Genomic DNA, 72,089 nt, shown 5'->3' with positions numbered 1-72,089 from the left:
TTTTCCTTTTTTTACAAAAGCAGGTATTATTTTTGTAATCAGGAAAAAATTAACTTACCGAGTTTTAAAGTTTTATGAGTGATTCCAATGTTCAAAGGTTTTTTAAAATGTGGTGATGGCTATGAATATGTAGCAGACTATCTCAAGAAGCCCACAAGCTAGATTTAAGGATAAAACTAGTTGAGAACATTCACAGTTTCAGGATAAACATACCACATGCCACAAGAGAGGCACATGTGGAAATCTTGGGAAAAGAGAAAACTCTCATCTGGTTGAGGAGGCTGAAGATGGGGTGGGAAGACTGCGTTGTAGACATTTAAGCATATAGCATATATCGTTGGAAAAACATGCTTTAACACAGTCTGTGCTGTGTATGTGCACGTCTGTGTTTGTGCATGAGTGTGTCTTTTTACTCAAATAGGGAATGAGGTTTCTTGGAAAAACTAAATAATGATACCAAAGAGTGTCCTTTCCATTATTTGTGGGCCTCATTCCATACATCTAGATTACTTCATTTTAAATGAATCCTTCCATCAGAACGCTGCATTTTTAAAAACTTATAGCCAAAACAAAACTTTTTACCTTGAAAAAAACTGCCTTCTACTTCGACAGCAATAGAGATTGCTAAATTTAAAAATATAATATGCAATATTTTTGCACGTTAACTATAAAAATCATATAATAATTAAATGTCCTAATCAGTCTTGGTGGCTCTGAGAAATCTAACATATTTTTACTATTTATACTATAAGGGGAAAAAAACCAACACTGAGGTAACAAATACTGTTAGGTTAAGAGTAGACTCACCCTCTTGTAACTGATAAAAGAGGAGTCATGCTTATTTTTATGAATGTGATAGAATGACAGATAAATGGAAGGCAGCCCCATAGTAATGTTTGTTACACAAACGGTAATGTACATCAGTATATTGCTTATCCTCTGTAAGACTGGTCCATGGCCAACAAGGTCTACTGTGTTGAGCACGTTATGCTAGACCCTGAGGGTGGGGAAGGAGTTTGGGTCAGATGTTTCAGGTCTGGGGGTGGGGAAGATCAGTTTCTCAGAAGAGGATTCATGTGCAAATGATTTATTAATAAAATACTCCCAGAAAAATAAAACTACAATAGTGAGAGGCTGGGGGAACATGGATCTGAAGGCGCAAGCACACGCACATCTCCAGCAGTCTCAGAGCAGTGGGTGCAGCCTGACTCTTCAAAAGACTCTGGAAGGTAAAAAATCCTTCCAATCTGAGGCAAGAGTGTTGGCAAGTACCCCCAGGAAACTTAAACTCCCCAGCACCTCTTCTCACCTTCTCTCTTTGGAGCAAAGCTGCTGCAGTAGCTTATGGCTATTGGAAAGAAGAAAGATGAGCATTCATAGGGGGTTGTTAGAGGCAAACAGGAACTAGTCCAGGGATCTGGGTGGAGGTCCAGGAGGGTCCGGTCCAGGACGGTCCGGTCCAGAAGGCTCAGAGGAGAGGGTGGAGACAGAGATTCAGACACACCTTCATCCTCAGATTAATTATAGTCAGAGATGGCAGTGAGCGCAAGAAGGCAGCAGCTTAGACTGGAGATGATCCCAACTTGGGCAGAAGACCAAGGTGCTGCTTCTGGGGCCTCAGTTCCAATTGTGAGCCTCCCTGAAATGTTTTTCCTCTTCTGCCCAACAAGGATCACAAGGATATCTCCCTTACTGGTTAGTTTTGACCATCAATGAAGATAATGTACCTGTAAGTACTTTATAAGCTGTAAAATTCTATAGAAACAAGTAATTTTAATTATGATACAAGATGGAATAGGAGAATTCCCTGGTGGTCCAGTGTTAGGACTCAGCACTTTCACTGCCAGGGACCCTGGGTTCGATCCTTGGTCTGGGAATTAGGATCCCGCAGAAAAAAAAAGAAAAAAAAAAGATGGAATAGGAATGTCGCACAATATATGTCACGAAATCCCAGAGGAGGGACAGTGAAGGCAGAATTTGAATTGATTCTTAAAGGATGAATAAAGTTTTGAGAACAAATTCAGGGCAGAAGAGAGAATTCCAGAAAGACCTGGGATACAGAAGCCCATTGCTCTGACTTTCCTTCAGATGTCCTCATCTGCTTCATCAGCCCTCTGTCTGTGATGTGACTATTTCTCTGGTCCAACAATTTGTGGTTTTGATGGATACAGTAACGACATCTTCCGTTATGTTCCACCCACATTTCCCTTCTGGCTAAAAGCTGAGAATAGAGACCAGTTTCCAGGTCAATTAAGAGATTACATCTATCATGCTAACTTTTCTTTGTCCCTTTGTTTACAGTGAACTCTTATTCCTTGTGATTTTGTATCTAATATCATCTAAACACATTAAATGCAAAACTGTGAAACTTGTGTAAAAATATTTGTACCTTTAAATATGAAATGTGATGATGCCTTTCAAATTAAGGTAACTTGCATTTAGTGTAACCAGGTATATTTTAAAATCACTTTTTAAAATATATTGTATATATAACACATATATTATTCAGGCTCAACAGGAATTTATGATCCCAAATGACAGGTATTACAGAAATGTAACAAATATGGTACATAAAAATTTTCAATTACAAAGTTATTTAATTATGGTAATAACTGATACTTGAACATCTGAATGATGAACATTTGAATAGCATCTTACAAAAGGCCTTTCTTATTACTTCTCAATACAGCCCTAAAGGGAGTTATTAACATGAAGAAATTGAACTTTAGGGCATTCAAGTAAGTACATTAAGTACTTGCCTAAATCAGAACGTAAACCAAATCATCAGACCCCCAACCTGGGCTTCTTAGATCATGTCATATTGTGCCATTTATAGAAATTACTTTAAAATATATATTCATCTTCCAGCAACTTTATTAATAGTTCATAAACTAAAATGTGGAAGGCAAAGATCAGAGAAAAGTATGGGAAGCAGTAATTCTCCTTGTCCCCTACTAAGTTAGAAGAGCGAATACTTTATGACATCCTTCATCTTCGACCATCTGCTTCAACATCCTTCACTGGATCAGTCATCTATTTTAGACCTAGGCCTGCTCAGCTTTTATCATCAACTGCTCAGATATACCTTATCTCAGAGTATGACTTGAGATTGTCATTTATTTGTTCATAGCCTATTTGTCTAGAACTTACAAGAACTGAGGGGGAGGTCTCATAAGTCTTCTTATCAAGCACGATGGCTCCAGCACTGCCAAATATTAGGAACCTGACTCTAGATAAAAGATAAATATCTCCCCTCATTCTGCACCTGCAAATATGTACAAATTCCAGGGCAGGGAAGGGGATAAATGTGCAAATTCAGACAATTTCTGACAATTATTCGTTATTAATCACCTCCTCTATGCCAGTAAGTATTTGTTGTTTTACCTACATTATCTCATTTTAATCTTCAAAATAATTCCATGAAGTTTATTACTTTCATTTTACAGAGGAGGGCACTTGTAACAGGGTTCTGAGACAAGACCTGTCCAACACCCATGTTAATTATCTACCTTCTAGATTCTAGACTTGACTTTAAGTTTAGAGTTGAAATGTTGTTCATCTATCCCTTCCTCTATTCTTTGGTAAATATTAATTATCATTGGTAAATGATGCCAGCACTGAAATCATAAGAGAGAACAATATTCACTCCTGAAGATTAAAAAATATATCAGAAAAAAATAGGTAGAGTCATCTTAAAGAAATAGAATGAATACCAGACCTGTAAAACTTAACATGATTGAATATATTAACATAGATAAAGAAGGTGTCAATCAAAAAAGGAGGTATCTGTAACGTAAGTCTAGAAAAGTGCTCTCAGCATATCTGAGTCCCATCCAAGAAAGGGAGTGCTTGGCCAATATATGCATAATTCCAACCTCTCGGGTGATAATATTCCTATTGTGCAGATAAATATGTCAACCTGTCCTAACCTTGTGCTATTAAACATTCGAATTGTCTAATTCTTTGTCCTGATTCCTTGTTCACTAAGCTAACTTTTGATTACAATTTGGCCTCTTAAGTATATGTGCCTACACAAAGGGAATGTGCTGGTCATTCCAATGCAAGTATTCAATTCCCATGACAGGTGTACGTCAAGTTCACAACTGGCTTTCCCATTTAACTATCAGTCTTATGAGCTTTTTTACTATGGGTCTTATCTTGAAAGGCAGATACCTCTCAAGGTGTTGACAAAATCAGTTTTCTAAGTCTCCTATGTTGAAGATGAGACCATAGCCTGGAGTTGAATTCACCAAGATTGTCTATTGTCTACTGAAATAGTCTTCTGGCAAAACTCTAGAAGCCTACTATGATGGCTAATTTTATCTGTCAATATAGCTAAGCTGTGGTGCCCAGATATTCGGTCAAACTAGTCTAGATGTTGCTAAGAAGGTAATTTTTTTTTAGATGTGATTAACATTTAAAGCAGTAGACTGAGTAAAGCAGATTACCCTTGATAATGTGAGTGGGCCTCATCCAATCAGCTGAAGGCCTTAAGAGCGAAGATCAGAGTTTTCTGAAGAAGGAGGAATTTGGCTTCTAGACTGCAACATCAATTCTTACCTGAATTTCCAGTCTGCCAGCTGCCCTACATATTTCAGACTTGTCAGCCCTCATAACCACGTGAGCCAATTCCTTAAAATCTCTCTTTCTCCTATTGATCAATTGATATAAAGATATAGATGTAGATATAAAAATTGATTTTGTTTCTCTGGGGAACCCTGACTAATATACTACCACTCTCAGTCTCCCAAGGTGGCCATCTACCTTTGCCATTGAAGATGTCTAAACAAGCTTATTTTTGTTAGCCACTTCATTGAATCATAGAATTTAGGGCAAGAGCACACTTTCCACCCAAGCAGAGTGGCGTTCTTTCAGTCAAACATGAATATAATTCATGTTTCTGGATTCTCAGTCTGGTGCTCTTGTGTTGATTTTCTTATTAATCAGTTATCTTCAGCCATATAATTTTTGTTGTTCTTCAAACTGCTAATTCTTAGCCCTACATTTACAGTGGTTTTAATGTTAACTTGCAGCTTGGGGTCTTGCTGTTGGTGGTCTTTGACTTTTGGTTTGAACATGAAATCTTCTAATCTCAGCCTTAGGCAGAAATGTCCTGCTGGGGTATTTTTATTGAATAGTGCATCTTACCTTTAAAAGAAGTGAAGGTGGCATTTCAAATTTTTTCTTAGATGCCTTCAGGGATGCTTCAGGAACAAAGGTACTGCTAAGCCACTCTAATGTTCTTCAATAATTCTACATTACATGTGGAATCTATATAAAAGTCCATTAATTTTTGCATTTTCAGGCAGTGGAGATTGTAGCTAATCTGCTAATTGGATTGAATGAAAAAAAGAAAAATGTTTGAAAGCCTTCTTTGAGTATTAAAGTAGTATTCTGTTAGCTTTTCTTTCTACATTAAACCAAATCAAATAGCTTCATCTTCCTGCACATTTACTGTCTTGGTTATGAAGTTGCCACATCCATGTGGAGTCCAGACTTATAGACCTTTGATTGTAGCTCATGAGTCAAAACTGGACTTTGAAAAATTTAATTGATCAGTGACACCTTTCTTTGAAAAGGAATAGAAAAGAGAAATAATGACTCTTACCTGGAACCATGATCTCACACTTATTTGCCAAGTCCATATCTGAATCTCAAATGTTCATTTCAGAAACTAAAGCATCCTGCAAGACAAATAAGCCCACTGTGTCCTGAGAAGCACACCGTTTATTTTCAATGGCATTTTGGGGAACTTTTTGGCCTTTCCTTCAACTATCATCAAATGTTCATCTACCAGCAAAAGTAGATTTAGTCTGAAACCTGATAATATTTATAAGAAATTTGAGCATTGGTAATTTATTCATTCATTTACTCATCAGGCCTTTGGCAGTCTATATGCTTCAGATAAAACTAACTTCATGGAGCTAACAATCTATCTGATGATGTTGCTGACATCCTGTCTGAGAGACATAAAGGATGTCTTGTCAGTCACTAATAGACATTTTCATGTGAATGAAGATAAAATTTCTAAAGCAGCAGAGGAAATTCAGAATAAGTTTGTTGTCAAACATTCATTAATAGTTCGAGATTATAGTCTCCTGGCTATGTTCAGTGATGTCTGGCCTAAACTCAATTCTTAATGAATAGACACTCTCTTGAAAACTACCACTCTGTGCTCAGTGGATTTTTATGAGCTATTAATCATGTATTTGATTATTTTGGTATAAAACTTAAGCATGTATTGATGCATACAAAGTATAACATGACTGTATTGTCCCCTCAAGAAAGCTAGCCACCAGAATCTTAGCATAGAACGCATTCATATAAGAAAGGACACAAGATTGATTAAATGCATTCTCAGAAGCTATCTCTGAGTTATCATCTGATACAAGACAGTACAACCACAGAATTACCTAGTCACGTTCCCAGATTTAGCAGCTGGGGCTGCTCTTATAGTTTACAGGAATATTAACCTGAATTCACAATTTCCTGTATGTCTCCTCCACCATGGCAAACTTGAGAGTTTTAGAGCTCAAGGCTTACCAATACAATCGGGGCTCATTAGAGCTGTATGAAAAATGTTGACTTGCACAAGAATCTTCACTCAGGTCTAATTCTAATCTATATGTTTAACAGCTGGTGAATCCAGACCGCTTGAGCCTCTTTTTCCCAATACAGGGAAAATCATCTTCTTGCCATGCAAATATAAGTTGTTGGTAGTGTTACAAGGAAGGCATAGACAGGGGCCTTCACCAGGAAGATTGGCAGTTTCACTCAAAAAAAGAAAAAGAAAAAGAAAAAATCTTCCTGGAGATGTTGCCGTAAGTGAATCTTCTTATCCCTGTAAGGTGTAGAGATCTGGAAGACAGACCTCATCCCCTTAGGTGATCCCAGCTGAATTTTAAGACATGGTAGCCAGCACGGAAGGGTAGGAAATCCCATTCTATATACTAATAAGCCAAATTAAAACGTTATTTGGAAAATAAAAATAATGCATCTCTTCAAAAAATGTCTAGGGAGCACTTACTAGAATACTACTACATCTCAATGTCAAATAGCAATGCTGTTGAAATTATTTAATATGTATTGACCCAGCCAGAGTGTTTTCAGTACTACACGGGTAAAAGAGCAGCATCTTACCAAACTTCTGGTAAAAAGTCAATTGCTGCATTAATTGTTATAAGAAGTTCCACTCACACTCCACTTTATTGTGTCTTGGTGTTAGAAGGGGATGAAATACTAATATATATACCCTTTCAAGTCATGTAAAGTTCTCATTTTATCTGGAAAAGAGTGGATAAGTACCAATGAGGCATCTTTCGTTTTCATTTGTACCTGATACAGTGTGTAAGAGCCTTATTCTGAGTATAAATGGACAGAATTTTCCCCTATACCTTGCAAAGTCTTTTAATTCTATTTCTAGGAAGATCATATTCTCCTGGATGAAAAGGGAGTTTGTCAATCTTTTATATTATTTATCTGGAAATAATTTAACTGTGGAATTTCTGATGAGACCATCACAATATTTTTGCTTATGACTGTGCAGTGTTATATAAAAAGATAATGACACGATGCAAGTTTTCAATCCAGTATCATTGCAAAAACCCTCTCCAAAGGTTCTTGGAAATAACCCTTTTCCAGGATATTCTTTCGTGATATGAGAGTTAATCAAAAAGATAGAGAATTTTAACTCACTAATATTTATCTCAGTGGTACAAATCTTTGTGACAAGTTGAAAACAATGATTCCAACGAAGCAGGGTGCAGAGTTTCTGCACTGCAGGCATATAAATTGCTGTCACTGGGACAATAGGAGAGGTCTCTGGGGCAGGACAATCTTACTATGCCCTTGGAGATCACTAGAATGTTAACAAGATCACTATTGTCCTCTTTTCAATGAATGTTCTGGTCTTTTGTGTGTAAGGGCCAGAAAATCCCATGACATTCTGTGAAGGTTGCAGGGTGTGTGCGTGTGTTTGTGTTCATTCACTGCTGATTTTATTTAGACAGGTGACTAGAGTGATCTGTAGATGCTATTGACATATATTGAAATTGAGCAGAGTCATACTACAAAGAATGAATTTTACTGTATGTAAATTTAAAAATAAATTAAATTTTAAAATCGGGAGAACCAGTTTGACATTTGAATAACATTTGTCATTCCCTTTCAAAGCATTTTCTGAATCTGATTGCCGTTGCTTGTATACACCCAGCTTCTCTCCATTAGTGTCTGTTTATTGAGTTTTTATTAGGTGATAACACTTTTCCCTCCATTCTTTCTTTGGTTCCTTGCTCTCCATAACTGCTTATGCATTTTTTTCTTTTTTTTTTTTTTTTTTGCTTAAAATATCTTCTTCATTCCATTGCCTGCTCTAGACTTTGATGTCACCTTCTGACTCATTGGGTCTTACTTGCATTATAGAGTTTCCCAGACACTTCTTTGGAGGAAAAAAAAATCTATATCACAAACATGACAGTGACATTTGTTAAAGGTACGGAAATTAAAATTATGTAAACATTTCAATGATGGAGGAAACTGCAGTTCTTTGGAATTTTGCTTTTGATTTAACATCTGTGTTTGAATTTTCACAAGCTCAGCAATGAGTTCATTCCAATCCTGTATTTCAGTCTGTCTGTTGCCTAATGCAGAATTAGTAGGAGGCAAGAATGCAATATAAAACTATTGCTATGGGAAGCTTTTATAAAGAGTAGAATTTTTCTACTGATTATGGACTTTGAGCAGCAAGTGGCATTAAGAATCTATTTCATACATTACACTACATTAGGTATGATGTGGATTTCCATACCATAGGAAAGGTAGATTTTTGGCCCTCTGGGAATTGGTAATCTAAAGAAAATACTAGATAAACTGGAAAATATTCCCCATATATATTCATAAAAATGGCTCTCTAAAGGACTCTGTAATGGAATATTAAAATTTCTATATGAGTATTTTTAAAAAAGAAAGACTGATATGAATGGTTTGGGAGGAGGGGTGTGAGTGTGTGTGTGTGTGTATGTGTGTGTGTGTGTGTGTGTTTGAGTTTGTGTGTGTGTGAATGAGCTTGGATTATTCGGTATCAGAATTTCCTTCATTTCATAGTAATTGTGCTGCAGTTACTTGAACACACTTTTAGTTTTCTAATTTTGTAGGTATGCTACAGTGGAATAATGTTGCGTCAAGAAAAACATTAATAAAGCCTGAGTCAACAGTGTAAACTATAGGGATTTTACTTTAAATTGGAAGAAAGGAGTGTGAAAGCAAATTTGTGAAACTCCTTTGAACTACAGAAGTTCAGGTACTTCCTATGCATCTGAGAAGCAATGAAATATGTAATATCAAGACTGTCAAAATTCTGTCTCCTCTTCCCCAAATCTTCCCACTAAGCCTCCTTACTTTCTGTAGGAGCTTAGTACTTTAGTATGGAGATTGGCTTTGAGATTTGATGCCCAAGGCCATATGTATGGTCCACACAAAAGTCAATCTCTAGCCATCTTAGAAAATGAGAGCCATTGCTACTGTATTATACGTGTCAGTGTTACTCCCCTGTCATAGGTTGGCCACTGTATTCCTCATTTTAGTTATTGCTATTGCTCTAAACACTCAGGCCAGCAAGATTCAGATGAGATGACAAATACTGACTGCTCTTCTGGATACTTGCAAGGCATTCCACCTCTCTAATTAGGTACTGGTTGTCTGGAGTCAAATATATGCTGGCAAGTATGTCTCGCCATCCCTCCCCTGATTTAGACACAGCAATAGCTCTGTAGTCATCTTACTTGAAAAGGTTTCATCTCGTTTCACTCTGCATTTCCTCCTGTACTGGCTTGCTTTGCTCTCCTCTTTCCCACAGTGGATAGTTAAACCCTGTAATTTTCTAACAGATAACATATACAGCAACAATAACATATTTAGGGATAAATGTAACAAAAGACAAACAAGACCTTCATGGTGAAAGTTATGAAACTTTCTAGAAAGTCACAGTAGAAAATATAAATAAAAAGAAAAATGTGGGAAGCATCAAGATTGTAAAATTCTCCCAAGATTAACCTATAAATTAAATTAATTCCAATCAAACCACTAATATTTGTCATAAAAATTGATAAACTGATCTTAAAATTTGTATGAAAAAATAAAAGATGAAGAATATCCAGGACAATTTTCAAGAACAAAAATGGAGGATTTTCTATACTATATGTCAAGACCTACTATAAAGCTACAGTAATTAAAACTGGGAGAAGTTAGTACAAAGATAAACAAATATTCCATTGGTTAAAAAAAAACACAGCATAGAAACCAATCTACATATAACTGATATTTTTTATATGTGGCAGAGATGGCATTATAAATCAGTGGAGAAAGCCACATTCAATAAATGTCAATGAGGTAATTAATTGTTCATACAGAAAAGGACAAAATTTGATCTCTACCTCATACCATATACTGAATTCTATCTCAGAAGGATTAAGACCGAAGGATGCATTGTGGTTTTAATAAGTACACACTTTAATAATAAATACTTTTATTAAAAAGTAAAACTATGAACCATTCATCATAGTTTGATGGCATTACAATAGGAAATGATTTCTTAAGAAAGACACAAAGGCATATCCAATGAAGAAAAAATCATTAAATAGGACTTCATTGAAATTAAAACCTTGATTTTGGTAAAAGACACCAGTGGAAGGGAAAGTCATTTATGAGAAAAGATATTTGTAACCAATATAACTAGTAAAGCATTTGAATATAGAGGATAAAAGAATACCTACAAATCAATAAGAAAAATGCAAAGAACCTACAGGAAAATTAACAAAGGATATTAACAAGCAACCCCCAGAGCTAAAAACCTGGATGGAAATTAAAAATACATTAGCAAAGTTTAAAGTGACAACACTAAATGCTGGTGAGAGTATAAGACAGTGGGAGTTGCTGGTGGAAGTGTAAACGGATAAAACTTTTTCAAAGAAAATTTAGCAATATTGAGTATAGCTTAATTTAGAACTATCCTATTATCAAGCAATTCTATTTCTAAATAACTATCTTAGAGAATGTTTATCTGCAAAAGAAAACATACAAAAGGATGGTTATTGTCACACTATTTGTAAAAACAAATTTAGAAACAAATTGTCTTGTAGTAAAACATTCAATGGTTTACTCATACAATTAGGTACCATTTGGAAGTTTAAATGAAAAAACTAGATACATGAATATCAACACATATAATAAACCTAAAATAGTAATATTAGGTGAAAAAACTATGCATAATAAGGTTCACTATATGAGAAAATTTTGGAAATTTAAGACACAAAACAACAGTGCATATTGATTTTTGATACAAAAAATTATTAAAAATACATAGAATGATGCACATCTATCCTATTGGCAAGAGAAAGGTGAGAATAACTGGTAAGCTTTGGCTTTACCTACTGTTTCACTTCTTTAAAAAATTAAAAATGAAATAAAAATATGACAGAATTCTGAGCTCTACTAGTACTTAATCTTTATTGTGAGCATCAGATAATAATACCATTTTCACTATTTTTCCATACACGTAAACATTTCAAAACTTTAAAAATTTACATTATAAAGAGAAGAAAACAAGATTTTTTTATTTAGAAATAAATGACAATGAAAGTTTTACCTATCAGAATCCGTGGGATATGAACTAAGCACTATTCAGAGAAAACTGAAGTCTTAATGCATACTAAATTGACAAAATTAAATTTATTGATAATAAATGAAATAAACATTCAACTCAAGATGATAGAAAATGAACAATACTTTAAATTCAAAGGAATTAAATAACCATAAAAGCAGAAAATTACGTGGAAAGGCAAGAATAAACAGCAGACTTACTAACAAAATGAATTATTTTTAAACTTCAAGATAACAATACAAAAGCCAAACTGTGGCAAATTTAATCAGGAAAAAAAGAATAAATATCCAAACTTAAAAAAAAGAAAAAGAAACAATGGAAGTGAGAAAGGAGATATAACGAAGGATTTGGGGGAGGTTTTTTTTAATTTAAGTTTCATTAAACAACTTTATACAAATCAGTTATAAAATAATAAAATTGCATCAAGAGAAAGTTAATTCCCATATTTCCAGAGCGTAAAAATGTACAATATCATCTTATGTTCTATAAGGCCTATAGATCATAGATTATAACCCTATTATCACAACTCACACATACACACACAAGCATAAAGCCAATCTCATTTGGCTTTATAAAATACAGAAATCAAAATCCTAAGTAAAACGTACACAAAATATATTCAGCAATGTATTAAAAGCAGGACAGTTTATCTCCAGATATGAAGGTACAGATCATCTGCCATTTTACTCTCAGATACATTCCTACCCTTTCCTGTTCTGCTGTTTGAAACGGTTCTAAACCATGCAAACTCCATTTCCTTGATTTCATGTTGTACTGGTTTCTGATTAGGTTTGGCCCATGGAAGTTATTGGAAGAAAATTAGGGGGGCAGAAGTTGCAGAAAACCTATGGTTAGTTCTCCAAACCCACCACTTCTGATGGCATCTCGAGCAGTTGCTGTCCTTCTTCTGAGGTCCCAGCTCCTGCTGGCCTGAGCTCCTGAGGCCTTGGAACAGGACCCCCTCTGCTTGGCTCTCCAGTCCCAGGGATGGGATGGTAGTGCAGCCTCTGAACACTTTACCAGCCCTAGTTATCCCTTTCAGCTCTCCCAATACCTCTGTAAATAACTAGTTCCCCAAGTTCAATTTGTACTTTTGAACTACCCAGAGTAATATCCATTTTCCTGACTCTATCCTGACTGATAGAAAAAAGAATGGTTTTATCAGGTCATCTCTATTAATTTATTTGCTAACTGAGTATAGAAGTAAATCATCATGATCTTAACAGAGGCTGAAGAAGGATTTGACAAAATTTAATATTTGATAGTGATGAAATAAGAATAAAACCCATACTCAGAAATAAAGTCTAAAGAAGAAAAAAGGATAAAATTGTAAATATTTTAAGGTGGTATGAATGCCCTCTGCAGTATTATGAATCAGTACTTTCATCAGCAATGAATGTCAGATTCCTTAGTCTCAGTAGTAGGTTATCAAACTTAGATATTTTTTCCAATAGGGGAAAAAAAGAACATTTTAATGTAGTTTGATTTGCATTTCCTTACTAGGGTTGAGACTGACTTTTTGTCATATGTTGATAAGGTTTTTTTGTAAACTGTCTTCTATATATTTTCCTTTTCTCTGTTGACTAATGAGACGTTTTTATATATGCTCTTTGTCTATTATATAAGTTGAAAAAATATTTTTCCTGTTGGTCATTGGTCTTTTGGCTCTCTTTATATTCCTTTTTAACCATGCACAACATCTTTTATTTTTATGCAACTTTATCAATCTTTTCTGTTATAGCTTCTGAATTATGAGTTATGGTTAGAAAGACTTCTTCACTTGATTTTCAAGGACTTATTCCATGTTTTCTTCTATAACTTTTATGGTTTTATTTCTCACATTTTTTAGTTTATTTAAAATTTATCCTAGTGAAAAATATAAAGTATAGATTCAATTTTATTTTTTTCAGGTGACCACTCAGAGGTCACAACACCTTATGTTGAAGAAACTATTTGTGCCCATTGGTTTGTGATGCCATTTTGTCTTATTTCCTACATTCACTATGTATTTGGTGTCATTTCTAGACATTCTATTTTATTCCTCTTTTTACTTTCTACTAATTACTGAGACAATATATTTTTATGATTTTGTACTTTTTCTCATGTCTAGCACCAAATGTTACTGTAGACAAATTTGAAACCAGGGTAATACCTTCCCCTATAATCTGGTTGTACAGAGGTTTCTTTCCTCTCTTTTAAAGATCGAAACTTTGTTAGGCTACAACTCAGTATTGATTAGTCTGGTGTTCTTTCCTTTGGCATGCAGTGTGTCTTTAAATATCTATAGAGGGAGACTTGTATTTTTTTAAATCTGTTTTAATTATATCTTTAAATATTTGTTCCACTCCATTGTTCTTGTTTTTCTTTTTCAGACTCCAGTTGTGTATATGTTGCACCTCCTTTGACTTAAACTACATTTTGAGTATTATCTCTAATCTTTTTTCATAATTTTCCATTTTATTTTGACCACTATTCTTGGGCGAGCCTTTAGGTCTCTGTCTGTACCTACTACCCTGTATGTGCTCTTTTGGGTTTCTCACTATTTCTTGTCTGTATTTCTACCAGTAATTTTTATTCTATTGCATTTTTTCCTAAGTTCTGCCAGGTCATGTTTCAACTCTCCCTATTTTCTCACCATCTTTTCTTTGAGTTATTGTGTTTCTGCTTTACAGTGTTTCTTCATTTTTTAGCCCCCTTTTAAAGGTTTTTTGTTAAATGGCAAAATCTTAGTCCTTTAATCTGACCACAGCAACCTTTTGTAGTGGGTGTGCCTTAGAGGAAAGTTGTGCTGTCCTTTCCCACCTACTTCCCTCAGGTATCTGTGAATCAATGCTATGACATCTTTTTATAAATCTAGACCCAGTTTAATGCTAATTTTCTTAGACCTGCCACCTCATTATTCTCTGAGCTTTCTCCCCCATGTACCTTCTGCTCCATTTCCTTGTGATTCTCTGCAGGTTGTGCAGATTTTGTTGTATGCAAGTGATATTGGCTTATCACTTGAGAGTGATGCTTCCTCTCACTTATAGGAAATATATTTTTCCTGATTTTTCTTGAAGTCTGCCATCATTGGATCATCTCAATTTTACTTCTTCCAACATGATTTCAAAAGCACTTCACTCCTGTAATTTCTGTACTAATTTTGATTACTTTTGGTAAACTTGTGCATTTTAATATTGTCTATTACAGCATAATATAGTAAAATATAACATAATATGATATTCCGTCTCCTAGTTATGGTGAAGATGGAGAAGTTTTATTATCTTTATTACTATCTTTTGTTTTTGTGTAATACTCATGACAGAAACTGTTGCGTCAAGGTGCCATATCCATGCAGGAGGTTATTCAGGACTCTGTATCCGGACTACACGGTGTGAATTCTAGCTCTGCCATTTATTAGCCATGTGACCTTAGGCGAGTTACTGATTCTCTCTCTACCACAGCATATTCCTGTATAAAATAATGGTAATAATACTGTGTACCTCACTGAGGTTGCGATATTACTACTTGTAGATAACAAAATCCACTATAGCTGGTTTAAGCAGAAATAGATCAAGTGCCCACAACTGTCACTCCCTTGTACTAGTATGATATATCCACACATTTGCAATGTTCTCATGAAAGGCAGTATATACTTTTCTACCCCATGACTTTGGGCTTAGCCATTTGACTTGTTTTGGTAAATGAAAAGTTAATGACATGACAGAAACAGAGGCCTGGAATGCGATTATACATATGGGTTTCTCTACTGGGCTTCTGCCATTTCTGTGAGAACATACATCAGGTAGCCAACATTCTTTCTGCCTGAGCTTCAAGGTAAAGAATATCCAGATCAGACTTATAGCATGACACTTCCCTAGCCAACTTGTAGACTTGCAAGCCTAAAGCAGAGTCCCCCAGCCAACTGAGGGAAAAAGATAAAATGTGAATTTCTACTATTTTAGATCCTCACCCACAAAAGTCCATACTTGAGATATAGAATATAGCATACCTTCCCCATCGCTAAAATTTATGTATTTTATGATAAAATTTTAAGATCCATAATCCATGAAAAGAACGTTCATGTTTCAAGAGTCAGGTTCATGATGGATTTGGAGTAATTTAGAAACTATTGTCAATTAGTTCTCATTTATATTTAGAGATAAAATTCATCCACTTTCACTAAAGGCTAAAAAATGAATTATAATGATAAATCAAAGGAAACCCTATAAGATAAATTATGACAGTTGATAAATTCACCCCAAAAGTATCTGATTTTTTCATTCACCTATCAGAAAGGGGTGGGGGGAGTAATATTTGTGAAGGAATTGATAATATGAAGCAATGAAAACTTACTTAAACTGCTTGCTGATCCCTGCTTGATTTGCCAACTATTTCCTCATCTCATCCTTTGGGAGATTAGAAAAGTACAGACAGAAAATATTTATATCCTACAGTGACTTAGTAGAACCAGTCAGCTGAATAAAAATGTGATATAAAACTATAGATTAAAAAAAAAACTATAGATTTTATTTAATAAATTTTGTGGGCTGCATTGTTTAGAAAATGGCAGCTTTTTCCTAAAGAAACCATAAAGTAGGTTATGTATCTGAAATTTTAGAATGTAACTACACTGATCTTCAATGTACTGTACTATTGTGTCTAAAAAAGGCAAATTTTTATACATATACAGTACAGGAAAGCTCCTTGACACCCACATGGGCATTGTTAATTATTAGTATCATTCGCTTGGAATAAAAAAGCGCAACAATTTGTTTGACAAAGAATCAAAATAGAAATGCATGCTTAAGTATTAGAAAGATTGCTATAGTATGAATGTAAAATACCTATACTGTATCTTGTTTTAAAAGAACAGTGAGTGACCAGCCATAATTCTTAGTCCCTAAAAAGTAGACCTGTCTTACAGTACTTTTATTTTATGTAGCCAAATGCTTGCAAGTTCGGAGTTAGGATCACATCCCGCCATCACACAGCAGCACAAAACTCATTGGCATCTGATGGAAGTTTCACATGTGGAACAATGGTGGGTTTAAGACAATGCAGAGAGTGTAATGCGCTTCCTATAAAAAGAACACAACCTCTTCCTCCCTGTCAGCATTTAGGGCTACACTAAAGGTTATGTTTGCTGCTGCTCTCTGTTGTCCTTAACCACTGACATTTTAAAAAGTCTAAATGCACTGTGTCTTGGGACTCCTTTGTAAAGGGGGCTTTATAAGTGTAAATGGTTGTTGGTACAACCTCTATTTGACTTTTGACTATCACCTCCAGTTCCAAGTAGAACAAGTTTTGCTGCCTTTGCAGAGTCCTCAGCAGTCCTCACATTTCCTTGGGGAGTCCATATTCCATCTGGCAAAACCATCATTGTAATTTATCAAAGTAAGAATTGTGCCCACAAAAGCACGTGTTCTAAAGAAATAGAGAGTATTGTCTGCCTGCCTTCTCTTGCATAAGCACATTCAAAAGGCTTCAGTAAATGAATGATCAGCTGGACACAGACAATGGCTTGGGGTAAATATGAGCTTATGCTGTTATATTGTAGGAGGATCCATTAGAATGGAAAATGGATGGGGCTTTTGCTATGCAAGAGGCATGTTCCACGAATTAACATTAGTGCAGGTGCTAGAGGATTGTCTTAACTCGGGATGGAAATCTATGCTGATAAAGAAAGGGTCAAGGAACATGATCTGCATCATTAATTTGAACCTTTTCTTTGTAATAATAACTTAAAAGGAACAGCCAAATAACTGTAACTCAGTGTGTGGGAGTAAAACACTGCTCTGCGCATTTCCATGCAGCTGATAGAATCCAGCAAGTTGACCTCTTTCCAAAGAGATAGGTTGTTTATCTCTTTTTGAAGTTGAGTATTTTCAATGGATACTTCAGGAGATAATATCTGAGGAAGTTCCAGGTAGCAATCCTCTGCCACTAACAGCACTGCCAACTTCGGTGACAGATGAACCCGGATGTTAGTCCTGGCTCAGCCACTTACAGAAATTCTGACCCTTGGGCAAGCCATGTATCCATTCTAAGTCTACATCCCCCCAACTGTGAACTGTTATCTTCCTCATAGAACTGTAACACACGTCAACATTTAACACGTAAACACTTAGTATAATTTTAATAAATGTTAGTGAGTGTTAGATTTATTGACACCCCTTGAAAGAATTGGAGATCATTGGTAATGAAAAACAAATATATAATAAAAGCAAAAGAATACAAGAAAAAACTTATAAGACAGAAGAGGAAATAATTATACTAGAAATGTAGTAAAAAGATAGTTCCTGACAGCCAAGGGCAAAGCCAAGTGGGATAAATAATTTGGGACTCCTTACCTTATGACAGGACAGGAGTGTTGTTCAGCCACAGGGCTGCCCAGACATCCCCACCACTCCTCCGTTTTTAGCTGTTGCCCATCCCATTCCAGCAGTATTGCAGCTTCACAGTGTTTTGCCATTAATATTTCTCTAGACATCAAAGATAAATGAGTCAGCAAGACCAAGAAGTTAGCACCAAAATATCATTTTGTTTTTCTTAGAAAGTTTGCAATAAAAACAATTCACCTTGTGTAAATAAAAAGATGTCAATGGTTTCCCTTGTACATACAGCCTTAAAAAAAAAGGAAATCAGGAATTCTACCAGGAAAATTTCAATATAATCTTTATAGTTGGGCTGACATTCTGACTATAGAGAATTCTCAGTCTTTTTTTAATATGACTTCTCGAAACTCAAGCTTTAGAGTCTACAGCCTTCATGTAATAATAGCTGATTCTGGCTTGTTCTTGCCTTTTAGCCATTGAATGAAGACCTACAACTCCTGAGCTTAAGATTATGTAACTCTCTACCAGATGACAAATAAGCCTATTATATCTGTGTGGAAAAGTCTTCCCTCCGTATGTGCTGAATAGGTGGGAGGGTTTATAGATATCTGATAGATTCTAGAAGTAATCTTACTGCCAAAATTCTACTCAATGATTACTTTTATATTGCACATACCTCTACCCACAGTGAACAGACTTTTCTGTCATTGAATATTCATTTATATAATTTCATACAAAGATGATAGATTAATTAAATTGTCACAGAAGATAATACATCGAAAGTTTATTTCATAAGATCAGTCATGTTAGACCATGCTCAGGAAGCATAAGATAAATCACAACAAATGATTAAGTTCCAAGTCTAGAAATAATATATTTCTTATCTCTTCTCCCTGTACTGTTAGTCTGCTTTTATAACAAAATGTCATAGACTGAATGGCTTAAACAACAGATACTTATTTTCTTACAGTTCTGGAGGCTGGGAAGTCTAAGATCAAGGTACCAGCTGATTTGCTTCCTAGTGAGAGCCCTCTTCCTGGCTTGCAGACAGCCACCTTCTGGCTATGCCCTCATTTGGTGGGGTTGGGGAAGAAGGAGGTGGGGTGGGGGGGAGGAAGAGGGAGGGGGAGGGAGGGAAAGACAGAGAAAGAAAGGAAAGAGAACTAAGAGTGCAAGTGCTCTGGTGTCTCTTCTTGTAAGTATACTAATCCTTTTGGACCAGGGCCCCATCCTTATGACCTCATTTAAACTTAATTACCTCCTTATAGGCCCTATCTCCAAATATACTCACATAGAAGCTTAAAGGTTCAACATAGGAATTTGGGGGGGACACAATTCCATCCATAGCACTCCCTAACTCAAAACAGACAATGACCACATTGGGTTTGATCCCCTTTCATGGTAGGTAAGTAGGCCAGCTAAACTATGAGTTGACCCAGCTAGTCAATCAGTTATAGCAAGCAAAGTCTGGAGAATCCAGAGCTAGGAGTCTCTCACTTGATGTTAAAGTGCTAGCCAGTCAATATTAGATGGTACCCAAAATGAAATGCCTGGCTTAGGTGTCCATTATGCTTGGAGAAATCCAGGGACACTGGATTTCTGAAAATACACATTTTCAGTCAAGTCAGAATGTAGAACAGAAGTCCAAGGATCCTGAAAGAGGTATTGGGGTGGGGGTGACAGCAGGGAATTGTACAAGCCTAATAGATAAAATAGAAAGTGATCTGAATGGATTCCAAAGACCAGGCAATGCCCTCAGGTAGACCTGCACATGTTTTTCTATGTTAGAGCAGCTTAAGGGCACCAGATGCAAGCAGGCAGATAGACAGCCACGTTTCCGTCATTAAACTCTGGTACCAATCATCCTTGAAACATCTTAGGTAAATAAGAAGTTCCTAGGCATTTAAAGCCGAAGAGACCTCCTGATGTCTCTGTTTGAGTGGACAGTATATTTATGGGGTAACACACGTTACCGTCCACATAGTTGGTGCAAAATATTTCTGCACTGCATTAAATGTAAATAAAATGATAACTGTTGAAAGCAACAACAAAGCATATTTATTTTGGCAAGATAAAATTTCCACAGCATTAATTACATTCTGATAAGATGGCCCATAACTTTCACCAAATTAAAAGAATCCCAAGAGAGGGACTCATTTCTAAGAAAAATAAAAATTAAAAAGAATATCCCATCCTTTCAACTCCCCCTTTGTCATCTTAATGGTTTAATGGATGCATATTTATGGATGCAATAAAATCCATTTCAAAAATTTTGGATAGTACATTTCTTCCCCATTCATTTCTTCCCCCCAGCTTTCTGGATTCATTTTTAATGTTGCTCTCTTTTATACAAATATCAGGGTAAGACTTTTACACTAAGACTCTGTCTAAAACTTGTCAGTGCCCTCTCTGAAAGGTAAAACTGCCACCTTTGATGATTAATCAAATTTTCTCTAAATGGGATTAATTCGGGTGGATGTAAGAAAAAGATTGTCAGGGTGCATGTCCCACTTCCTGTCTGTCCTCGGGTCTTCTTTTTTTCCTTGTTGAATTGAAAATGAAGCTGAGCTATAATCTTGTGTGGCAGATACTGGATCCTTCCTTTGATAAACATCTAAAATGCTAATGAACGTGGGCTGCAGCTCTGAAGGAGCAAGCAAACGATTTGACAAGAATCTGGAGGGTAAAAAAACGAAGAAGAACTTTCTGACTTAAAAGAACTCTTTTTGTTCACACTCGGTATTGTTTCCTGGAGAAAAAATTTTGCTCCGCGGAAAAACAGAACAAGATTCTGCTACATCAAAATGCGGAAGCATGAAAAACTGACGAGCTTTCAGATTGTCCTCTTTTGCATGCAAATCATATCAAAAGTTCTCATTAGCATAAATGCATGAGCAACTCTAAATGCTTTTAATTTCCAATCTCAGCCAGCAGAGGAGTAATTTGTCACTGTCAGGGTGAAAATCTAAAAAGAAAAAAGGAGAGAGAGAAGGACTCCATGCTAAATTGGAATCATATAAATTTTTGATTTGCTAATTGACTGATGCTACAGTTCAATCAGCTGCCTTGAAGGTGTAAATAATTCAAAGTACAGTCAGAAATAAAAGCATAATGTGCCTCTACCGAAGGTATATTAGTATTCAGTGCAGCGGGACATACCTGACCACACCTTTTTCACAGATACCCCCTTTAGTCAAATTATAAGTCTTCTGAAAGCAGCTGCACTCATACAAAACAATAAAAACACCTCTCCTATACCCCAAGCTTTACAAGAAGAGACATTAAGACCAAGGAAACAGAACTCAGCAATCTTTTACCTGTAAGCACCCCAGCAGGTTACAACCAAGGCTCCATGAGCCACCGTCCATCAGTAGCTCACTAATGCAATCATAAAGAGAAAAGAGAGAAGATACCAAATACAAATCTTATCTCTGCTCCTGAGCACTTTCAATCTTTCTTTTCCTTTAATCAACTGCTTTAAATGTCATATGCAAAATGTATTTATTGCAAAAATCTCTCATTAGTGCTGGCGAGATAGGGATATTTGAAAATCTACTCCCTGTGGTTTATTTTTATCATGTAGTTCTATAATATTGACATCCTTACCTTCAAATGTCATCATTTGCACCATCCAAAAGTTAGCTTATAGGGACTTCCCTGGCGGTCCAATGGTTAAGACTCTGCACTTCCACTGCAGGGGGTGCAGGTTCCATGCCTGGTCAGGGAACTAAGATCCTGCATGCCGCACAGCGTGGCCAAAAAATAATAATTAAAAACAATTTTTTAAATTGTTTTTATATATAATTTTTATATATAATTGTTTTTATATATAATTTTTTAAATAACTTTAAGCAAAAGTTAGCTTACAAATATTTTAAGAAATATTGCTTAATTTAAAATCAAATGGGATAAACATGAGTAAAGTTCCAACTTATTGGGACTATCATTTACCTGGTAATCTGTATTTTATTCAGTAATAATCTTAGAACAATCGAGGAAATATGCTATAACCATGCTCCGGCACTTGCATTACAGAAAGTGAACCTGATGATAAAACGAAAATGCCAGTGACCTGTGAGAATTGCAAGTAGAAATTAACTTTAGACTAATCACCCCGATGAGAAATTACAGAGGGCGCATGTGCCAACATTCAAGGGACTCGCTTGAACTGCCTTTCAAGTTTAGGGTACAGGCAGTAGCCCTCATCAATGTATGCACTCAAAGATCTATAACAAATACCACAGGCTATAAGAAAACTGACGTCTACATACCAACAAGCATGCCTAGAAAGAAGATAGAAAACTAAGTTCAATAAACTAAGTCAGCAATTAATGTATAGCATTTTTTAAAAAGTCAGTCTTCTCTAACCCCTCTTACCACCATATTTCATTCTAGACTCTTATCCAATATCCTGGCTCTAAAAGTTTGTTCTTCAACAATCCTTTCAATCATTCTAGGTTTGTTTGGAAGTTCTATGGAGAACAACTTGCTATTACGTAATGCAGATATAGTAAGTCTTATGTCATATGTGTTTATTATGGGCTTTTAGTTTTTTAATATCCTTTCACAGGTTGCCCTTTCCCGATTCCTTGTCATTGTCTCTGGGAAGACAGAATAAGAATTCAAAACGTGCAATTCTTAGCTTTTGAATGTTAAGAGTCAAGTCTCAAGAATCTGAGCATCACACTCTTTAGCCTTTATATCATAAAATTTATGTTAGAAACAATAAACCTGAATGAATACATGATCAATTAAAGACAATTTTGTTTTGTTTTTGTTTTTCCTGTCCCCAGACCAGCAAAAACAACTCGAACTTAGAAAGGAAAAGATAATGAGAGGAAAGCAAAGTAAGAGGCTGAATCTGAAGACACAAATGGATGAAGTCTGGACCCTATATAAAAACAGAACTCTGACCCACAACCTGCAGCTACCTGCCCAGGAAACCAACCCCTTATCTACAATACATCACCCAAGAAGCCAGCCGGCTATAAGGCAGACTTGCAGGAAACCATGTAACCATCTTTAGTAACAATCCAGGAAGCCAAACAAAAACACCTGTAACTATTGGCTCCAAATAGCCAGGACTTGACTGATAACTGAGAGCTTCCCTAATTTCTGTCTCCATTTCCAACTTAGGACCAACTACCGAAAGCCACGTGCCCACCGCTAACCCATCCCATGGACCTCCTGCCCCTAGCCAGCCGCCTCCAGCATCCTGGTGCCCACAGCCTCCATCAGGGCACATGCCAACCTTCCCACCCCTCTGCCTGTCATTGGGTCTCCGCCAAAATTCAAGTAACGGTGGCTGACTCCATTGCATAGCAAGCTCTGAATTGATAGCCTTTGCTTTTCTCGTTTAGGTGGTCTTTGTTTATTTCCAGGGATCCAGGGTGCCCAAGGGGAGCCACTTCCTCCTTGGAGGGTTGCAGTCCAACCTCTAGGTCCGTTGTGAATCCCAAGAGCAGGGAGAACTTCTGCCTCATTTCCCAATGGCTCCCAGAGGTGAGACGCTTTACAGAGAGTCTGCCCAGAATGAGGGGAGATCAGAATAACATCTACAACAGTTTTGAGCACGTTCTACCTGCCAATATAAGAGACCCTAAAGGACTAACTAACTTCCATCCTGCCCTCTGGTGACCTTAGCTCCACAGCTCTCCCTCCCTCTTCCTCTTGATAAAACCCGAATTGCCCAGCCAACAGTGGCTAGTCCAAAAAAGCAACTCCTCTCCACCTGAGGACCCATTTTCAGCACCTAGTCCCCAAACTAGCTGAACTTCTTCTACTGACCTCTCTTTGCTCAGCTCTATAAAAATTCCACCCTTCTCTCCCAAGGTAGAACATTCCTTCAGCGCCTTCTCTGGCCATGGCATTTTGAAAAAAGGCTTTTCCCAGTGCTCTGCTAGATTTTCTTCCACACTAGTCTAAATGCTTTACATGTTTTATTTAACCTAATTTTCATAACAACTCTCGAGGTGGGTGCTATTACTATCCCCATTTTATAGAAGGAGAAACTCTGGCAGGAAAAATTTACTTGGTGATAATTTCCAGGACTCATGGTATGCAGAGAAATACGCTGAATATGTTAGTATGATGCAGGGATTTCTTAACCTCATCACTGTTGACATTTTGGGTGGATAATCTTTTGTTGCAAGGGGCCAAGAACTAGAAAGAAGGAGAGAATTAGCATTTCCTTTTTACAGCCTTTTAGAATTTTATTTTGATTTCACTTTTTAAAACAAGCATTTCTTAGTTTTGTAATTTGCAAAGCATCAAGGAAGGAAACTTTCAAGAGAAAAGAAAGATCACCTTTGTTTTCTCAGCAGCCACATTGCATTACTGGTTTATATTGAGCTCATGATTAATTAAATTTTACAAGCCTTCTTTTACATAAATCGTTTCGTCTCCTCAAACCTCTACTCATAAAATTGATTTTTCAAACAAAATTCAGAGCCTTATATTTAATCTGTGATAGTTTCACATTCCATGCTCTGGTCTTTCATTGCAAAACCGGCAGTCGTTTAATTTTGACTCTTTGATTCAACTTACAATCTATCTCTCCTGGTTATTTATCATCCGTAATTTTGGTCACCACATTTCAATGCTAAAATAGTGATGCTGAGACAGAACCAAACAGTCCTGCATTCCTTCACTAGAGATTTCCTGCTCGGAAGTGGAAATACATTCATAAACATCAATTTAAATTGCTCTACCAGCAGACTGTCTCTGCACCTAATCATTCCACCTGTGGGGCCCCCTGACCGGTACCCTGTGGGGTTGTGCACACCCTGCATGACCATAGATGGTGGCTCTGATCGCCCAGATCACAATCCTCCAAGCATTTCCCACCAGAATCAGTAAACGCCATAAGGTGATTCTAGCCAGAGAGACAAACTATCTGAACCTAGAAATATCCCACCTAGAGCCAGACGTGGGAGGAGGAAGAGAGGCATCACCGGGACCTCTTCCGTCTTCATGAACAAAACCACGTGTGAAACAGGCCTCTCTTTTACTTTGTAAGTGTCTGGTACAAAGAGTATTAAATGTATGAGTCAAACCGTTAAGATTTGAACAAGAGGACCAGTTCTTCTATGTGACCCTATTTTTGAAAATCAAGTTTTTAATCATCTCCAGTCTTCCAGAACCACTTACTGTCACCATGGTTTCTTTTCTTAATTTTTTAATTTTTATTTTTTTAACATCTTTTTGAAGTATAATTGCTTTACAATGGTGTGTTAGTTTCTGCTTTATAACAAAGTGAATCAGCTATATATATACATATGTTCCCCTATCTCCTCCCTTTTGCATCTCCCTCCCTCCCACCCTCCCTATCCCACCCCTCTAGGTGGTCACAAAGCACCGAGCTGACCTCCCTATGCTGCTGCTTCCCACTAGCTATCTATTTTACGTATGGTAGTGTATATATGTCCATGCCACTCTCTCGCTTTGTCACAGCTTACCCTTCCCCCTCCCCATATCCTCAAGTCCATTCTCTAGTAGGTCTGTGTCTTTATTCCCGTCTTGCCCCTAGGTTCTTCATGACCATTTTTTTTTATTCCATATATATGTGTTAGCATACAGTATTTGTTTTTCTCTTTCTGACTTACTTCACTCTGTATGGCAAACTCTAGGTCCATCCACCTAACTACAAATAACTCAACTTCATTTCTTTTTATGGCTGAGTAATATTCCATTCACCATGGTTTCTTAAAACTTGCTGGGAGTGGTTGTGTGGTCACATGGGCAGGTTCCCTCAGGAGCCCATAATATAATTTTTGGCCCATGAGCATACATTATCCATATCAGCAGCATCCTTTTCCATCCCTACCTGTCACTTTTCCACCTTGTTAAATCCTTCTCATTTGCTGGGGCAGGGGGTGGGGGGAAGGACTCTGAGAAAACCATGACCTAACATCCTCCCTTCTTCACACCAGGTTTGGCCCCCATTGAATTCTATACGTGCCCTAACATGGTACATGGAACACCAGATGTACAAGGTATCCCAGTGAATTTCATTTGCTTACTTCCACTAAAATTCAGGAACTGAGAATGACCATTTCTCCCTTGCTCAGCCCAGTGTATGAATGTTAGTTAACATTTGATGAATGAATGAACAAAGATGAAACTGAATTTTAATACATTTAAAACAGGTGTTTTATGACTTCTTCAATTTCTCAGGCTTTGATTTCTTTCAAAATATTTGTTCTCAAATATCTTCCCCATCGGAACACGATTTTCCTTGAACAGGCTGAGCAGAAATAAAGCTGAAGGGCTGTGCTTTCCCTCTGTCATCTGTTAGCATCATACCATTTGCTCCAGGCAGAGGGCCTCCCTGTTTCTCTTACTCCAAACATAGCTTTAAAGAGTCTTTTTGTTGTCTTTGGCATTTTTTTTTTTTTTGCAAGCCTCAGTTTATTCCCTGGCGGTCCAGCGTGTCAACTAAAAATTGGCACTTGTCACTGGCGCATGCCATCTACCTCTACAAGGATCAAATCATGTGCTGCTGCAGCTGCTGATTTTCAACACCCTCTGAAAGGAGTTCAGGGTGGAGAGAAGAAATGAGACACTCTGTGCTCTGGGAAAAACTGGCAGAACAGGTCTTCAGATAGTTAGATATTTTCAGGAGCCGATTTTATGAGCCAGATGCTTGTATCTCCTCATATCTAGAAAAGCACTAAAATCCTTCATGGTGACGACTGCTCCTCGTGACTAGCAGAAATCTTCTGCAAGAAAATATGTGCTCGATTGCATGTACTCCCCCTTCACCAAAATCACCTATATACTGACCTTCCCCCCACCTCTTTCGAACAGTTCCTCAGAGCTATCTGAAACGCTGTCTCCTGGGCTGCAGTCCTCATTTTGCCCCCAAATAAAACTTAACTCGCAACCCTCACATTGTGCATTTTTTTTAAGTCGACAAGTGGTTAGGACTCCATACTTCCACTGCAGGGGGCACAGGTTCTATCCCTGGTCGGGGAATTAAGATCCGCAAGCCATGTGGCGCGGCCGAAAAAAAAATTTTTTTTAATTAAAACAATGTTTAATTTAAATTTAATTTTAACTCTAATACTTAGAAAGTTCTATGACAAAAGGTAACATGTTCTTTTAAAAATGTGTACAAAACACTAATACAAAATTTATTTTAGCATGAGATAAAAGCAAAACAGTATTCTGTGAAATACGCCAATTACTGAGCATCACCTCCAGAAATCCTTTTTATAACTGCGCGTCATTCATCACGATTCAGGATCAACTCCCGTCGTGCCTTGGACATGTCCTCATCCAACGTGAGCTCATCTGGAAGGCCCTAAGGAGTCACACAGTCACATGGGGTTTCAACAATTCCCCCCTCACTTTTCAATTTCACCTATGCCATTACATTTTTAGAATTTTAGTTCTAGAAAAACTGCGCTTTATTTACTCACATATGGTCTCTGACCATAATATGAATAGTCATATTTTTAATAAATATTTAAAATTCCTTTCCTAAAAGCTATGACCAATGTTGCTATTCTTGGCCATGAACGATTTTTTCTAAGTTTGCATCATTTCTAGCTACCTATCCAGTTTTTTCCTGGTTGTCCAATTTCAGAATTATTTGTAAAATCAAGAAGACAAGAGTTATAATCCTACTTTGACTACTTAAAAAGGTGTTTTACCCAAGTGACTTCTTACTCTGAGCGCCTCAGTTTGTCCACCTGTAAAACAGAGATGACAACTGTAAATATCTATTCAAGTGCTGGCTTCTCTCAGAACTAGCTTCTCTTGCATTACAGTTGTTTATCATAGGGGTTCTCAACCAGGGAAATTTTGTGCCAAAGGGGACATTTGGCAACATGGAGACATTTTTGATTTTCACAGCTGGGGGGAGTTGCTACTGACATCTAGTGGATAGAGGCCAGGATGCTGCTTAATCCCACAACAGAGAATCATCCAGTCTAAAATGTCAAGAGTGGCAAGGCTGAGAACCTCTGGAGACGTAAACCCTATGAAGACAAGAGCCATGTCGGTCATCACTATGGTATCCCTGGCACCAAGCACTGCACCTGGCACATGGTGGGTGTGCAGTAAATATGGAATGAATAGTAGTGCAAAACAAAGGTCTGCAGACTGCCTGAATTCAAATCTCAGGATGAGTTACAAACCATTAAATAAAATCATAGACCAAAGCACACATTCATCAACTACCATTCAGTACCCTATGCATAGAAAGGTCTGTCCAAAACATGAAAGAAGAACAGCAACTAGGTGACTTCATACTTACCCAGTCATGTGCTGGTAAAAGTTTAACAATCAGCTCTCAGGCTGGTAGGGGCAAAAGGTGGAGGAAGCCCTGGTTTGCAGGGTCTTCCAAATTCTATAGTACAGATACTTTCACCGTGGATGTTTCCAAGTTACCAATGTGGTATCACTAAACTGAGGTTTGGGAAAAGTTGCCCACGATCAGCTCGTATAAGCAAGTTCAAGCCGGTTCCAATATACCACTAGTTTTATCCTGAGCTTTCCCTCTGTCCTCTGTCAGCCCTGTATCATCACCTCTACACTGTGATTTACATCTTACCTTCAGCTGCTTTCATTACTCCCCCAGGTCCTCTGTAAATCTAATATTAAAGAATCCAAAATAACTATGCCTCATCTATAGATTTCTTGTGGGCACAAGAATCCCACAGTGTTTTTCCAGCCTGAGTTAGAAGAAAACCATGCATTTGCTCTGGGTCCATTGACATCCTGATGGTAAATTCCAAAAAAAAGGTTTTTAAATCAAGAACATCTTTAGACCATCACTTAAAGTCATGTTAAACCTATAAAAATCATTAAAAGTACAGTTATAGTAAAGAATTAGAAAATAAACAAGTACATACCCTTAAAGGTCCAACATGGTTCATGAAACGCTTCCAGTTACTTTCTGTGGTGACTAGTTCAAGCTCACACAATGAGAGCACCTGATTTTTTGAGGGTGTGTTGAGGGGGGAAATTCAAAGGAAATGTGAAGTTCATGCCTTGATGAACCACACAAATAGACATCCCCTTTCCCTTCACACACACTACACCTAATCAAATAAAACCTCGATTATCCAACACCATGAGAAATTAAATAACTTTCTTTGTTAAAATAAAGATTAATTCAGAGGATTACTTTAGTCAAGTATCTCTAAACTTCTAAAAGCTTTTAAATTTTAGAGCTAAGAAAAAAATCAGGAACTGTCAAATTTCTTCGTCCCCTAGATTTTATGAATGTATGTGTACACTTCCCTTGGCCTTCCCAGAAAATAGAATTTAACTAACAGAACATGGATGTGATGGCTTTGCAGCCTGTGAACTTGGTGGAATGCTAAGAAATCTCTTCTCTTTATTGTTTGGGGTAAGAAGAGAGATTTTTGTGAGATTTGGAAGTCAGAAGACAAGCAGTAGTCACTTTCTTCTGAAGGTTGATACAGGGCACTGGGCATGGTTGCACTGTGTGCATGTGGTTGCTGATCTCCTGGCCACATCGTTGGTGGGATCCAGCAGTTGTGCCCACAGCAACCTGTACTGCCGCTTCCTCTCCTCCTTTAGCTTCTCTAGTCTGGAGCCAGACTTGGGTGCTGCTCTTAAGTAAAGAGCACCAGCTTCTTCTGTGAGCCACCTCTGCTGTAGAGATTGCAAGTCGTGACAGGTTCCTGTTTGTCCTCACCCCAACAGTACCATGTTCCGTATAATGCATAGTGGTTCTGTCTTCCTGATTGAGCCCTAATCTATACAATGGATGTATAGGATTATGACTTCATAGGTATTCTCCCTCCTTGATAGATAGCAATACACACCTGTTGGTGCCCTACCCACATCCCTTCACTCCAAGCCAGCGCTAACCTGCACACAGCTCTTTTATACACCATGGCCCCATGCATCTACTTCCCAGAATGATTTTGCTGGTGACAGGAATGCACTTGGCTCACACCTGGGGGAGGCCAGAAATAAGATGTTAGCACCACAGAAGTAACCCTCAAACGAAGAGAGGCAGGAATTGGTGGACAAGCCTTCCAGGTTCCTCACCCTACCACAGGGGAGTTCTGAGGTGTGTTCCACAGTTTTTATGAGGGTCCCCATTGCACTTAAGCCCCCATTGCCCATGGCCATGATGTGCTCTTTAAAATATATTTGATTGGCCCCATTCCATCCCTGCCTTACTTCTCTACCACAAAACAGCAGCTTTGCGATCACCTTCCAAAGTATTTACCCCCGAAGCTTTCTTTCAGGATCTGCGTTTGATGAAACTCAAACTAATACAACCTCTGAAAGTCTTTATATTCTACTTTGAAAAAGGACATTCCCTTGTGAAATGCAAAAATGTAATAGCCATCTTACAGTATCTCAAGGTCGTCATTTTATTATAGCTCCATGTAGAAAATTTAAGACAAGTTTCCCAACATTTTCCAAAGAAAAGCAAATTTTATTTCTCCCAAGGCTCACAGTGCATGTATTCCCCTCTTAGGCTGACTCTGGAGTTACAGGCAGTGAAAGTACAGACACCTTACCTTCTTCCAGTTGTGACATCACATTCCAACTATCAGCCGTATGCCGGGACCTGCTGACGAGGTAGGCATGAAAGTCACCTGGAAAATGAAACAATAGATGTCCAGATCTGCTACATCATAACCAAATTTGTGAAAAAGTTAAGTAGATAAGATCAGCCTGAATATTTACTTTCCCCATAATACACCCTATACAATGATTTTACAAATACTTTTATTTGCTTTTCTTACCTTTTTTTTCTATTAAGAAAAAAAGTCACCATGCATGGGTCACAGAAATTTATGGTGGGTTTCCAAGTAACTAAGTCCTCATTGTTCCAAATATAGAACAAAAACTGGAATTATTTTAACTAGTTCTTTCGAATATAAACTAGAACCAGGCAAATTATCCACCATGCAGAAGTCTATGGTGAAGGCTAGGTTTGAGAGGAATATTTAGCAAAAAATAAAGGTCCATGCTGAAACTAGTCTTTATTCTTTATTTTCTTCCTGGTTTCTCTTTTTGAGTCAATGACAATCCTAACAATTTTATTAAGCCAATAAAGGGTGACTGAACGGGAAGCAGCCACAATGGAAGCTGGTGATCGAGAAATATGTGTGTGACAGTGCTACTGGCCCAGTACCACATAATCATCTGTTTAACATGTATAACAATGCTGGCCCAGATGAGTCAACACTCCAACTTACAGATGAAAAACTGACGTCATCATTTAATTGCCCATAACACACGCCAAATAATTTCTTTGTAAATAGAAGCGAAATATTTTTTTGCATTCACATTCCAACAGAGTCAATAGAAAATTTAGATTGGAAAGCAGAAATTGATAATATGAAATGTCAATATGCTTATTTACTCTTTTTTTTAACTGATTGTAAAAGTTTGGTTCTGTTCCCCAAGAGAGAGTTTCTAACACTCCTTAAGCAAATTCCCCTGTGGATGAATAATTCAGCAGAGAACTTCAGAAAAGGTCAGTTTTCATCATTGGAAGAAGGTGTGCCATATTAGTCATCCATGAAAATTAGAATAAATCACCATGGGTTAAAAGTATCGGCCAAGAGGCATCCAAATGTATTTAGATTAAATGAACTTATACTTTCTTCTTTGGAGAGCTAAAACAGCTGTTTCACACCCCTCTGACTTCTTTTTAACAATGGCTATTACATCCTTCCCTTTCATGAAGTACAACCATGCTTTCTAACCACAATAATAGGAATAATATAAATGTTATAATGAGTCTGGGTTTAAGTGCATCTCTGGGAAATCATTTGAATGTAGAGAAAGAGAGCTTTATATGATAAGAGAAATTCAGCTTTATTGTATTAGATTGTGTCGTATTAGGAATATTCAGATTCTCTATTTTGCAGAAGACTTAGAATCTTAATTCAACAGCCCATTATAATCATGTACATAAAAAATATTTTCTTTAATCTGGAGAGTAAAATTTGTTTTGCAAAACAAAAAAGATCTTTTAATACAATTGGAACACACTGTACAAAGAAGAATTATTTGTGGGATGCCTCCTTGTAATTGCACCAGTTTTAATTTATAGTATCCATTTATTATTTCCACTGTTTTGTTTTCTGATGAAAGTGTTATGTCCTGCAGAAATTCAGTGCAATGAGGCAGGTCTAGTATTTTTTGTGGTGCTGTGTTACATCCAATCTTTTTTATTTATGCTAAGCTATTGTTTTAGATGATTCTTAGTTTTTCTTTAATACTATGACTGACTCTTGCAAAAATGTATGCAAATGTTTTTATTTTGTGAAAAATGAAAGGCAAAGTCATGCATTATGCTGGTCTTGCAAAAAGGAATCATTAGCTCTTGCCAAAAGCAAAGCAGTTGATCTCCTGCCATGCTATTGTATATGATTACTAATTTTCTATCAAGCATTGTCCTATGATAAACAAAATGGCCCATCAATGATGCCAAAAGGCAGATGATTCTTTGATAACTCAGCAACACTACCTCTAACTACTTCCCAAAAGGGTCTTTTCAAGAAAACCACATCTATGGCTTTTTCAGGAATGCCAGGGATATAAGTGTTCCTAGCGCAGATTTAACTGTAACACTAATTAAATGATCTTCTCATTCAGTAATTAATTATAGAATTATAGAATGGTGGGTTGAAAGGGACCTTGAGAGATTGAGTCAGCACCTACATCCTCTGTAAGGACCACATATAAACTATTCTAAACCCGAGGAAAACTACCTTATTTTTCAAATCTTAGTAAAAAAAATTTTTGTTATTGTTTACAAGGTCTTTTCATGATCTAATCCAGAGATAAATGTACATAGCATGAAAAAAATCCTTCCAATACACCATTTAGTTGCCATCTTCAGAGTAGCCTGAGAACACACCTGGAGCCCATCCTCTAGGTCAGCCAGTATTGTTTCATTTCCCTCAGGAACTATTCCCTGTCCAGGCCAAATAGCCCACTGCTTCTAACTTATAAGTAGCACCTTCTTTTTCTTCCTTTTTCAGTTGTCACTTGTTATCCTAAATTCTCTTAAAATTTTCCTTTATTTCCAGAACTTGTACATGGAAAATGTAAAGATCTGACCAATGCAGAATGAAATAATACCCTCTGACAAAACCCACCCTAGGCCAAATTATGCAACAAAAGACATTTGCCTCATTTGTCTCTTCCACCCACCACGAACAGCAGGGGAGGGTAGCTCTACGTACCAGTTCCATTTCAGGAGAAAAGAAGAAAGAGAAAACAGGGCAGGAAAAAGTGTTTAAATTTAATATGGCCAAACACTTCCCAGGTTATGTGAATGTTTTAAATTTATATATTCAAGAAGGTCAGAAAATTCCCCAAAAAGGAAAATTCAAAGAAAAACTGCCTATTCATATTAAAGTTCAAACTGCAAAACACCAAAGGTAAGGAGAAAAACTTGAAAGTAGTCAGAAGAAGAAAAGATGCAGTACATACAGTGGAATCATAGTGCATATAATCAGAAATTTCTCAGTAGAAACCAGGGAAACTAGAGACAGTGGAATAATATATTTAAAGTACTGAAATTAAAAAAAAAAGTTGTCAATGCAAAATTCTATGCCAAGTGAAAAGTATCTTTAGAAATGAAGGTGAAACAAAGAAATTTTTTTTTTTTGGTGGTACGTGGGCCTCTCACTGTTGTGGCCTTTCCCGTTGTGGAGCACAGGCTCCAGACGCGCAGGCTCAGCGGCCATGGCCCATGGGCCTAGTCGCTCTGCGGCATGTGGGATCTTCCCAGACCGGGGCACGAACCCATGTTCCCTGCATCGGCAGGCGGACTCTCAACCACGGCGCCACCAGGGAAGCCCAAGAAATTTTAAGATAAAGAAAAGCCAACAAAATATATCACCAGCAAACCTTCACTATAAGAAATACTTAATACATTTCTTTAGGCTAAAAGAAATGTTTCCCGAGAAAAATTTGGATCTTCAGGAAAAACTGAAAAGCCCTGTAAATGGTAAATATCTATTTTTTCTCAATTTCCATAAAATACCTATGACTGTTTAAAATAAAAACTAAAACATTGTTTAGTGATGTTTTCAATGTTTGCAGTTGTAATATTTTATATTTATATACATTGTCATTGTAAGTATTAAAGAGATCGATATGATTGCAAGTTTTCTAATGTTACATTAAATGATACAAACTAATTTTAAGTAATCTGAGAAAGATTAAGGATACACATTGTTGTCTGCCAAACAACCATTTAAAAAATTGCAATAAGATATAGATAGAATGGCAATGAGATATAGCAATATATAAATTAAAATAGAATGCTAAAATATATTCTAATAACTTAAAAAATTTAGGAAAGGAAAGGGGGAACATAAAAACAATAAAAGCAAAGGAAACAAGAAGAAAAAAGTTAAATGGATGACAAAATCCAAGCATATAAAAAAATTACATTAAGTGGTAATGATATAAACACTTTAATTACAAGTCAGAGGTTGTCACAGTGGATTAAAAAGCAAAACCACCATAAAACACTTCCAATAAGAGATACATTTTAGATATGAAAACACAGTTCAAAAGGAGAGACTCTAATTACTAATATCAGAAATAAAAAAAGAGATTATCAATTCAGATCTTACAAATACTAAAAAGGGAAATTTTTAATGTCAATAAATTTGACAATTTAGGTAAAAAGGACAAATACCTTGAAAAATACCATTCTAAGAATGACAAAAAACAAAACAGAGAAATTGAATATACCTATATCAATTAAGAAATTGAATTTGTTATAAAAAAAAATTTCAACAATGACAAAATACCTAAAATAGTTTTATTGGTGAACTCTATTAAACTTCAGGAAAAAAATAATACCCACCTTATACATTTTAAAAAACAAAAGGAAGAAATACTGACAAACTCACTTTCTGGGGCTATAAACCCAAAATTTTATAGAACATAGGTGTAAAAATCCTTTGCAAAATATTAGCAAATAGAATCTAACAATATATTAAAAAATATATAATACATTATTACTAAATACACCTTATCACAGAGATTCAAGGCTGGTTGAACATTTAAAAAAATGTAATTTACTCTATTAAAATAACAAAAGGGAAACTTCATATAATTCCAGTAGATACAGAAAAAGCAGCTGATAGAATTCAACACATATTCACATTAAAATTTTTAGGAAACTGGAAATAGGAAGGTATTCATCAATCTGATATTAGAAAAAGCATACATAGTTAATATCATAATTAAGGGCCAAAAAAATCTCCCTAAAATCATTAAGGCAAGAATGCTCATATCCACCCCTTCTAGTTAACATTATAATTGAAGTCTTAGCCATTGCGGTAAGGCAAGAAACAGAAATACAAGGCATACCAATCAGAAAGGGAAAACTAAAACTGTTCCTATTTACAAAAATCCCAATGAATCTACAAATCACTTGTAGACCTAAGTGAATAAACAGAACATGTTCATGGATTAGAAAACCCAACATCACTAAGATGTTGGTTATAACAAAACTGATTTATGAGTTGAACACAATTTCAATTAATGCTTTATTTTTGTAGAAACTGTCAAGCTAATTTTAAAAATATATATGAAAATAAAAGAACTTAGAATAGCCCAGGAAATTATTTAAAGGAAGAACAATGTTGGAGGACTCACTATGATAAAAAAGCTTTTTACAAAGCTACAATAACCAAGACAGCTTAGAATTAGTAAACATATAAACAGATAATAAAATGCAATAAAGAATGCAAAAGTATATCCACACATAGAGTCAATTAATTTTTGGTAAAGGTGCCAAGGTAATTCAATGGAGAAAGGAGAGTCTTTTCATTAAATGGTACTTGAACAATTGGATAATCCATATCTTGAAAATTAACATTGAACTTTACTTCCCACAATGCATAAAAATCAATTCAACATAGATCACAGACCTAAATGTAAAACCTAATAGTATGAAACTTCTACAATAAACATGGGAGAAGATCTTTGTGACCTTGGGATAGGTAAAAATTTCTTACGTCACAAAATCCACAGTACATAAAAGATTTTTGAAAAATTTGACCTCATCAAGATTGAAAGCTTCTGATCTTTGAATAAATGACACTATTGAACAAACAGGTAAGCCACAGTCTTGGAGAAAATATTTAGAAAACATGTAGAACAAAGGACTTGTATTTAGAACACTATATATAAAGAACACTTACATTCAATAATAAATTAAACAACCCGGGCTTCCCTGGTGGCGCAGTGGTTGAGAGTCCACCTGCCGATGCAGGGGACACGGGTTCGTGCCCCGGTCTGGGAAGATCCCACATGCCGCGGAGCGGCTGGGCCCGTGAGCCATGGCTGCTGAGCCTGCGCGTCCGGAGCCTGTGCTCCACAATGGAAGAGGCCACAACAGTGAGAGGCCCACATACCGCAAAAAGAAAAAATATATATATATATAAAATAATAATAATAAATTAAACAACCCAGTTTAAAAAAAAGAGCAAAAGATTTGAAAAAGAAGACACGTCCCCAAAGGCAATATAGAAATAGCCAAGAAACACATGAAAAGATATTCAACATTATTAGTCAGCTGGGAAATATAGATTCAAATCAAAATATGATACCACTAAAACTAAAAGGCTGACAACGCAGAGAGAAGGCAGGCAGAGGGAGCAACTGGAACTCACACATTTAAAACATATGTAGTTCATTGCATGTAAATTATCCTTCACTCCAGTTGGAAAACACCTGTACTCTACCTTGTCCTTAACGAAAAAGAATCAAGTATAACCTAGATAACAAAAATATATATTAAAGAGTCTGATTAAAATAACCAAAACAAATCATCATTAAAGGGAAATATTCTAATTTTGCTCAGTTATGCAAACAAAATAAATCCACATGGCTAAAACGTTCCCATCAGTGGTTTACTGTCTTGGCTCAGCTCTTACTCAGAAGGTCCATTCAGTTTATATCTCCAACAGGATCACTGCAACCATGACTCATTTTGCAATTAGAATCTTCAATGTGAGTGTAGCAAAGCTAAAAACTTGGCATCATTTTCCTGCAGGAAAAAAAGAATCCCTGATAGAAACTGCACTTCTATTTAGTGTCCAGATGTTAACTTTATTAAACTGGAAACATTCTCCTCCCTCTTCACATTTTGTGGGCAGTACTTCGGCTCTAATAAATGACCTATTTTATACTCACACCCACACAATTAAATGTATCAAAACCCTATAATAAAGTAAAATTTTCAATGTTGAATTCCGGCTCGCTTTGGGTTCTTTTAAAGAATTAAAAATTTTTTTTTCTTTTTGCTTCACAAATATACAGAATTGTTTGTATAAACAAAATACATTTATGCAAATGTTATAACTCGTATTAATAAAGATAATGGGTCTCCCGAGAAAACAGTGGCCAAGAATCATGCAACTTGAAATTTATTTTAATTTGTATTCTTCTGGAAAAGGCAGAAAAAGCATTTTCTCATTTCCATATCAGTTAAGATTTAGTATTCACTGGTCAGACAAACAAATTACCTTATATTGATATGCTAATTAAGTCCTTAGCACATATTACTCACACTTAGGGTGATATATAAATCTTGTTAATGAAGAGAACAGAAAAAAGCGTAAAGATATTGTGACGGCAAGCATGACGTAGAATATATCATTGTGGATCTAAGGCTGTGAGCTGCTTTCCTACCTCTAATAGCCACCGTGGACCTCCCATGTATGGCTTAGATGTTTTAATCTGACTTTGTAATTTGAGTAAACACTGCATTACAGGAATGGAGGAAATGAAGTCCAAGCACCAGACATCCCAGGCAGTGAGGGGAGGTGCGTTTATGCAAGCCTGAGGTGGTGGCACAGGCACGGAGAAGCCTAATAGGAAAGGTCCTTACATCCTCCAAACCTGAGAATCTTTGCACTGATGTAAGAATATGTGAAAGTAAAGAGAAAGAAAGAAAAACAATTGGTCCTATTAACTGAACCTAAACCCCAGCCCTAAACAGCCTGAGAAGATGAATCCTAAGGTCCAGCTTTAAGTGTAGCAATGATTCAGAACCAAGAATAAGGCAACTTACAGAAAATGCATTCTTCCCAAGTGATGCCTGGATTTCTTTAGCAGAACAATACGTTTTTATTCCACAGTTAGAATTTTAAGGCATGTGGCAGAGACAGTTATTTATCCCCCAATATCTACTTGATTTTCATTAGTCTGCCATAATGGAATCCCTGGTTTTTAGCTGGGAGCCTCTCTTTAGGTGTGGCCATTTGACGAAGTTCTGGACAATGGGACACACGTGAAGTGGGTAACTACAAGAAGCTCCTAACACAGAGTTTTGTACTTCTCCTTCCCTTTCCTCTTTCCTGCTGGCTGGAATGCATATGTAACAGCTGGACATGGACCAGCTGTCTTGCACAGAACACAGGACATGCCCTTGGAAATGGCCACACACAGCAGAAGAAGGAGAGAAAAGGAACCGGGGTGCCTGAGGCTTTCATGGAGTAGAGGCTTCGAAGCAGACCTACGTGCCTACATCTAGTCTTTATAGCAAAAGAGAAATCAAAGAAACTTAAATAAGACAGGAGCTTATTGGGGGGATTACTCTTATTTGCAGCCAAATCTAATTCTAAATAGCAAAAATCCCAGAAGCACAATTACTCAAAGGGGTTAATAGACTGGTAGGTATGAGTTTCACAAAACAGCACAGTCGATATTTTTACTCTTTCAGGTGGTAGAGGGCAGGAGAAGAAAAGCTTTGGATACTTTAATAAAAAATTGGAAATGACAAGGAGAGAAAAGGAGTGTAAAAGAAAAGGTAAAAACTCTAAAGACCAATTTCTTCAACGTATTTTGAGACAAAGAGTGGCTATGAACAAAGGTCCTTTCTTGTGCCCCTTCCTTCTCTCCTGAGGGTCTTTAAGTGTCGCCTTCCCCATGAGGCTGTATTCAGGCTGTTACTGCCAAGGTTGAATTCATTCAATTTAGTTTGAATGATGACCACAGGCAGGAATGACTGTGGGCCCTTTAAATACCCATAAGGGTATTTGTGTATGTTGTGGAGCCACCATGGTGTAGGAGTTAAAAACAGATTCTGCAGTCAGACTGACAGGGTCTGAATCACGGCTCCGCCATGTACACCTGGGTGAGCTCTCTGATCCCTGGTTTTCATTGTAAATGAGGTTAATAACAGTACCAACTATTTAGAACTAAATGAGACAAATACGCTGTTACATGTAAAGCACTTTAGAAGTATCTGGTATAAAGTGCTTTAAAGTATGTCAACATTATTTGATGATAATAATATTGAATTACCAATACATTTCTGAGCTCCTAGGGAAACTCATAGGATCCTATTCTTCTGCCCTTGATCAAATATAACTTTCCTCCTTTCTAGACCCCTCCATCTCCACCACAGCTGTGTGGATACAGAGGACCCAGCAAAAGACGCAAGGCTCTAGGACTGGTGAGGCCATAACATAGGAAGAACCGGGGCCTCTGAATGTCTGTGTGGAAGGCTGCCCTTCAGTCAAAGTAATTAGCATCTGCATGAGCAAAAAACAACTTTTCACTGTGTCTGTGCACTGAGATTTGGAGGCTTGTCTATTATACCATCTGGCATTACCCACCCTAATTGTATGAGATAGCTAGGACTGCTGCAACCAAGTCCCACAACTGAATGGCTTAACAACAAGTCTATTTTCTTACAGTTCTGGAGGCTAGAAGTCTGAGATCAAGGTGCCGGCAGCGCCACGCTCCCTCTGAAAAACCTATGGAAGGGTCTACTCCAGGCATGTCTCCAAACTTCTAGAAGTTCCTTGGCTTTGGCTTCTGGTCTTCACATGAACTCCTAGCTTCATAATGCCACATGAAGATTGTGTGTTTGTATCCAAAGTTTCTCCTTTTATAAGGACACTAATCATATTGGATTAGGGCCCATCCTCATGATCTCATTTTAACTTGATTACCTCTGTAAAGACTATGTCCAAATAAGGTTCCATTCTGAGGTCCTGGGGCTTAGGACTCTAACCTTTCTTTTCTGGGAGACACAATTCCCCCCATAGCACTAATATAAATTGCTAACTTCACATTCTCACTTACACCTAATTCTTCAAATCTGCAGAATGTGAGATGCCAGAAATTAAACCTATCATATTCTACCCTGGTTATGGTTAAACTAGAGAAAGTTTCATTATGTTAAATTAGCTGCTTTCCTAGCAAAGTCACTATGCGGCTATATTTTATTCTGCATGTTAATACATAACCATAGATTTCTCTTCACTATCCACATATACATAATCCTATAAGCCTTTAGGTATGACATAGGCCTGGCATTTACCGGTCGCACCAATATCAAAGAATTATGAAGAAGGCTTTGAGAAGTAGTTCAGGAAATATTTTTATAACAATAATTAGGATTGCCTTTTATATCTGTTACAGAAGAAGTCAGACAACTAGCAATTTCTATCTACAAATAATAACAAAGGAATACAGTTTTAATAAAATCACTTCAAGTCATAAGTATTAGAATGGATAAAATATGACCAACATAATCGCTCAAAATCAAGGAGACCACAGTTGTAAATGGCACTGAACACTCTTGTATCCATGCCGTGTGTCATATCCTACCCACATTGTAAGATGAAAAAGAAAGTTTCTGGAGCATAAGGCCCATATGTTTGTTCACTTCATCTCTCTTGCTCCCACCAATAACTTTAGAGCCAACTTTTTTCTCCAGGAGACTGATTTCCTTTCAATCTATTTAGTTTTGAGGTAGTTCATTGTTTAAATGTTCATATTTGAAACATTTAATACTCCCCAAAAAGCTTTATTTTGTCTTTATCTTAACATATAACAAAAATCAGAAGAGCTCAGATAACTGCTGTACCTACCGGCACACCAAAGAAGAGGCTAACACACAACTTATTCTGAAAATTCACTTTAGAAAAGACCAAGTGAAGAAAATTCAGGCCTTAGGCGGGCTATTGCATGGATCCACTGCATTTTAAGTCTAATAACTTTTTCAGAAGCACAGTAAAAGAACAGCAAACCATTTTTATTTGAATAAAATCGACTCCCACAAAACTCAGAATTACCAAGCTACTTCAAAGGCCATTCACTGAATACCCCAAGGATGGTTTCAAGTTTAAATTTTGCAAAGGACTGGAATCAATGGTTCGGGAAGAAAGGCAAAAAGAGTTTTATTTACAATAAGAAACATGGTGAAGAAAGAAAAGGAAAAAAAACAACCACCTTACTTATTTCTAGAAAGGAGGTCAGAGAACCCAGTGGGTCAGAGAACGCACACAGGTTAGAACTTGCTAAATTTAGACCTTGAGGTTATAAAGGCACAAGTTCCAAAATTATCTCTTTGTTCCACAAATTTCTTAAGAGTAAATTAACTATTAATACATCTCTTGATCAAAGATCTAGGTTGGTTAACACCATGGTCACTCTGAATTGGGTTAGAAGAGTGGAAAGAACAACGTGATGGAGGGACACCACCAGCCTTAGAGCTGGACCCCAGTGGAATGAGAGGGAACATGGGAAGTGGCGAGAGCTCTGAGAAATTCTCCCTTTCTGAGCACAGTAACTTATTTTGCCATCCTTTCTATGATACTTCTTAGTTCCTAGAATTTGCGGAACAAGAAATTAGTTTGAGAATGAACCCAGGATAATCCTACTACAAAAAAACAACATGAGGCAAAAGGAAATATCAACTGAAATTTTATCTCAAGGTCATCAATTCCGGGCAAGAGAAACCATTTTACAAGCTGAACCGACATGGGTTGACTCGTTACAACGAAGGCAGCTGAGATAAAAGTGAGACTTGTTCAGGTATTCTCATTTTCCATAAGGCACAAATAGGGACTGAAAAAGCAAAATTCTGAATACATCAAACTGATTTTATTTATAAGAACTATCGGGGCTTCCCTGGTGGAGCAGTGGTTGAGAGTCCGCCTGCCGATGCAGGGGACGCGGGTTCGTGCCCCGGTCTGGGAGGATCCCACATGCCGCAGAGCGGCTGGGCCCATGAGCCATCGCCGCGGAGCTTGCGCGTCCGGAGCCTGTGCTCCGCAACGGGAAAGGCCACAATAGTGAGAGGCCTGCGTACCGCAAAAAAAAAAAAAAAAAGAACTATCTTTAGTTTCTATGTCCTGCCCCCTCCTGTTCTGTGGACTATGTTCATCTTTTCTATTCTAAAAATTTCTTCCAGAGAATTCCCTGGCGGTCCAGTGGTTAGGACTCCATGCTTTCACTGCCAAGGGCATGCGTTCAATCCCTGGTTGGGAAACTAAGATCCTGCAGGCTGTGTAGCATAGCCAAAAACTACATACATACATATTTCTTCCCTCTTCAAGGAGATTCCCTTGGTTTTCAGTCTCTCACTTCCTGTTTATTACCTTCATTTGCAAATGAAATGGTCACACTTGCAATTTTCACTTGCACCTCACCTAACTCCTCCTTAATCCTTTGCAATCCAACCTTTACTACCACTCTGCTCTCAGGGGCCACAAAGACAGTTGCCATCCCAACAGCCTTTTCTCAAGACACCCTCTCCTTGACTTTTTTCCAGCATTTTACGCTGTAGCTCTACTCCACTTCATTTGTACCTTCTTCCTCTTTCCTTTCCTGGTTTTAAAATTCCTGGTTCTCTCAATAGGTCTCTGATTATACTTTCTCACCCTCTTCCACTGCTATCGCTTCATCTCCTCATTCTCTGAATATAGACATTTCTTCCTAGGTCCTATACAGATCATCTTCTAGTCTCTTCTAGATGACCACAAGCTTCCCCAAATCCATTCTGTGCCTTCATTACTCAAATTCTTCATTACCAACTGCTGGCTACACACCCATCTCCACCTAAACATTCTACCAACCCTCAAATTTGATACGAAAGCAACATACCTCACTTAACTTCTGCCTTGCTAATACTTCTATTTAATCTAGTAGTTCCCATGGACGACTTTTTTCTCCAACCAGTAGATGCTGGCTTTGCTCACCACTGTTTTCCCAAACAGACATGACCTTTTCAAGCTCAGCTACTTCAGAAAACTCCTTGCTTTATTCATTTATTTATTTAGTAGATACCTATGCAGTGTTTACCATGCACCAGATATTCCAAGCATTGAGGTTACAATGTTAAACATACCGGGCGCAATCCTTTTCATCATTTCTTTGTGATTATTTGATTAAAAATAGATAAAAGCCTATAACTGTGAGGTATATAATAAAGGATATGTATGTGATGCTGTTAGAATAATTAGGAGATTGACTTAATCCAGAAACTCAAGGAAGGCATTCCTGGAAGACAAAAACTGAAGGAAAAGTCTGGTAGGCTGGCTTCCCATACCCCCAGAAACCGCAACCATGACTCAAGGAATAACTGCTCCTCAGACAGTAACATTCAAGGTAAGAAGATTAGAATATTCCTTCACTTTTTCTTTCAGTTCTCTGAATTCTTACAACCAATAGGTTATTGGGATGGCTATTATTATGTGTCAACTTGACTGGGCCATGGAGTACACAGACATCTGGTCAAACATTATTATGTGAGAGTAACATTTAAATCAGTAGGACTTCGCTGGCAGTCCAGTGATTAAGCCTCTGCGCTTCCAATAAAGGGGGCGTGGGTTTGATCCCTGGTTGGGGAACTAATATCCCACATGCCGTGGCCAAAAAAATAAAATAATATTCCACTTTAAATCAGTAGACAGAGTAAAGCACATTGCCCACCCTAATGTGGGTCAGCCTTATTTAATTAGTTGAAGAGCTGAATTCAACAAAAACGTTGACAACCCCGCCCCCCCCGCCCCCCCCAGAAAAGAATTCTTCCTGACATTCCTGACAGCCTTCAAACTGGGACATCAGATTTTTCTTGCCTTCAGACTGGAACTGAAACACGAGCTCTTCCTGTGTCTCAAGACTGCTGGCCTTGGGACCAGAGCTACATCATCAGCTCTCCTGGTTCTCAGGCCTTTAGACTCAGACTGGACCTTACATCATCAGCTCCCCTGGGCTCCCAACGGGCCAACTCACCCTGTAGATCTTGGAACTTGCCAGCCTCCATAATCATGTGAGCCAATTCCTTATACATGCAGTATATGGTTCTATGTCTATGGAGAATGCTGAATAATACAATTATAAAGATTTCTAATAAATTTTTCTAATGCAGTTTCTCATTCTGTTTTTATGTTAACCCACTGTGAAAAGAATGAGAATAAAATTTTTTCTATTTCTTTAATTTTGTATCTATATGAGATGATGGATGCTCACTGAACTTGTGTAATCATTTCATGAGGTATGTGAGTCAAATCATTATGCTGTACACCTTAAACTTATACAGTTTTGTATGTCAATTACATCTTAATAAAGCTGGAAGGAAAAATAGAATTAAAAAAAAAGAATGAGAAAAGTGAATTACTATACCAGCTCATACTGAGTACACTTTTAGGAAACATTCTGTTTTTGTTTGGGAGAACATCTTGATGAATTTCTAAAAGGAGAAAGTGAGAACCTATTGGAAAATACCAAGGCAACAAGGCATTATGGGTAAACTGCTTTACATGAAAACAGAGATTATTTATGCTTCTGGGAGGAGATGGTGGAGAAGGAGCGGAGAGAGGAGGAGGAAGAGAGAGAAGTCCAAGATATGAGGGAAGGGAGTCTGGGCACCTTAAGAAATAGAGGGACTAGGAACTGGAATCAATTTAAGAACCAGACACCCAAGTTCACTACTAAGTATTTATATGATTCTATGGCAGAATCCCAAGGTATTCCCTTCTCTTTCCAACAGAGCCCCATTCTGTTCATGCATCTGGTAGCCCTGCATTTCATGGGCCACTCCCAAGACTGACACAGGAAATGATGAGTCTAAGCCCATCACTGTAATTATATTTTTTTGTTCCTGACTAGTTTAGACATAGGCATGAGTATGTGCCAGAACCATGGCTCCTGAACAAATGGTTAATAAAGAAACGCTTAACACAGGACTCACCCCCTTCTTGCCTAAACATTGCTTGGACGTTGACAGATCTAAGGAAAAATTCACTGACCCTGGAACCACCCTACCATCAGGATTTCTTATGTGAGAAAAGAATTTCTTTCTGTTTTTCATTTTTACTCAGGTTTCCTGTTATTTGCAGCCAAAGGCAACATAACTGAAAGAGAGTGACTTGTCAGTAACTTGATGAAAGAAATGTATAAGAACGAGTCAAAATAAACTTACTTAATATATTCTAGACTGAAAATTGTATTACTCATAAAACAATTTTTTTCTAGCAATCCCCCCATGTTATCTATCACACAATTTGTTAATCTATTTAAATATCCATTAGATAATAAAACTGCAAGATACTTGTGTATCATTTTTAATGTTCCTGAAAAGTAAATAATGAATGGTATAAAAATCATTTTACATTGGCAACTTTATAATATCCCGTATATTGGTAGCTAATAAAATCTGTATAATGACATGAAAGTTGTCTTAACCCAAAGTATTCTGATTTAATCATTCTATACCTCTAAGTACTATTTCTCATTTTCTTTATTAGGAGCAGAGTGTTGTTCCCATTCTATAAGCAATGTAGATTTCCAAGTTTTATTAGGTCTTAGAAAGTTATAATAATTAGAAAAATAATAACATCACTGGGTTCTAAATTCTGAGCTAAATAATCTGCTTATAGTATTTCATTTCAACCTCATACCTTCCAATTTTTCAGATGAGAACCCAAGGTTTAGATTTAGAGTAACTAATTCCAGGTTCTAAAAATATAACCCAGGTCTATCTATGTGAAAAGTTATGAGTTATTAAAACAGCTGATCAATCTATTTTTTAAAAGCCTCATAAACCCAGTGTAACTAGAGTTTTCTCCCAAATTGTTTTATAAGAGAATTATAAATTTTTTTATCTTAGGAAAAAAAAGGAATTAAAAAAGACACATATAACCTAGTCTCTTTGAAACATTTTACTAACATTGATTCGGTCGTGAAATAAATGTTGGACAAAGATAATTCTAAAGTTTATTTAATATCAGTTAAAACAGAAAAACACTACAGAACTAAAAGGGAAGTTTGTTATAGTTATAAAACACTATTCAGCTCCTCTGCACATCAGGAAATTCCATGATGTTCGAATTTGATATGGTCTGCAGAAGTTCACTTAGGTATTTGGTCCACTACTCATGCAGAATAGTTTTTCAACATTTTCTTTGAAATCTCTGGGGACTCAACTGTAATTATTGAACAATAAGAGGATACTTATGTGGAAAGAATACAAAAAGAAAACCTCTCAGCCTTTGTGTGAATTCTTACGAAGACATATTACTATGAGCTGTTTTAATGAATGCCAACCCTACTGTCTTACACTGAGATTTTTCTCTAATTATCAAATTGATTATGACAAAACTCAACTTTGTAGGAATATATTTATTGCAAAATCTCTTACATAAATGGGTCCTGAACTATTTGTGTTGATGAGGTATAAATGTCCCATATTCAAGAATGCTCTCTTCTTTCCACAATAGTAAGAACTGTTCTGTTCATCTGATTCAAAATAATTTTTGTGCTAAATACATAGAATTCAAAGTTAAAACTGAGTTCCCAATTTTTATTTTCAACATTTTTAATAAAAGGAGCAGTACAGTTTTATCAGAAAACGAAAATTTTGACATAGGTATAAACCTGTCAAAAGAATAAAATTAACTTGGTTAGATAGAATTTGTATTTGGTAAGTGCATGCTGGTTATTAGAGATCATTATTTCCTTGTCCAGATTCTCACAATTAAACCCTTTACTCTGAATGTAAAATCTTGCTCATATATAACCACCAGCCAAAAAGATTACAAGAAACCACAAAATAATACAACGTATAATTCACAAAAATAAATCTGAAAATAGAACACCTGATGCTATCAAAGCAATTGATCATAGGCTAGAGAAACACATACATATTTTGAAATATGTCTGGGACCACATACTTTCATCTCTTCTCCCTCATAGAAACTCAATAAAATGACAGTTAAAGGCATAAAACCCTGTAAAACTATAAGAACCAAGAGAAGAAATGACACAACAGTAAATAAAACTATCATTTGGAAGATAAAAAGTAGATGACTTAGTAAAATCTAGGAATCTATAACCTAAGAGCTTACAGAATAGAATATCAATGAGAAGTATGCCAATATACCCAACAGGAACCTGAAAAGCTCAGGGTATGGAAGAACCAGGAAATGTGCAGGGTAAAGATGATGCCTCTCTGTTAAAACTGGGGTACTAGTTAAAAGTATGTATATGGTTAGTTAGTGAGACCCCTAAGTATCCCTTCATCCTGCACATTCAGGGACAGCCTTTTTCCCCCAATATGCACAAGGGAACAGAGGAAACTAAAATTCAATTAAACAAAATCAGAGGGAAACAGACTCCTGTATACCAGGCAAGAACAGTATTGAGGAATGGAGAGTAAAATAGAAGGACTAAGTGAAATTCTAAATATGAGACAGTAGAACTTAACCCTTGTCTCCCACACTGCTCTAAGAAATGGAATAAGACATAAAGAAAGAGCACTTGGAGATTGAAAATATACTGAAAATAAATTTTCAATAGTAGGGAAAAGTCTTGGAAATCTGCCATAAAGGAAAAGAAAAAGACATATGTAGACAATAAGATAGAAAAAGTGAAAATTAGATGATCCCACCAAGGAGTCTACAATTTGATTGGTAGAAATTCTAGAAATAAATAGAGAAAAATGCAGGGGAAGAAACTGTTAAAGAAAATACAAGAAATTTTCCTGTACAATTGAAATAACTTCCCAATATAAAGAAAAAGAAAGCCCACACTAAAGGTACATAATAAAATTTTATAACACTTTTAGAATATTTGCTTTTTCTTTCAGTTTCTAGAGAGAAACAAAAGATACACAAAGAACCAAGAACTTTAAAAGTCTGCACAATAATCTTCATAGCATCTTTATTCATAAAAGTAAAAAACTGGAAATAATCCAGATTTCCATGATGTCCACCAACAATAGCACTAAATTCAGCAAATAAAAAATTGAGCTACTGCTACATGTTGCAACATAGATGGATGTCAGAAACATAATGTTGTACACAATAAACCAAACACAGAAGATTATGTGCTATAGGATTCCATTTATGTGATGTTTAAGAACAGGCAAAGTCAGAACAGCATTTAGGTTCAGGAGTCAAGAATGATTTACTGTGAAGGACACAGGGAGCCTTCTGGGGTGGCTGGAAATGTTCTCTGTAACCTTGATCTCAATAGATGGCTCTTTCCATATTAAAACTCCATCAAGTTCTATATTTAAGATGAGTGTACTTCATATAGTACATACCTCCATAAACTTGTTTTTAAAAAAACGAACAAACTTTTTTTTTAATTGAACAAAAAATAAGAATGGCATTAAATTTTAACATACCACTGAAAACTAGAAGGTAGACTAGTGTATTCAAAATCCTGAGAGAAAGAAATTTTCAATTTAGAATTCTATACCCATCAAAACTATCGATTAATACAAAACATGGAAATCTTCAAATATTATTGATACTTCCCATGTACTTTCACTTAGGAAAATTCTGGAGGACATGCTTCACAAAAATTTAGTAATTAATCAAAAAAGAGAAAGACTCAAGATCCAAGAAACAATATCAACACAGGACAAAGTTAAGGAGTTTCCCCAAATAATAGAAAAATGAAGTACCAGAATGATAGCTGTGTCACAGGTCTGGGATATGCTGTTGTCCTGATTGGAATGGGAGGCTAGGAGAAGTAGCCAGAGAAAGGATATGGAAGGGAGAATTTTCCTGATTTGTTGATCATGGAGTATTGGAGAATAATTGGCACTAGGTAACTAAGCAAAACAAAAACAAAAAAAAAAAAAAAGTTTTAATGAGGCAATAATGTTCCTCTTTCCTCCTTACAAAAAGAACTTGGAAAGAAAGGAAAAATATAGTATACAACCTGGATCAAGAGTGAAAAACATTAAATAGTCATAATATAAATATTAAACTTTGATTTAAATGAAAAAAGGTAACTATCAATATACTGACAAAGTAAGCAATGAGAAAATGAGGGTAAGTGTAATTAAATCCACATCTACTCATTGATTATGGACAATCAGTTGGTAGTTATTAAATAAATGAGAAAAAGTGGCAGTTTAAACACACTATTTTGAAATATTAAGATAAAAACAGAAAAATTGAAAGTAGTTGCCTTGGGGAACATGGTTAAAGAAATGTGGAAAAGTATTGTTGTTTTTGCTTATTGGCCTTTAAGCATTATTTGACTCTTAAAATGTTAATATAATACTTAGTTATGTGGACTTCCCCGGTGGTGCAGTGGTTAAGAATCCGCCTGCCAATGCGGTTCAAGCCCTGGTCCGGGAAGATCCCACATGCCACAGAGCAACTAAGCCCGTGCGCCACAACTACTGAGCCTGTGTTCTAGAGCCCACGAGCCACAACTACTGAGCCCATGTGCCACAACTACTGAAGTCTACATGCCTAGAGTCTGTGCTCCGCAGCAAGAGAAGCCACCACAATGAGAAGCCCGCGCACCGCAACCAAGAGTAGTCCCCACTCGCTGCAACCAGAAAAAGCCTGCACGCAACAAAGACCCAACGCAGCCAAAAATAAATAAATAAATTTATTAAAAATAATAATAATAGTTATCAGAAGATAAAAATACAAAAATAAAAATGAAAAAGTGAAAACTAATTTTTGAAAGGGATAAAGAGGGCTTTACCAAATGGTTTTATGGGTGAGTTATATAAATTCAGCTGGAACAAAGCCTTTTGTTATTTGAACTATTTCAGCTACATTATTTGAACTATTTCAAATATGGTTAGAAAATACAGTAAGCTTTCTAATTCATCCTTATAGCAAACCTCCGAAAGAAAATTATAGAAAATTTCACTTATGAATATAGATACAAATTTAAAATAAAGTATTAAAAAACTAAGTCCAGAATTACATAGTAATAATATACTATAACTAAAAAGGATTTATTCCAGATGATTCAACATCAGCATTTAGATGTTGTTTATTGCATTTAAAACTTAAAAAGAAAAACTCATGTGATTATAACCCCATGAAGAATATGTGTTAGATAAAACTCAACAGCCCCTTCTTAATAAAAAAAAAAAAGTAAAATAAAAGTCAAAGAATAGTTTCTAAACATAATAAGGAATATTTTCCAGAAACTAATAGCAAATGTATTAAAAGAAATACATTGCTGTGATATCAGAAATCAGAACAGGGATACCCATTAAGCGGTATTATTATTTAACACTGTTTAAGGGTCCAGCTAATAAGATGAGAGAAAAAAGTCCTATAAATATAGTAAAGCTAGAGGAAAGAAATAATCACTATTTACAGCTAGGACTATATCTAGAAAATCTAACACTCAAAATCTATTACTATTAATGATATGGTTAATAAGGTGACATTGGGAGATAGGCCTTCATGGGTCTCATGTTTTTGCATGTCTTGCAAATAGAGGCTCTGACAGCTCTTGTTCCAGACTATCTTTTCAAGGATGGGTGTATAGCAACCAGCCTTGGAAGACAGAGATGGTATTTCTCTGGCGCAGAGAGCAGGTTTGCTCACTGTCCAATAAAATAAAAATAATATCTCTCTCCAGAGCAAAGGTCAAGTAGGTTTGCTTGCTGTTCATTATAAAAATTTGAGTTCCCTAAGCTCAGCCTTGCTCAGCTGTGATGCGAACCCACTGTGTACAGCATCCACCTGGGCCATTCCAGGTCTCCCCTGTGGGACGTGAGGAGAATGGAGGACTGCTGTGCACAGAAAGCCCATGCTGCTTACTGTGCTGTGAATAATAAGTCCTTTGCCTGTGATCCAGGAGCTAAAGTTGGAGAGACAGTGTCCGCAATGGTGGCGACATCTGGAAGAAACAGACCACTCATATCCAGGAGACTAGCCATCAAGACACCCAGCAAGGCATATTTTCTCCCTCTTCCTGAAGATGTTTCAGCAAGCCTCAGTCAAACAGACTGCCCTGCCTACCCAGCAGTGTGTGAAACAGATAAAGCAAGCGTCTGACAGGGAATCTCCAACTAAAAGATGAGCAAGTGGCAAGAATCACCGAACAGTTTATAAAAACCAGCTCCGTTACAGAAGATATCGATTTCAAGAAAATGAAAAAGTACATCTAAGAAAATATTTTGTAAGGCAAACAGTTCTTTAGAACAAGTATACTAAAGAGCCTAGTATCTGTGAGAATATTTATTTAAAAATCAAGGAAAGTGAGTTAAATTTAAAATTTATCATGAAAAGAAAATTCAATTAGGCTAAATAGTTAAATGATCAGTTAAAGAGAAAAATAATTGAGTTGGAAGACGGGGCCAACGAGTTATTTCAGAATGCCAAATAAAAGGATTAAAAGATTAAAATTATAAAGTATGAGGCAAGGGACATGGAATATAGGGTCCAGAAGTTCTACAACCTATTTCATAGGATTTCTGAAAGGGAGGAATAGACAGATGGAGGATTAAAATTCTAAGAAATAATGGAAAACATTTTCCCAGAACTGAAGAAAAAAATCCTCAGATTAAAGTAGCTCCTCTAGTCTTGAGTAGAATTTAAGAACACACACACATGCACATACCCTAGATATATCATTACTGAATTTCAGGTTATTACAAATGAACAGAAAACCTTAAATACTTTAAGAAAGATAAAAATTTTTTAAATCAGATTAGCAACGTCTTCTCACCAGCAATGTAAGAAAACAAGGGAATGATATCTTCAAACTCTTAGGAAAAATAACTTAGAACCCAGGAATCTACACCAGACAAGTCATTAACCATGTGTGAATGAATCATTAAAAATAAAACTTTGTGATATAGACAAAAATTGATCAATAAAGCCCAGATCTGGATGGGAGATATGATAGTGGGAGCTGGTTTGGTTTTTTTGGGGTTTTTTTGATCTCCCAAAACCACCATGAAAACAGAGCAAAACCAAAGATGCATAAAGCTGGGTGATAAGTTATCCTATGAATCCCCCAAATTCAAGTGATAGGGACAAAATACTGCCAGCTGAGAGACTACAAATGCATCTGTGCAGGAGGAAGCAGTGGAAACATGACCAGGCTTCCCAAAGACCCCCAAAGCCAGGAAACACTCACTGTAAAGGTACACAGGTGGCAACCTGAGAACAGCAGCAGAAACCAGAAGGTGATCTGCAGGATCCAATTCACAGGTGTGTGCAAAGGACTGGACCATGTCCCAGGTCGCCAAAGGTCTGATGGTGTTGGGACCATTTCGACCTTAAAACTAGTAAATCAAAGCTCCATTCCAAGATGAAGCCTTACACTGAAGAGAAATATCTGGAAGTAAAATCCAAACTGAGCCGGGCAAGGACATTCAAAACAAAAGAAGGTGAAGGTCTATAAAAAGCTGGGAAGGAAAGCAGTGAAAGCAGATCTTGGAAAACACAAGGCAATTTTTCTCACCATTTTTTAAGAAGACAGAAGACTTCCAGAGCTGTGAATCTTAAAATAATTTATATAATAAATGAGGAACAGAAAAGAATCAGTCAAATGCCATAGAAAGTTACCATAAGCAAAAGGAAGAAAAGGACAGGATAATACCTTAATAAGCAATGCCAACATGTCAGAAGGACAAGCTCTACAGATAAAACTGTAACCTCATATTTTAGCACAAGCTATGTCAGACACTATGAAAGAACAATATAAATCCAGATTAGAAAAAAAAAAACTCAGCAATGAAGATATTAAGGAAAATACTGTTGTGAAGAGGTGACATAATTCACAAAAGAATTTTTTAAATTTCTTTAAATCATATCCAAAATGAAGAATAAACTAGAAAGAACATAAGAGCTAGTGAACATAACAGATAACGTCTTAAGAGAAATAGATGGAAAAGAAGAAATTCTTTAAACCTAAAAGATATGATGAGAGAGATCAATAGGAGTTGAAAGAAATGGATGGATTGGGGCTTTGGTTAAAGAAAAGCTAACATACATATGATAAGAGTCCCCAAAGACTAAAAGTAACACTAAAACTAATTCAAGAAAAGTTTTCTGAAATATAAGATGACTTGAAACCATATCTTAAAGAGCTACCATATGTCTTTGAAGATTGGCCTAGAATGGCCAACATCAAGACATATCAGAAAGTCAGCCAGACAGACAGGCAGAAAAGAGAATGAAAAAGCTATCTGGGCATCCAAGCAAAAAGGTCAAGTCACTTATATAAAAAGACATCAGACTTTTGACAATATCTATTTACCTGTAAAATTAAAGTTAAATAATGATTATAAGGAATACAGTTATATACTGGCTTTATTTCCTTTAATATATATATATTTTTTAGTTTTGATTTTGAAACCAGGTACGTATTTAAATTTTAACTTCAAAGTGTCATTATAAACTCATGATGAATTTATTATAAAAAAACATTTTCTAGCTCTTGCCATTAACAAGGCCTGGAAATAACCACCAACTCAGAAGCAAAGAACATCCGTACCACCAAGACTGTGATCTCTATGTGTATTTCCCACTAAAAAGAATCAGGGTTCCCTGGACAAGTGGCTGATTCCAGGTAAAGGGCAGAAAATGTACAAGATGAGGATCCTTGTCATACTAGAAAGTAGAAAGTTATCAAAGGCCACAAAGGTCATGTCAAGAGGATCTAGAATCCAACCTGGATAAGCTCCCTTTGGCTAAAGGTGGGTCAGTTAGAACATCAATAATGATAACAACTACAATCAACTGAAACACAAATATGTGTAAATCTGTAAACTTATAATGATATTTTTAAAAGCTCATTGTTCACAATCATTAATTCATTATTTTGAAAACTGGTAAATAAAAATAAAGCATCAAATATTTATCCTGCTTTTCCTCTAGGATCTAACCTCAGATCCTATGGGAATTAGATTACACGGGATCACCAATCATGATCACAGCTGATAACATCACATTAAGAGAAGAGCCAGTACTGATGGAAGAGCACATCACTCTGAAGTAGGCTTGCCAAAACTTAATAAATAAATAAAACTGAGTCTGATCAAGCTCTTAGATCTTACTAAAATTTACAGGATTTAAAGGGACAGAGAAATGTGAAATGAGAATGTAGTCAGCAAAATTCAAAGTGTGAGAAACTCTATCGGACAAATCGTGTAGGTTGTTTAATGAACAAACTGCAGAGAAAGAAAAGGTGGAGGGAGAGAATCTGTAGATTAAAGATTTAAGATACAGTCAAACAATTGCAATGATAGATTTATTTGGATCCTAATTCAAACAGTATGTGTGTACATGTGCATTCGAGATAATATGAAAACATGAACATTATTAATATTTGATAGTAATAAATTCTTATTATTAATATTTAGGTGTGATAGTATTGTTGCTATGTATTTTTTAATGTAACTATTGTTTAGAGATATAAACTGAAATATTTACATTAAATATTCATATTTGAAATGATATGATGTTTAGAATTTGCTTAAAATAATCTGGGGAATATGGTGAGGGGACATGGGTAGGTAGAGGTATGAATAAAATAAGACAGCCCATGCTGATAATTCTTGAAGCTGGATGATGGATATGTTGGGTTATTAAACATTTACTCTGCATTTGTATATGTTTGACATTTTTGTCCAATAAAAATGTATGAAAGGGCTTCCCTGGTGGCACAGTGGTTGAGGGTCTGCCTGACGATGCAGGGGATGCGGGTTCGTGCCCCAGTCCGGGAAGATCCCACATGCCGCAGAGCGGCTGGGCCCATGAGCCATGGCCGCTGAGCCTGTGCTCCACAGCGGGAGAGGCCACAACGGTGAGAGGCCTGCGTACCACAAAAAAAAAAAAAAAAAAGTTTGAAAAATGCCTTTAGGGCCTCCCTGGTGGCACAGTGGTTAAGAATCTGCCTGCCAATGCAGGGGACACAGGTTCAAGCCCTGGTCCAGGAAGATCTCACATGCCACGGAGCAACTAAGCCCGTGCGCCACAATTACTGAGCCTGCACTCTAGAGCCTGTGAGCCACAACTACTGAGCCCACATGCCACAACTGCTAAAGCCCGCACGTCTAGAACCCGTGCTCTGCAACAAAGAGAAGCCACTGCAATGAGAAGCCTGCACACCGCAATAAAAAGTAGCCCCTGCTCGCCGCAACTAGAGAAAGCCCGCACGCAACGAAGACCCAACTCAGCCAAAAATAAATAAATAAAATAAATAAATTTATTTTTTTTAAATGCCTTTAAAAAAACTAGTGAGCACAATAAAGACTTTTTTTTCAAAAGCACAAAGAAAGTAAATTGAGAATGAAAAGGGAAACTGTATGAGGGAGATTTTTTTATAAGAACAAATGTCTATTAATAAATTTGTAAACAACTTAAAGTAAGAAATTTCTCAAAAATGGCCCAAGAATAAAATCTTGAGTAGACCACCTCTACTGAAGGAATTAAAACCATAAGTAAAGTTACAACCCCTGGAACTACTAGGCATGGATAGCTTTATGATAGAATTGTAATGAATTTTCAAGCAACAGAAATTTCCCATCTTAAACAATCTTTCCTGAATCAAGGAAAAAATATGGACAACTTCCCAAATTAGTAAATTTCCTATAAATATGCTATATCATAAAACATTAGGACTCCAATTAAATCAAAGAAAAGACTGAAGTGCCCAGTCATTATTACTATTCAGCAGTATATTGAAGTTTCTACAAGTAAAAAAAAAAACAAAAAGCCCTAAAGTCATAAATAGAAGAAACGAAGAACAAATGTCATGATTTGACAATGATATAAAAATCTTATAGGGCTTCCCTGGTGGCGCAGTGGTTGAGAGTCCGCCTGCCGATGCAGGGGACACGAGTTCGTGCCCCGGTCCGGGAAGATCCCACATGCCGTGGAGCGGCTGGGCCTGTGAGCCATGGCCGCTGAGCCTGCGCGTCCGGAGCCTGTGCTCCGCAACGGGAGAGGCCACAACAGTGAGAGACCCGTGTACCGAAAAAAAAAAAAAAATCTTGTAAAGTCAACTGTCAAACAATTAGAATAAAGATTTCAGAAATATAGACAACTGGAAATCTACATAGCCAAATAACCGTCTTCTCACAGAGGGCAAAACTGGAAAAGTGGGGGAGAAATAACTACTTTCAACAACTCATACTGATTAAATTGTTTCCTGAGTATGTATTTCTTACTAATACCAAAAACTGAATTTTTTATTCGAAAACAAAGCATTCAGTGATTCAAAAATGAAAACTAAGAAGTCCAAAGCAGCAGAAAAGAACACTTCGATGACACTGATGCTAAGATCACTGGCATATATTTATGGCATGTACTTCTACCCCTTTCTGAAAATCGAAACTGTATTTAACCATTTCTTCTTTTCTTCCACTCTTACCCATTCTCCTTCCTTCTTAAACTGGGCAAATAGCCAACTTTGTCTAAGCTGTGCCCACATACATTTGATAATTAACTTTCTCCTTTGTTCTCCATAAAGAGTAATTTTCGAACTCTCCCACCATGGCATCCAGTAACAGCCAACAGACTGACGGTAGTGTTCTAAGATTTTGCCACAATAATAAGATATCTTTGAATCTTATATTTTATCTTCAAATACATTCAAAGTTTGTATTATGAAACTTGCATCTATTGTAATATAAAATACCCCAACTACATAGAAATTGTCTCCCCCAAAACTGTTATAAAGGACCCCTGAGGGAACTTGCCACGTTAATCTTGTAGCTTCCTGCACCCATTTTGCAAACCCCAGAGTCAGAAGCCCTGCTTTTATTTCCAGAGCTGAACCTCTTATCAAACAGCATATCCTGTTTTCTTCCAAAGTCTTTCTCCGTTCCTATCTCCTCTTTCTATATGTTTTTTTAAATGGTCTTAAAAAAATGTTTGTTGGGTTTAATTTAGCAGAATCTCTTTGCTTTTAGTGCTCCCAACAGCCTAATTATCCCAGCCTGTAAGAAACTGAGAAGGTATTTTAGTCTAATTTTTAACGTTTTGGGTAGTTCTGGGTGTTTTTTTCCCTCTCCAGAAACAGACTCATCTGTAGCTAATTAAACAGTACGTCAGAGCTAGAGTCTGGATCTCCTAACTTCCAGTCTAGCGCTCTTTATAAAACACTGAGTGGCTTTCAAAATCATCTTAAAAGGTAGGGGGAAGCATGACATAGAAGAAAAGGGCGGTTTGACCTGCTCTGGGTAAGTTGAGCAAAAGGGAATTATTGAAAGGATATTAAGAGCTCACAGAATTGACGGGAAGTCTGAGGATCCAAGCTTGAAAACCAGAAGGGTGAAGGAAGGCCCTGGGGGCTGGAGGTGAGAACCCCAGGGCAGCTCCATCTCTGGGCACCAAGTGGCGGGTCTTTTCCTGGATGAACACGTGTGTCAGCTGCTTCCGGTGAGCACACTCCGGAGAGGGAGCACGATCACATGGGGACGTGGAGGCGTGGCACTTCTACTTGGCTAGCAGAGGACCGCGCACCTGATTCAGGGTCCTAACCGATAGCATCCAACAGAGGAGACGGCAATTCCCCATAAGGAAACAAGATGGAGATTAAAAAGTGCTGTGAGGAAAAAAAAAAAAAAACACCCGAATGGCTCACCCCATTCGTCTCACAGAATTACAGTGATGAGGGAATTAGGTAATGTATGTAAAAATGCTTTGTAAACTATGACAAGCTCTACAAAGGCATTTTGATTAAGTGTTACCTCTTCTTCAAGGTAACATTTTAACAACTCCATTTAATACCACATCTCCAAAGGTGAAATTTTCAGGCAGGCTAACGAAAGAAATGTTTTTCTCTGGAGAAGAAAATTCCATTTGACTCTTTTCAGATCATACATATTTTAACCCATGGTCGTCTTACTGCTGAGGTAGAATCTGAATGCCACCACCTGAAGGGCAGTTCCACAAAATAGCGCATTACAAATAATGTTCTACGGGTGCAACTTCCATCAAAACAAGGTCTTATCAATTTTAATTTACACAAATCTTTCTAAATGGCATTGAAAATTGACTTGAATTATAAGCCACATTTTGCTCTATAACAAAGCGTATTAAAGCAAAGCTTGAATTAGCTCCCCATAGAGCACTGTAAATTTCAGGATGGTGCCTGGAAAGGCCCAGCCCAAAATGAGTTAAAATTTCCCCTACAAAAAGGAAAGAGTACAATAACCCTCGTTTGTCTTTGATATGTGTATTAGTATTCTACTGTTGCTTTAGCAAGTTACCACAAATTTAGCAGCTTAAAATAACACCTATTTTCTCACAGTTCTGTAGTCAGACGTCTAGGTTGGCGTGACCGGTTTCTCTACCCACAGGTTTCACAAGGTCAAAATCAAAGTGTCGCTGGCCAGGATCTTATTGGGAAAAAAACATGCTTCCACAGTGATTCAGAAGGTGGGCAGAATCCAGTTCCTTGGGGTTGTAGGACTGAAGCTCCTGCTTTCTTGCTGGCTGTCAGCTGGGAGTCACTCTGAGCTCCTAGAGGCCCCCCTCCAGCCTTTGCACTTAGCCCCCTTCATCTCAGAAGCAAAAACAGAAGGTAGAATCCTCTGAATGCTTGGAATCTCTCCGCTTTCCTTGTCTGCCTTATCCCTCTAGCTCACTCTCTCTTCTACCTTCCTTTTCTACTTTTAAAGTTTCACGTGATTACATTGGTCCCCCCTTGAGAATACAGGTTCCATTCTCTTAAGGTCAGCCTAATAATAACCTTAATTCCATCAGAAAGTGCCTTCACAATAGCACCTACTTAGTGTTTGATTGAATAGCCAGAGGTTGGAATCTTGAGTGGACATTTTCAGAATTCCACCCACCACAATATGTCTTTAGGGAGTAACCAAAAATTTTTTAAAAACTGGAGTGATAAAAGCCATTAAATTTCTACAAAGCATCACAAGTGAGTATCTCTGGGTGATTGTTTCGTGAATCATTATCAGAACTGGCCCAAAATTGTTTACAGTTTTCAAAGGCCATCGTGTGACCAATATCATAATTTAAAGTCCCTAGCTGTATCAAAAATTGGTGTGATCAGTGATAAAATTTCCAAATATTTCTTTATATTTCTACTACATAAGATACTCCTCAAATTTTTCAAATGGACATATTCAGTCATAACTCATACACTTATTATTTTAGATACTAGTTTATCTCTAAATTCCCTTTCCATCGGATTTTATGAGATGTAGTTTCCAAGGATTTGAATATAGTCAAAAGTTTTGTAACACAAATTCAGTTATATTTTTATTCCAGTCCTAAACAGCAATTAGCACATGGAGAAGAACGTAGATGCCTCATGTTTCCCACATGGAATCCTTAATACAGTTACAAACACATAGATTAATCACTAAGTCAGCAAATATTTATTGAAGACCCATGGAGCCAACACTACCATCTCTAAGCACTTAGGATTACACAGTATATAGAAATAGAGAAATTGTTCCTGTTGTAAAGGATTTTCTAAGGCAGGAAAACATATGACCAACATGAATAGTGTGTTCAAATAAATATCATTTTAAAACGAGTTAAGAAGGGTATTGGGGTATTGGGGAATACTACTGTAGATTGCAAAAGAAAAATGCTTAATAGCAAGAAGTTTCCTTGAGTAGCTAAGTCCACAAATGATAGAATAACCTAGTAACAATTTACCAGTGTTCAGGAGATTCTGCTTGGTGATGGTGGCAAATGATTTGATGGTTCTAAGTAGAAACAGTGAAAGTAGATAGACTTAAGAGAGGTAGAGATGGAATCAGACTGCAAGGCTAAAAAGATAGCCTGATTACCTTGTGGTTTCAGGAATGTTTATTTTGTAAGATGTTTAATAACTTTTACTAACTCTAAGTTCCATTTGTTTATTCAACAGATCTGACATATAAATAGGGCTTTAACACATTTTTTTATGTAGGATCTATACTTTAATGTCCTAAAAAACTGCTTCATAGTTTTCATATCTAGTCCACAGGAAATCAGACAAGTCTTTTCAAAGTAAGTGACTTCTATACAGAGACTGAAGGATGGATAGGAGTTACCAGATCTGGGTTTTAGAATAATCCTCCAGTCTGAATAGTGGACAGGAACGAGGAAGCCTGGATTAGTAGTTTGACGACCTATTAAGCATAATCAAGGTAAAGAGTGATGGCAACATGAACTATGGTAGCAGTAGTGAGAATGGAGAGAGAAGACTGAATTGAGAGGTATTCATGGGAGAGAATAAAATAAATAAAACTTGATGACTGGCTGGAAATGGGGGACAGGTGAGGAACAGGGAACTATTATGAATAAGCCCCAAGATTCTGGATGTTACTACTGAGGTCAGTTTTGTTGGAGAGGAAGTTTGGGGGATAAAATAATGAGCTTGAGAAATGTTGAATTTGAGATGCCTGTGAGACATGCAAAGGGAACTGCCTTAGTTGGATATATGGTGGGCAGTTGGCTGTAGGGAGTGGGAATTCCAGATGGAGGCCCTGAGTCTTGAGCACAGAGGCTGTGATTGACACCGAAGGAGTTGCTGTAACCACACAGGGGAGACCAAGGGGAGAAAGAAGAGATGAGACCCCAGACAGAATCCCAAGGGAATAGTACTTAAAGATGCCATCTCTGTGTTGGACAAGAAAAGCAGCAGGATGTGTAATGGGTATCTCAACGTGGGAGTCACTGGCTTCCTCAGATGACGTTTCCTGGGGTTCTCAGTAAATGAAGACAGAATTAGTGCATTCATTCAATGCCTACTTTTGTTCCAGACACCATGCAAAGCCCTAAGATCAGTCTCAGAATCCCCGAACTGAAGATAAACTTCTAGAGCGTTGCCCTCAAGACCCGTTTTATGAAGCTGTAGGTTAATCACACAGACAACCCAAATCAAAAGTTCTGTTTGGGACACGTATTCTCAAAGTACATTCTGAATAATAGGCGACCTCTACTGGGGGCATAACTTCGCAAAGTGCTTCAAGGTGTATTTTGTAGTTAATTGATCAGGAGGCAGAATTATTTCAAATTAACCATTCTGTGGAGGGCTCTTTGTGGCTGAGGGAAATGATTGGTAATATTTTTTTCCTAAAAATATCTAGACCACTTTGGCTTTTTCATATTTTGTGGCACTCAGCTCTGGAGTCTCCACCTAGAATTTTCCTTTTGAGAACATTTGACCCCTGAGAATAGGCACCCCTATGGTCTACCTGGGAGCAACTAAATTACCATTATTGTTGAAGGAAAATATGAGTTAATCTCTTTCTAATTCATGCCAATTTTATTACCCACGTATTTAATATGACAAGCATGTGGGTATTGTTTCCCTCATAGTAACATCTCAGGTGTGTAAGTGTCTTTACAAAGCATGTACACATACAAAAGCTCTTTTAATCATCATAGTAACATGTCAATACTACCTGTTTTACAGATGAGAAAATTGAGACTCTAGAAAAGCAATTGCCAAGGCCACTGAGATAGCATATGGCAAAGCGAGAGACTGATTCCGGAGACTTAGATCTCAAATCAATTATTTTTCTAACTAAACAAATATTTTAGGCACCCAACACATGGCACCCTGCAATTTCATTCTCCACGGTAACCGTATTACTCTAATTTTGGTTATAGATTTTTTCCCTTCTTTTATGTGTTTCTAATCCTTCTTCCTGGCCTTTTAATTAATCTTTTATGTGGTTTAATTATGTTTGCTTTAAATCACTTTTTGAAAAAGGTGAGGTATCATAAATAAATTAGTAGACCCTTAGATTATACATCTGAGGCTTGCTGATTCCCTTGGCAATAACAAAAGTTAAATCACATTTAGGTGACAAGGAAAAAAAGCAAAAACTATCAATATGAACCAGATTTTTCACACATCTTCAATAAAGCACTTGTTCGTTTCTGCTAATGATGACAATTCCCCAATTAAAATTAATCCTAATCAAGAGACTAATCCCTACTGCTTATAACCCCAAGTGCAGAGGATCCATCCATCTCCTCTCTCTATTTAGAAACACTCAATAAAACTACTTAGAGGGTCTAGTGAAGCTGTAATTTCAAAACAGAAGAAGGGAGGAAGCTATGAAAGCAGAAGCTAGGTAGGGAGTTGATCCAATGCCCACCCTCCAGCTATGAATGAAACAAATTATTTACATACGTGTCCAAAATCACTCTTCTTACCGATGCTCTATGTCCTGCTCTACGTCCTTTCTCATTTCACTCATTTTCACCATCTACATGTCTACAACTTACAGATGATCAGTATTCATTAATACCTATTTTTTATACATATAAATATTTCTAGGATTCATTCATTCAACAAATATTGATTTGAAACCTACCAAATGCCAGGTGCTGTGCTAATAACAGGCAACGAAGCAGCAAAAGTAAAACAAAAAAAGAAGACACATTTGGGGATGATGATACATGATCAGTCATTTACAATCAGTAAAAATTATTTATTTGCTTTCCTTAACTGGCATACATGTGAAATTATTTTCACTGAGGAGAAAATTACTGTGTATATGGGTAAGGAGGAAAATAGATGGTTTGAGAATAAGAATGTCCTCCTGTGATTAGAAATGGGCTCCTTATCCATTTACTGCCTCCTAGGTCCAAATTCACCCTTCACTACCTGAGCTGTGATAATGGGCTAGACTCTAAGGGTTTCTCCTCCACAGTGGGCATGATGTGATGCTTATCAGTAGAGGCACTGAAGGGATATTGAAAGAAGAAGGGGCTCACTGCTGCTGTTTACTATCGTTATTATTGGTGTTGCTTCTACAGTGTTGTGGATCTGTGTGACACATCTGCTGCTGTTCTGCCTCAGAGCTCACAGTCCCTTGGTGACCTCACAGCCCTGTCCTGGGTCCAGTGGCCACCTCCCTCCAGTTGTCCCAATGCAAATGCCACACGCTCTTGGCCGGTGCCCACAACAGCACTCTGACCCCCTACGTGTACCCACCACCGACCGTGGCTCACTGACATCCTAGAGTCACAGAGCCCTTGAGTGGCCTATACCCCTGTGAGGTTGCTTGCTCGTTTCCCAGGGACTGGACCAGCTCTGGCTTGGGCAATCCAGTGAACTTCTGCACCACCCAGTGGTGGCTACAGTCACACCTTCCCCAACAAGGTCGGAAATCCAGCCTGGTGTAGGAGACACCCTCTTCCAAGTTTGTCCTTTCTTAGGTATTCTCCTTCTGTCAGTACCAGGGTACTTTATTTTTAGATTCTGTTTACGCCTTTATAATTACTTTCCTATCATAGCTTATTCATACTTTATATTAAACTTCCAGTCTTTAAATTACTGTGTGGTTTCTGTTTCCTAACTCTACCCAGACTGATACAAAGGGCTTTTGAGACAAGATACCAAAAGAGTAGTCAATGGTGAAAGAAAGAAAAACTGAAAAGATGCCAACAAAAACTTTGCCAATTCCAATAGTCTACACAGAGCTAAGCCCAGTCCCAGGACATGAAAAGGGAACTCAACTCTTCTCTTCCTTTTCCCCATCTACATTGTCCTATCCCAACTGGCCCCTTGATTTCAGGACCCTAACCTAGAGATTAGGAGGGGTTAGGTCTTGGAATCTAATCCCATTTTTGTATCCCATTTACTTTGCAAAACCTGCTTCAAATTCCATACAATCGACTTATAAATAAACTTTTTAAGGGGGGGAGGCATTAAAATGTGAATATTCCCCATAACCACATATTAAAAATTGGTTTTACATATTCAATTCTAAAAAGTCAAAGCACAATAAAATTGACAACACAGTATGGGCCAGTAGAAGGAACATGGGCTTCTGCATCATGTCAAATGTTTTAAACCCTGATTCTACTGCTTACCAATAACATCCACCTCATAGGTTTGCTACGGGAATTACATATTACCATGTATGTGAAGTATATCACACACAGTAGGTGCCACTCAATAAACATTGTTTGTCTTTCCCTTGTATCTTTTTTTAATGAAATTTATTGTTTTCAATCTGAAAGAGAATAGTTCTTTTCCTGGGATCTACTGAAACACAGGGGCTGCTTGAGGCAGTGTTTCCACCTTTGTAAGTCTGCCCTGTGGCCTTCATTCTTGAAGAGCAGCAGGTTAAAGGGTGTGAGCTCCTCTCTCACGGCCTGAGCCAGCCGCCGCTGCCATGCTGGTTCTCTGAGCCTCGAAAAAGCTATACAAGGAGGTCCTCTTCACACACAGCGTTTTAGGTCTGACATTATTTTATTTCAGTGCTCTAATCACAGCATTATACATGTTTTCTTTAAGCATTTTGAGTTTAATAAAATCTCTGTTGCATATAGGATTATGTAATTTATGTGCTAAAGAAGTTCCAGTCTTTCCTGATTGAAACCTGTTTAAGGCAGAACCCATTATTCTTTTAGGGTAGAAAGGAAGTCTGGGAGAAGTTACAATGGAGTAGCAATAAAAAAATATGTCAGAAATATTAGTCAAGAAGTGCTAAGAGACCTGGCTCAGAGCCCAATTAGGATTGAACGAAGATATATATATATATAACCTAGTTAAGCTAAAGAATCCTTGATTAAGCTACTGGAAAGCCAAGGATTTTAAAGTTCAAAGTATATGCAGACTTCTGTCAAATTCCTTTCAGAGAAGGTGACAAGAGAACTTACTAGGAGCCATAGAGAGTGACAGATATAAATAAAATTCTGAAGGAAACTTTAACATAACTGAAGCAAAAAAGAAAAAAAAAGAACAAGGTTCTATATACTGTTCTTTGTCTTTGTACGTTGATTTATCTTTTGTGCTGAAGGAGGTTGCATTGAGTTTTTCTTTTTAAAAGCATACACAGATATCATTTATTAATAATTACCTTTGGGCTTAAGAAGTTATAAATAACTACATTTCTCAATGACAATAGTCCATCATTGATTTGAATTCTTTTAGGAAATCTGCGTCCCTCGGAACAGTCAAGTGCCCAAGCTGCACTGATATGGCTACAGCTGCTCCTGTAGCTGAGTTCCAATTCATATACTCAAATTTGACTTGGCAGGGCTTTGTAGCATTCTTAGGAGTTTTTACCTTTTTACAATCAATATGCAAATAGTCATAACAGTAATAAAAGAACCACCTTCTGCATCTGTTTGGTCACCAAGTTTATAGCTGCTGCCCTCTCTCTATCCTTGAGTCTAATCCCTTTTCATCCACAACCACTGAATTATTTCAGATGCTCATCTTCCAGCTCCTGGATGGACTCAAAGTCTTCCTATAGTATTTCCTTGCCCCCAGTCCCCTCGTAACAAGAGCCATCTTACTAAAATTTGAATCTATTTACATCATCCCCAGCTTATATTCCATCAATGGCTATCCATTGCTGAGGTTAAGTCCAGACTCTTTAGCATGTGTCTGAGGCCCTTCATCCCATGGTCCCATCTGTTTTCCCATCATCACCTCCTGCCCCACACTGAAGTATTCTACCACACTTGCTTATGCATCCCTGCCATAGGAGAACCATATAATGCTAATTCAAGGCAAGCTAGCAAGAGGCACAGTGTCAAATTAATAGTAATCTAGAGAAAAGACTGAAAGCATTGTGGGGTAAGAGCTCATCCAAATAACCATCTAGCAATTAAGCAGACCCACCTCCCAGGAAGCCACTTAGTGACCATCTGCTGTTACATAAGCATAGTCCTTGGGAGTCCCTCTCCTCTACCCCAACCAGCTTTTCATCGCATTCCTTACAACTACAATCAGTGCTCTCCCTGGGAGGAGCTCTAATAAATACAATTGTGCCATCTTTTAATTGTCAAGTGATGTTTTAGCACCCCATATAGAGTGGTACCCCCAAAAGCTGCCCATCTGATCACCCCCTTATCTACAATGACAAATCCCCACCCGTCCTTCGAGATTCAATTAATACATCACCTCTGTGAAGATTTCTCTACCTAACTTCCAACTCTCTAGCAGAATTAATTAAACAGACACTTTCAGAGCACATACTATTATCAGTGCTTTATGATTTCTATTCTAAGTGTTTTTCAAATATTATCTGACCTTTTTCCTTACAATACCACTACATGTTATGTGCTATTATTTGTGCCTCATTTATAGGTAGGAGATCTGCCATGTAGCTAGTAAATGGTAGAATTAAGATTCAGATCCCAGCAGACTGGTTCCAGAGTCCTCGCCCCTAGCCAGTCTTCTTAGCTGTATGCTTACTTTTCCACTCCACTGCCAGTACCTCTTATGATTAACTCTATTATGGCTGGCATATAATCATATATGTTTACATGTTGGTTTTTCCTCTAGATTTTGAGGTCCCTAAAAGTAGGGCTTTTTCCCATATGCATATCTCCAAGAACTTGCTTAGACTTAGTACATAATAGGCATTCTCTAAATATTTGTTGGATCATTAATTAATCAAACAGTTTTCATGAAAGTGAAGCCTGTGTTTGGATCTCTATGTTAAGAATCCGAGAACTAAACGTATGGTGATCATTTTGAAATGTATAGAAATATCAAATCATTGTGGGTACCAGGAACTAACATAGCATTGTAGGTCAATTATACTTCGAAAGCAAACAGACAAACTCGTAAAAAAAGAGATCAGATTTGTGGTTACCAAGGGTGGGGACTTCGTGGAGGGGGAATTGGATGAAGGTAGTGAAAGGGTACAAACTTTCAGTTATAAGATAAGTACTAGGGATGTAATGTACAACATAATGAATATAATTAACACCACTGTACACTATATATGAAAGTTGTTAAGACAGTAAATCCTAAGAGTCCTCATCACAAGGAAAAAATGTATTTTTTTCTATTTCTTTAATTTTGTATTTACATAAGTTGATGAATGTTCACTAAATTTTTGCGGTAAGCATTTCATAATGTAAGTCAAATCATTATGCTGTACACCTTAAACATATAGAGTCCTGTATGCCAATTATATCTCAGTAAAACTGGAAGGAAAAAAGGGGAAAAAATGATGTGTCTAACATAGGAAGGAGTGGCACACTCATTGTCTGAAACCCATGCTTCTATGTCCAGGTCATGCTATAGACTACCCGTCATCTTCATATTCTCTGTTGCCCTTAAGTTGACACGTGTGACTAAACTAAATGGTATAATAAAGTGCTAATCTTGACATTCAAAAAAAAAAAAGAATCCAATAAGAGATACCCTACGTATTCCAAAGGAGCTGCATTTCACATGGGAAATACAGAGGAACGGAGTATCTGGTCATTTATGTCTTCAAAATTGAAGCAAATGGCCAAATTATCCTTGCTAAAGTTAAATTCAACTACCAAGTTGCATGTGCAATAATAGGATATTTTCAAAAGCAACTTTAATAATGTAACCTATAAAAGCATAGTAGTGGGCTTCCCTGGTGGCGCAGTGGTTGAGAGTCCGCCTGCCGATGCAGGAGACGCGGGTTCGTGCCTGGGTCCGGGAAGATCCCACATGCCGTGGAGCGGCTGGGCCCGTGAGCCATGGCCGCTGAGCCTGCGCGTCTGGAGCCTGTGCTCCGCAACGGGAGAGGCCACAACAGTGAGAGGCCCGCGTACCACAAAAAAAAAAAAAAAAAAAAAAAAGCATAGTAGTAAAAAATATTTTCAGAGTCATCAATATGATGAAAAAAATTAAGATGATTTTCTGATAATCACTTCTAAAAGAATTACTACAACACTAGGATAATTAAGGCCAACCAGGGAGATAAAAACCTTCCAATTCAAGATGTGAAGAAGTGTCAGAGGGTATGAAACAATTGTTTTAATTTTTTCTCATTTGTAAATTCATTTTATGCCTCCAAGTGCAATATAAATTATTTACCAAAATTAGCTGTAATCATTTACAGGGACAAGCACAAGCGGTTCACACATAAACCTGTATCGTTGCTTTATTTGCATGTAAACTGTGCATATGTCTAATTAGAGACGCAACTGTAAAAGTAAACAATGCTTAATGTTGTAAAAAATCCCTGCGCCCTTCCTTCTCCTGATTTAAGGAAGAGGTAAGGAGAAAAGAGCCAGTGGCACAAGGGAAAAAAATTCTTATTTGAAACATCTTCAGAAACCATATTTCAAGATAGAATTCTGTATGCCTTTTATCCAGTTTCTAATTCTCTGCCTCAATTATCATTCAGTTTTATGAAATGTATTGGAAATATTATTTTTGACTTGAAATATACACTCTATGAGAAGTCTGACCACAGGCGTGTGCACTTTATCTTATGAGGTTGAGATCTTGCCTTTGCCTCTGCCTAAGCTATGGTCCCATGTCTCTCTTTGGACATTAGTCATGTTCTCAGTCCTTACGTGATTCTCTTGGACAAGGACACCTTGCTTGCTATCCAGACCATGAAAAGTCTCTTAAATTAACCAGCTGAGCACTACAGTTCATTATTTACTAATTTATCTTTCATATTCTGCTTTCAGTGGAACTTTCCCCCTTTTTTCAACCTAGGACCTGAGCCTGCATATCCCCAGCCATTCCTTATTTAATTGTTAGTGCATCTTTTATATAAATGAATATAAATGCAAGGGACTTGGAATGATGGAGAGTTGTCCATACAGTGTTGGGAGGCAGATCTATGATGAGATGATCCTTTCTGAAATCAAACGCATCTAATCACATTGCTTCATGGCCACATCTATAAATGACACTGAACAACCGTGATCAAACCTTGGAAACCAATAACAGCTACTACTTTGCCTGTTTCTCGGGGAGATGCCCTGCCACAAGGGAGTCAGTAAAGATGGCGTTGGAGGGATTGCTAGTGTATCCTGTGCCCTTTTGCAGATGAGAAACTGAAGGTGTTCAGTGTGTTCCTGGCAAACCCTCATTTCCATTCTCAGATGTAAATACAGAAATTTAACCCTTATTCTGCATTACATGTGCCTCCCACACACTGGAACTTGAAGATTCTGTGTTTAATAAGTCAATAAAAAGAATTATTATTTTTTTGCCTTTGGACATCCATTTTCCATAGCCATTACATCTTTTGTGTATGCATCCGAACACACACACACACAAAAACGCATACTCAGAATGTGTATAAATGCATAGTTTAGATCGGTGATTTGGGGGAAGTCTTTCTGGCTTTAAGCTCTTCCGGGTGAATATCATTCTCAGTATAACCTCAAGTTCAAAAAGACACATACAAGGATGGTAGAAACTCCATGGAGCCAGTGGTAATAGCTAACTCAATTTATAAGCATCGCCATGCCCACGTCTTTAACTTTGCCTGTAGCTGTAGGCTAGACTGCATTTCAATCGGTTCGAGTTCAGCTGTCTGTTTTATTACACCCAGGCCAGTAACACTTTGGGGATTTTTAGTCCCTTCAGTGCCAAATGTATATTCAACCACTGCTGTGAGCAGAAGCCCACATTGCAGGTCACCAAAGGACAACAAACTGAGTAGGGATGTCAGAGAAATGTTCAGAAAAATATCTATATGTGACTGCAATGGACTCTACCTTCAATATTTTCGATCTTTGAGAAGCATATAAAGTTGTTTTTTCAAGTCATATATATATATTTTTTTAAATCTGTGTCTCTTAAAAAGAAATAGCTAGATTGCCTAAGACACTCCTAACAAAATTTTATACAAAGTTAACTCATTCAGATGACAGACAATGACAAGATTTTTACACTACCTCATGTGGAGGTTGGCTGGGTGTAATGTTTTTTAATAGAGATCATGTAGTCTATTCACAGATGCCACTCTGAGATTCTTATTGCACAAAGCTGAAATAACTGTCCTTAAATGGTGTGATGCACCAGCTATGCTTACTGAGACCCTGGGAGAAATTCACCTTCATTGTGTTGTCACTTAGCCAACACAATTGAGAGAAAAAGAAAAATGCCTTCCTACGGGAAAAGTGTCAGCTGTGCTGATTCAGAACAGACACTGAAGTGGCCCTAATATATTTTCACCTTGATGCCTGTGCTCAGGCTACACTGATGGACTCGAATTATCACTGTAAAGTTGTTTTATTCTATAAAGGAGGTAAGAAGTTTTCATCCAGTCTCATCAGTCAACTGAAAACTTTCTTTCTGCTGACCCTAGATCTGCCTCCATCTGTTATAAACGTCCAATTCATTTGTGCAACATGCAAATTTTATTTAACTGAAAGAAAGTCTGTGAAATTTTAATTGTTGGCTTTTACTTGTGGCCCTCCTACCACCGAATTCCACAAACAAAAATCTTATGAGAGAGTTGAGAACAATAGTGACTTTATTTGCTTTTCTCAGTTCTTAGGCCTACAACACCAGGAGCTAATCACTTGACAATTAATATCAGAACATCAAGAGAAGAAATGTTTTTAATGACTGAAGTCTTTTTTTATTATTATTTTTTGAAGTCTTTTTTTTTTTTTTTTACTAGTTTGTGACATGCATACTTTTTCCTCTCCTATACTATCTCCTGAACCTAAGAAATAAAGCAGGGTATTTTCCACATTGAGGTACACCTATCAGACTACTTGGCAAAAGTATATAACCAGATTTGACTTAACCAAACCCAGGTAAGGATCAGTCTCCTCAGAGAACAATCAAATACACTTTGATTCTCTTATGTAAAAATTGCAAGGAACAATAAGATCATATTCAAATCAATACTCATTTAATATCACATTTGTTCCCAGAAATAAACATTAAAAGGAGGCATTAAGTATTAATATGTCAGAGTCCAAAATGAGTATATATATTTGGAACTGTTATAAATATGTATACAGTGTGTGTTATTCAGTGTTTCCCTTTCATGTTCTTTTTGCCAGAATCTGGCAACACTTCAAATAATCAGGGAAAGAAAAAACTATCTTCAGGGAATATCCTTCAAGAATACTTTGTTTGAAGGTTGCTTGTACTCAGTGACATGGTTTCCCGTCTTAAAACCTTTGCTGGACACAGTTCACCAAGCACCTATTCCTGCGAAGGAGTCTAACTCCGTGTTCATGTAGAGCTGTATCATTTTAAATGTCTTTCTTTGTTGTGAATCTAGTTAATTAAAAATTAAACTGTGGATCTACTGTCTTAAAAGCATGATTAAACCTCTGAAAACTCCTTAACATTCCATTTTAGGGTGGGATCCCCCCAAAGCCTGTGAATTCTCATGAACCAGGCATGCAGAGGTTGAGTCACATTAAACTTTCAACATCGTTGCCCTATATCCCCCCTTACTCCTATCCTAAGTCTCCCCCAAACCACCACCTTGTTCCTTAGAAAATTTCACTCTCCCCCAGTTGTCCCTTGTCATGAAAAAAAAATAATCTAATAAATTTATTTGTCCATAAATTAGTGGTTAAGATTCACAACTGTCAAGGACATTTGCTTGGTCCATGTAGTTGCTCAACAAATATTATTGCAGTACCCACTCTGCAGGGATTTTTTTCCTAATGGAAAACACAGCCTGGAGCAAGATATACGTGTCTTATCTTCTGAAGCTATGGTTACATGCCCTTCGTCATTCCTAATAGTTTTTGGGTTTTTTTTGTTTTGTTTCTTTATTTTCTCTTGATCTTCCTTACCAGGGGGGTTCTTTTTCTTAATTGAAGTATAGTTCGTTTACAATGTTATGTTAGTTTCAGGTATACAGCAAAGTGATTCAGTTATATATATGCACATTCTTTTCCATTATAGGTTATTGCAAGATATTGAATATAGTTCCCTGTGCTATACAATAGGTCCTTGTCATTTATCTATTTTATATATAGTAGTGTGTATCCATCAATCCCAAACACCTAATTTATACCCCCCCCTTTTCCCATTTGGTAACCATAAGTTTGCCTTCTTTGTCTGTGACTCAATTTCTGTTTTATAAATAAGTTCATTTATATCATTTTTTTAGGTTCTACATATAAGTGATATACGATATTTGTCTTTCTCTGTCTGACTTAACTTCACTTAGCATGATAATCTCTAGGTCCATCCATGTTGTTACAAATGGCATTATTTCATTCTTTTTAATGACTGAATACTATTCCATTATATACATATACCACATCTTCTTTATCCATTTGTCTGTCTATAGGCATTTAGGTTGCTTCCATGTCTTGGCTATTGTAAATAGTGTTGCTATGAACATAGGGGTGCATGTATCTTCTCAAATTAGAGATTTTGCCTTTTCTGGATATATGCCCAGGAGTGGGATTGCTGGATCATATGGTAACTCTATTTTTAGTTTTTAAAGGAAT

The 72,089-nt window shown here is 37.0% G+C and overlaps 1 long non-coding RNA gene across 1 annotated transcript; it reads right to left on the bottom strand.

Annotated features, from left to right (window-relative positions):
• Positions 1 to 21,495: 21,495 nt before the first annotated feature.
• LOC307195276 lies at positions 21,496 to 30,535 on the bottom strand. Its single transcript, XR_013830764.1, has 5 exons — positions 30,486 to 30,535; positions 27,630 to 27,668; positions 27,172 to 27,277; positions 21,925 to 22,017; positions 21,496 to 21,708 (listed from the first exon to the last, which is right to left on the bottom strand). It is a non-coding gene; the product is annotated as an uncharacterized lncRNA (long non-coding RNA).
• Positions 30,536 to 72,089: the final 41,554 nt, after the last annotated feature.

This window comes from Stenella coeruleoalba (genome assembly GCF_951394435.1).
Source record: "Stenella coeruleoalba genome assembly, chromosome: 12".
NCBI lineage: Eukaryota > Metazoa > Chordata > Mammalia > Artiodactyla > Delphinidae > Stenella > Stenella coeruleoalba.
The sequence above is the reverse complement of the archived record's forward strand: the minus strand, read 5'-3'. Positions and strand labels throughout refer to the sequence as shown.